This window comes from Phyllobates terribilis, unplaced genomic scaffold (genome assembly GCF_046119375.1).
Source record: "Phyllobates terribilis strain yellow unplaced genomic scaffold, ASM4611937v1 Scaffold_3__8_contigs__length_932513732, whole genome shotgun sequence".
Taxonomy (NCBI): Eukaryota; Metazoa; Chordata; class Amphibia; order Anura; family Dendrobatidae; genus Phyllobates; species Phyllobates terribilis.
Window position 1 is genome coordinate 321,892,752 of NW_027362763.1, and position 72,089 is coordinate 321,964,840.

Genomic DNA, 72,089 nt, shown 5'->3' on the forward strand with positions numbered 1-72,089 from the left:
TGCTACCACACCATAGCACTTATTCATACCCATTGACAATACACAATCCGGTGAGCATAATCTGCTATTCTTTATTTTGCTCCCTGATTACTATTTTTTTTATTTTGACTCTATACACCTATACTTATCTATATTTTTTCCTTTTTCTTTCTTTTCTTATTTTTTTTTTAATTTTCATTTCTTTTCTCTCTCTTATAGTGCATGTACATTTTTTTCAAATGTCTATATTTTTGTTGTCTATATACCTTATTTTGTTATTTTATAGTTTGTTTGAAGAAGGTCTAGAGTTCCAGACCGAAATATTACTTTAATTTGTGGATTTTAATTCTAATAAAACCATTCAGATCTCTTAATACTATTGGGAGGGTCGTGTATATTTATACTACCTTGATACCATATTTGAAGGATTGGAATCCTTCTCGTGACATATATTTGCCACTTTTTTCATACTTATAAGCAGAAGTGCCTATTTTCTAGGTGTGTTGCGGTTAACCAGACAATCAACTGTTTTTATGTTTATTATTCTTGGATCATTGAAAAATATGAATACCTGTTTCATTTACGTTGGACAGTAATTGGACGGAAATGTTACGCTAAGAAATTTCCTTTTTAAGGTCAAAGTAACAGTAAAGTATTATTCATGTTTATTTCACAAGCTATGTGTCCTAGCCATAAACTTTTTTCGTGCAGCAATTCTTGACAAATGCCTTTATGACCTGGAGATTGCAACAAGGTATTACACCATATTCAAGGAAACAATAGTCCTTGGCAACTCAGTTTTCAGAATTTCCCATTCAATTATATTCAGGTTTTGAAGTTTTTGCCTGCTTCTGGATCGCCCAAAGACTTTAAATGTCAGTGTGCTTTGCATATTGCTATGCAATAACATCTTACTATGTCAGACACAACTGAATTCCCCATGGAGAAGGCAGAGATGGTTTATTATTATCTCTGCTTTTCTGTTTTCTGTATACACATTGCTGAACATGTGCAGTATATACAGTGTAGGAAAAGCTGAAAGCAATTCCTCTTCTGGTCCCAGCAAGAATGTGATACCTGAGAGCTTGCAGGGAAAATAAGCGGCTGTGTCCTTACAGACCTAGATCAGCTCTGCAGATTGGATTTCACTTGTAACTGGGGCTAATTTGCAAGTTTCAGATAAATGGGAAATAAGATATAAAAATGTAAATAAATGTTGAAATGCCCCTAAAAGTCTTTTGTGACCGTACAGAGGATACAATCTGTGAAATGAGTTAAACAATAAGCAAATAAATAAAAGAAAGTCTAAAAATTCAAAAAACTATTTCTCATCCCAACCCCCAAAAAACCTTGTATCCGATATATAACAAAAGAATAAATCAATTAGAACACATACAACACTACCAAAAACCAGACAGAATAAATCACTACAAAACAAAAATAAACATTTTAGGCATCAATTTGCATGTGCACAATTTAGCAAAAAAAAGAACAGATGCATATAAAATTGTAAGTTTTCTTAGATAAATATGTAATTGTGTTTACCATGACCCCATTGATAATAAACCAGTACATGATCAATCAGAATTTATTGTATAGGACACCTAAACAAAGGGCATATGTGCAAGAAATATATGTACCAAAAAATGGTATTAGAGATGGTAAAAAAAAATGCCAGTGAAATCTGAAAGCAAATAAAGAAGACTGGCAATAACCATTCAGACTCACAAGAAAGTGTAAATAGATAAAGTTATATGCAGATAACCTGGACCAGGTAGAGTGGCGCAACAAGAGGAAGAATGCTTCATGTGTATCACCACCTTAAGTGGCTTTATCAGGCTTCAAACCTCCTCAAGTGGCCCTGACAAAGCCACTTGAGGTGGCGGTACACATGAGGCATTTTTCCTTATGTATTGGTTTCTTATTGTTTTGATCATGTGAGTTAAAGAATCATTCCCATCTATATATTTTTTATTAAATGTTTGTATCTCTGCATGTGATGTAGTGTGAGTGTATTAATATACTCACCTTCCGCTGCTCTCTCCGGTGTCCAGCGTCGGTCTGCTCCGCTTCTCAGTGACATCACTGCAATTGTATTGAGCCGGCTCACTCTATGCTCTATGCGTGAGCCGGAAATCTCTTTTACAATGAATGCCTATGGCTCCTCTTTTGCAATGTCTGTGGAGAGGTGACATCACTCAGTAGGGGAGAAGACCAACACTGGATCCTGGAGAGAGCTGCGGTAGGTGAGTATATTAAAACACTCACACTACATTACATGCACATATACACACATTTAATATAAAAATATAGATGCGAGTGCTTCTTTAATTATTATTATTATGTGAGCAGAAGGTTAGGGTATTTTTGTCCATTGTGACTATACCCCGTGTACATTTTTTGTACTTTAAATGTTCTTATTTTATTTTTCTTGTTTGTTTTTATGTCAATAAAATTAGATATGTATCCAAGAAATCTCATCATTTTGAATGCATCTTTTTTTTTTGTTGCTAAATTGTGTAAATGCCAACATATACAACTAATTAATAGAGAAAGGGAAACACAATTTCAAATGTATTCTAATGATTCTTTGCTGACATTAAGAAAAAGAAAAACAGTTACGTATCCTTCCTCCTCCCCAATATTTGCAAAAATAAAAAAAGATATAAAAATTAAGCTTCACGTATTAAGAAACAGAGAATAAGCCTGGTCATGAAAGGAAAAATTGACCTGGTTTTGAACTGGTTAAAGCATTAGAACAATGCAGCTACGGTTGCAGAATGATACAATTGTAATACCTAGAGCTAAAAGATATTTAACACAGTTGACACAGGGGATCAGTCAGTAGGATTACTCCTCCTAAGCTGTCTATATGGGCATATAGGTCAAAGGAAGTTGAATAAAATGATACTTTGATATCAGCAATCCAATGTCTTTTTTTAAGCGAAAGACCCAGTTTTCTTAATAGAAGACATTAAAGACTCTTGACACTTAAGGGGAATCTGCCAGTAGGATCAACCCTCCTAAGCTAAGCAGCCTATATAGCATGTAGACAATAGGAATTGGAATAAAATGTTACTTTGATACCTGAAGTCTGATGTCTTATTCCAGAGAAATACACACTTTTCTTAATATGTAAATGAGCAGTTAAGATCTATGAGCCAGACGCTGATCAGCATTAGAATCTGCCTCCACAGCTTATTTTAAAGGAATGTTACTGTGATCTGATTGCTGTAGGGCATTGTAGGGAACCCATCGCAGCTGTACCTGACACTATTAGCACACTCATTGAGTCTGCAGCAGTCTGTAAAATGGCGTGAAGGTTTTTTTTGCTATTCCTTGTGAATTGAATTGCAGAGTGTTTGAATTTGCATGGAATCACAAATTTCAAGAAACTCGACTCAAGCTCGATTCTCCGCAAATCGATCATCTCATCTCAAACAAAACATGTTATTTTCATTTTTTCTGATTTATACTATTGGGAATAATCCCAAATAACTATTGTGCTATTGGGAATATTCCTAAATAATTAATAAAGGTCTACAAAAAATAGAATTTCTAGAGGTATTTTGGTTATTCCATATAATCTATATGTTTTTTGGTGCGCTGAATCTGAAAATGACCTCTGTTTTGTCATAGGATAGTGACGCGCCCCCTGGGCCGTGTGTGCACGTGTGTGGGTTACCCGGAGTCGGGTCTCTGGGGGTTGTAGTCTCCGTGGTGGTGACCCGGTCCGTGGCTCAGGGTGGTCAGACCAGTGGCCGTCTTTTATAGGGTTTTTATGATTTAATGTCCGACTACACCACCCGTGGATTGCGGTCAGGGTGTACCGCCGCTGCGAGGCAGACCGCTGAGGCTGGTGTGGTGTGCGCAGCAGAGGATGGGACAACTCCCCACGGGAGGAGTATAGCCTCAGGGCAGTAAGTGTGGATGATGGGAGTGATGGTGCACGGGTGAAGCAGGAACGACTCAGAGTCTTTGCAGTGCAGTTCAGGGTCTTTACTGATGATGACAAGGCAGACCCTCCTGGGAGTACTGGCTAGCATAAGGGGCCTGATCAGTCTGTGAACAAACAGGAGTTCCCCTGGCCAGGTGGAGTTGTAGGCCTCCCCGTCTGTCTGCACTCTTCCTGGCTACCTTGCTGTAAGCAAGTGGAAGTAGCCCACGTTCCTGAGTGTACCGTGTGGTGCTCACCCGTATGGCTGGTGACTTGGACCCTCTGGTAGCTTCCGCTCCTTGATGGCGGTACCGGTCCCTTGTGTGTGACTGAGCTTCTGGGCTTCCTATGGCCAGAGGACCTGAAATCCCCTGCTGGCTGGTTTCTGCTGCTGGATATATAAGTCCTCACAGCCTTGGACTCCTGTGTCAGGTCGTAGTGTCTTCAGCCAGGACGAGCAATATCTGCTTCCAGTCCCTGGCACTCAGCTCCTAGCTGTTGCTTTCCCTGTGTCTCTCTCTGTGTTCTCTTTCTATGTTCTAACCCTGCCCCAGATCCAGTATATATAGGGCAGGTTCCTCCCCTATCTGGTCTGGGACAGGAGGTGTTGCATGTTCAGGGGCTCCTGACCAGGGAACCTCCCACTTGCTCTCACACGTGATATTTCTATCACTGTGGCAACCAGACCTCTGGGGTGTCACAATAGCACGTTTCCTGACAATTTAGGTAACTATGTTAAATAAGGCAATACTGTGAAATAAATTAAAATAGACTTATAAAATTAATTTTTTATTACAAATTTTTCCGGAAAATCATTTTTGAACTGAAATGAGCTCACTAACACTCACTAAAATTGATTCTTTTTTCCTGTGAGGCTCCTCTTGGTATATTTACCCTTATGAGTAGCATCTGTAATGTCTCTCTGTGGCCTGAAGCATCCAACAGTAGTCTGCCATCATTGCAATGCGCCATTTTCCCTGGTATCTTCTTTCCATCTCTTTAATGTCCTGGTGGAATCATTCACCTTGGTCTTCACTCACAGGTCCCAAATTTTCAGGAAAGTAGTCAAGGTGGGAATGGAAGAAACGCACTTTCAAACTCAACCTAAAGTTTGAAATGTTTTCAGCATTTGTCCGATGATCTTTTTGTAGTCAGGATCTTTTTATTGCTTAAAAATTTCTCTACGACCTCTTTAAATGCAATCCACCATTCTTTTTGAGGATCTGTCATGATATTGACAAACTCTTTATCAGCTATAAACCTTCTAATGTCTGGTCCGACGAACACACCTTCCTTCAATTTTGCCTCTGAGAGGCTTTGAAACTTGGTGACCAAGTATTTGAATCATTCCCCATCTCTTGGAAGTGATTTTACAAATTGCTTCATCAAGCCCAATTTTATGTGGAGATGTGGTAGAAGAACTTTATAGGGAGGTACAAAAGTTTCTCGGAGGACATTTTTTTCACCAACTGTGAGCACCCTCGGCTGCCAACACTTCTTGGTCCAGTGATTTTGTCGATCTCGCTTGTCCCACAGACACAGAAAACAAGGGTATTTGGTATACCCAGCTTGTTGCCCGAGCAGCATGCACAAGACATTAAAATCCCCACACACTTGCCAACCGTGGTCTTCATATTTAAGTTTATGAATAACCAATTCCAAGTTCTAGTAGGTTTCCTTCAAGTGTACGGAATGACCTACAGGGATGGAAGCATAAAAACCACCGTTGTGAAGTAAAACTGCTTTGAGACTTCTTTTTGAAGAATCTATGAAAAGACACCATTGCGCTGAATCATATTGGAGTTTGAATTGACCCATCAAACCTTCGACATCGATGCAATAAACCAACTTGTCTTCCTGGGCAAAGTAAGGAACGAACTTCTTTTCACGTTGTCTGAACCATGAAAAAGACAAACAATAAATTCCTGCTTTTAAGCCTTCATCAGAGTAACTCAGCGGCATCTTTGGGAAGATTCAAGTCTCTTACTAAATGCTTCATCTCCACCTGTGAAAAAAAATTTTGGTCTTGTATCATCTTCAAAGTCAGAACTTGATTCGTCATTTGGTTTAGGTATGATTCCACCTTCATCAGAGCTAGGTATCTCTTCCAAGGTAGAAGGGGGCTTGGGTACTTTTATATCTGTTCCATGGGGGATGGGGCAAATTGCTGAGTAAAGATTGGGGTATGAAATGGAATACTTCCATTTGGAATTATACCCTTTCACACTGCATGAACAAAAGTAACAGTCGTCACTATGTTCTTTTGCTCTTGCCATACCATAGGAATCCCATACCGGAAAGCTTTTTTCTTACCCTTGAACCAATTTCGGAGGTCCTCAACACACCGTTTGCACTCTTTATAAGGCGCCCAAACTTTTCTTGATCTCCAAGTTTTAGTCCGAAGTATGCAAAGTATACTTTTTTTCACAAAGTCTGTAATATTCAGCTGCTGATTCAACACTGTATATTCACCACAAATGAAACAGAAACGGTCAGGCGAATTAATACACTTCCGAAAAGCCATAACGCTAATTTGAGGAAACATGGTTGATGAATGAAATTCCAATGCAAGTTCCTTGAAAGCTTTCATTATGTCATTAACCACCTGACTGCCACCAGCCAATCATGCAGTTCCTATTGTTGTTAAATGGGGAAAGAAAATAAGCTGCCTGCTGATGATTCATACCAGAGTTTGCTGAAGAACCTATAGGTTTGTGGCAAGTCCTGATGTTTAGAATTTTTTTCAAGAATTTTTTCGTTGTCAAAACACCAAAATACATGGAAATTATCTATCTATATAATTGTCTTATCCCGTCTGTCTATCTGTCTGTCTTTCTGTCTGTCTGTCTGTCTGTCCAGGAAATCCCGCGTCGCTGATTGGTGGCCGTTAGCGGCTGATCTGCCGCACGGAGGTGAGCGGCGATGCAGCCGTGAGATGAAGCCGGCTGCTCGCAGCATACGTCCCCCGACCGGAGGCGCCGCTGACCCCCATGCGGCTACTGTCGGGAGATCAGCGGCTACTGCCGCTTATCTCCGGACGGTAAAAGTGACGCCACTCCCCTCTCCTCCCCTCCTCTTCTCTCTCCTCCCCTCTCCTTCTGTCCCTCCCCTCTCCTCCTCTCCCCTCCCCTCTCCTCTCCCCCCCGCTCGCTCAGGACCCCGGCACCCGGCGCCATACTTACCCCTCCCCTCTCCTCCTCTCCCCTCCCCTCTCCTCTCCCCCCCCGCTCGCTCAGGACCCCGGCACCCGGCGCCATACTTACCCCTCCCCGTGCCTGCGCAGCAGCTCCTGTGTCTTCCGCTGCTGCTGTGTGACGTGTCAGGTCAGAGAGCGCGGTGACGTCTTTACATGGCGCTCTCTCCTGACCGGTCACAGCATACAGCGGGAACATGCGGGCTACGCTGGAGTCCAGAGGAGCAGCTGACAAGTGAGGTGAGTATTGGATTTTTTTTTTTATTGTATGGGGCCATAGGGCATTAAATGGTGGGGTGGGGAAGTGTGACATTGTGGAGGGGCCATTATAAGGGAAGGGGGATGTGACATCCTCCATGTGGCACTTTGGGGGGGATGTGACATCCTGCATGGGGTATTATATAGGGGGGATGTGACATCCTGCATGGGGCATTATAAGGGAGGGGGGGATGTCACATCCTGCATGGGGCACTATGGGGGGGATGAGACATCCTGCATGGCGTATTATAAGGGAGGGGGGTTGTCACATCCAGCATGGGGCATTATAACGGACGGGGGATGTGACATCCTGCATGGCGCATTATATGGGGGGGGGGGAGTCACATCCTGCATGGGGAATATTCTAGAATACCCGATGCGTTAGAATCGGGCAACCAACTAGTATGAAAATAATCAACCAGCTTTTTAGTTGCAGACCTGTTTAATCTCAGAAATAACAATTGACACCTGCACTTAATTTATCATTTTCCATAATCCATAACAATTTACAGTGGGTACGGAAAGTATTCAGACCGCTTTACATTTTTCACTCTTTGTTTCATTGCAGCCATTTGGTAAATTCTAAAAAGTTCATTTTTTTTCTCATTAAAGTACACTCTGCACTCCATCTTAACTGAGAGAAAACAGAAATGTAGAAATTTTTGCAAATTTATTAAAAAAGAAAAACTGAAATGAGTGTACTTTAATGAAAAAAAAATGAACTTCTTAGAATTTACCGAATGGCTGCAATGAAACAAAGGGTGAAAAATTTAAAGGGGTCTGAATACTTTCCGTACCCACTGTACAATATAAATTAGTGTTAAGAGGCACTATGAATCTTCTCCATGACTTAATTATTTGCAAGGCTAGAAAAATGAAGACACCAATTCAACAAGATGAGCAATTTTTTCACCGGTCTTGAGGGGGCATGTTGAGTGGCCATTTTGTCATGTTCCATTTCTGAACATTTGTAATGTTTTCATGTCTGCAGAAAAAGGTCACAGCCATTGGGAATATGGTTGCCATGAATATGTTCTTGAACTGCAACAAATGTTTAGGTAGATGGAACGTGGAAGAGCAACATCCAAATGAATGCCAGGACCCTGACCTTGTCCATAGCATCAACTTGCCTATACTGGCTTGCCTTCTTCCCACGGTGCCATCTCTTTCTCAGATAAAGAAGCAAGTGCGCCTGACAATCGACAAGATGTAAAGGTATCACGATTCAACAAAACTGGCCACCTTGCTCCATTGCTCGATACTCCTGTTCTGATGCTTAGTCTCTCCTTGTAGACACTTTTGATGGTAGATAGTGGTCAATGGCCACTTTGATCTATGGATATGCAGACTAATAGGTACTAAGTAGTGTTGAGCGAACATGCATCACGCTACTCGGGATGTTCGGCGAGCACTGAGCATTTCCGGGTTACTCGGGCGGGAGCTCGGGTCTCGCCCCTGCATGTTTGGCGCTCTTTACAGAGCCAATGAACATGCAGGGATTGCCAGCCAGTCACTATAATGCTGCAGCCATGTTGGTTGTGGGCATTACAGTGATTTGCTGGCCGCGCAGCATCACCTCGAGTATTTAAAACCGGGCGCCGCCATCTTGGACACAGTCGCTCCGGATTAGACAGTGAGGGACAGCGCTGCTGATTTAGGGAGAGATATAAGCTGCGAAATAGTTAGTGTAGGGTCTGTAAAGGCTGCCAGAACAAACAAAGAGTCCTTTTCAGGACTAATATCCATCCCAGATACCAGGCAGGCAGGCTGTATAGGAGACAAAGTGGTTATGCCAGCAAACGCTGCATTACAGTCCTGTGTGCTCCTGTTGCTGAAATTGCTGGACTTAGCACCAGGTGTCGGGGGCCAGGAAAAATCCTTTTTTTTTCATCTAAATTCTCCTTTTTTTTTCCTCCTTCACACTGTACAAATACCCGTCTTATTAACCTTTTGGTGTGTCCCCCCCCCCCCCCCCCCCCAGAAAAAGCGTGTCTCTGATTTTTCAGACACAAATATAACTGTTGAAAATAGTCTGGTGTAGGCTAGAGAAACAGAAGTGTTGTTTTGCACTTCCATGGTTCAAACCTCTGTATTATCCATTTTGGGCCATTTGTATCTAAAAAAAAACAGTTTGAGTGTGTCGCTCACTGTTCAGCCGCAAATCTATATATTTAAAAATGTGTGGTATACCCCAGTAAACAATAACTGTGGTTTTGCCATCCCACGGTAAAAAATTTCTATTATTCAGCTTTTGGTATATTTTCCGTAAAGAAAAACAGTAGTGTCTCCTGACTGTTGTGACACAAAAATATATATGTTGAAAATAGTCTTGTGTAGGCCCGATATCCCAGTGTGGTTTCGCAGTTCCATGGGTCAAATCGCTGTACTATCCAGTTTTGGGCCTTTGGTATCTAAAAAAAAGCAGTTTGAGTGTGTCGCTCAATGCTCAGCCGCAAATATCTCTATTTAAAAAAGTGTGGTATACCCCAGTAAACAATAACTGCGGTTTTGCCATCCCACGGTAAAAAATCTCTACTATTCAGGTTTTGGTATTTTTTTCCGTAAAGAAAAACAGTAGTGTCTCCTGACTGTTGTGACACAAAAATATATCTGTTGAAAACAGTCTTGTGTAGGCCCGACATCCCAGTGTGGTTTCGCAGTTCCACGGGTCAAATTGCTGTACTATCCAGTTTTGGGCCTTTGGTATCTAAAAAAAAAGCAGTTTGAGTGTGTCGCTCACTGTTCAGCCGCAAATATCTCTATTTAAAAAAGTGTGGTATACCCCAGTAAACAATAACTGTGGTTTTGCCATCCCACGGTAAAAAATCTCTATTATTCAGGTTTTGGTAGTTTTTTCCGTAAAGAAAAACAGTAGTGTCTCCTGACTGTTGTGACACAAAAATATATCTGTTGAAAATAGTCTTGTGTAGGCCCGACATCTCAGTGTGGTTTCGCAGTTCCACTGGTCAAATCGCTGCACTATCCAGTTTTGGGCCTTTGGTATCTAAAAAAAAAGCAGTTTGAGTGTGTCGCTCACTGTTCAGCCGCAAATATCTCTATTTAAAAAAGTGTGGTATACCCCAGTAAACAATAACTGTGGTTTTGCATTCCCACGGTAAAAAATCTCTATTATTCAGCTTTTGGTAGTTTTTTCCATAAAGAAAAACAGTAGTTTATAATGACCGTTGTGACACAAAAATATATCTGTTGAAAATAGTCTTGTGTAGGCCCGACATCCCAGTGTGGTTTCATAGTTCCACGGGTCAAATCGCTGTACTATCCAGTTTTGGGCCTTTGGTATCTAAAAAAAAAGCAGTTTGAGTGTGTCGCTCACTGTTCAGCAGCCAATATCTCTATTTAAAAAAGTGTGGTATACCCCAGTAAACAATAACTGTGGTTTTGCCATCCCACGGTAAAAAATCTCTATTATTCAGGTTTTGGTAGTTTTTTCCGTAAAGAAAACAGAAGTGTCTCCTGACTGTTGTGACACAAAAATATATCTTTTGAAAATAGTCTTGTGTAGGCCCGACATCTCAGTGTGGTTTCGCAGTTCCATGGGCCAAATTGCTGTACTATCCAGTTTTGGGCCTTTGGTATCTAAAAAAAAAGCAGTTTGAGTGTGTCGCTCACTGTTCAGCTGCAAATATCTCTAATTAAAAAAGTGTGGTATACCCCAGTAAACAATAACTCTGGTTTTGCCATCCCACAGTAAAAAATCTCTATTATTCAGGTTTTGGTATATTTTCCGGAAAGAAAAACAGAAGTGTCTCCTGACTGTTGTGAAACAAAAATATATCTGTTGAAAATAGTCTTGTGCAGGCCCGACATCCCAGTGTGGTTTCGCAGTTCCACGGGTCAAATCGCTGTACTATCCAGTTTTGGGCCTTTGGTATCTAAAATAAAATCAGTTTGAGTATGTCGCTCACTGTTCAGCCGCAAAGATCTCTATTTAAAAAAGTGTGGTATACCCCAGTAAACAATAACTGTGGTTTTGCCATCCCACGGTAAAAAATCTCTATTATTCAGCTTTTGGTATTTTTTTTCTGTAAAGCAAAACAGTAGTGTCTCCTCACTGTTGTGACACAAAAATATATCTGTTGAAAATAGTCTTGTGTAGGCCCGACATCCTAGTGTGGTTTCGCAGTTCCACAGGTCAAATCGCTGTACTATCCAGTTTTGGGCCTTTGGTATCTAAAAAAAAGCAGTTTGAGTGTATCGCTCACTGTTAAGCCGCAAATATCTCTATTTAAAAAAAGTGTGGTATACCCCATTAAACAATAACTGTGGTTTTGCCATCCCATGGTAAAAAATCTCTATTATTCAACTTTTGGTATATTTTCCGTAAAGAAAAACAGTAGTGTCTCCTGACTGTTGTGACACAAAAATATATCTTTTGAAAATAGTCTTGTGTAGGCCCGACATCTCAGTGTGGTTTCGCAGTTCCATGGGCCAAATTGCTGTACTATCCAGTTTTGGGCCTTTGGTATCTAAAAAAAAAGCAGTTTGAGTGTGTCGCTCACTGTTCAGCTGCAAATATCTCTAATTAAAAAAGTGTGGTATACCCCAGTAAACAATAACTCTGGTTTTGCCATCCCACAGTAAAAAATCTCTATTATTCAGGTTTTGGTATATTTTCCGGAAAGAAAAACAGAAGTGTCTCCTGACTGTTGTGAAACAAAAATATATCTGTTGAAAATAGTCTTGTGCAGGCCCGACATCCCAGTGTGGTTTCGCAGTTCCACGGGTCAAATCGCTGTACTATCCAGTTTTGGGCCTTTGGTATCTAAAATAAAATCAGTTTGAGTATGTCGCTCACTGTTCAGCCGCAAAGATCTCTATTTAAAAAAGTGTGGTATACCCCAGTAAACAATAACTGTGGTTTTGCCATCCCACGGTAAAAAATCTCTATTATTCAGCTTTTGGTATTTTTTTTCCGTAAAGCAAAACAGTAGTGTCTCCTCACTGTTGTGACACAAAAATATATCTGTTGAAAATAGTCTTGTGTAGGCCCGACATCCCAGTGTGGTTTCGCAGTTCCACAGGTCAAATCGCTGTACTATCCAGTTTTGGGCCTTTGGTATCTAAAAAAAAGCAGTTTGAGTGTATCGCTCACTGTTAAGCCGCAAATATCTCTATTTAAAAAAAGTGTAGTATACCCCATTAAACAATAACTGTGGTTTTGCCATCCCATGGTAAAAAATCTCTATTATTTAACTTTTGGTATATTTTCCGTAAAGAAAAACAGTAGTGTCTCCTGACTGTTGTGACACAAAAATATATCTGTTGAAAATAGTCTTGTGTAGGCCCGACATCCCAGTGTGGTTTCGCAGTTCCATGGGTCAAATCGCTGTACTATCCAGTTTTGGGCCTTTGGTATCTAAAAAAAAAGTAGTTTGAGTGTGTCGCTCACTGTTCAGGCGTAAATATCTCTATTTAAAAAAGTGTGGCATACCCCAGTAAACAATAACTGTGGTTTTGCCATCCCACGGTAAAAAATCTTTATTATTCAGCTTTTGGTAGTTTTTTCCGTAAAGAAAAACAGTAGTGTCTCCTGACTGTTGTGACCCAAAAATATATCTGTTGAAAATAGTCTTGTGTAGGCCCGACATCCCAGTGTGGTTTCGCAGTTCCACGGGTCAAATCGCTGTACTATCCAGTTTTGGGCCTTTGGTACCTAAAAAAAAAGCAGTTTGAGTGTGTCGCTCACTGTTCAGGCGCAAATATCTCTATTTAAAAAAGTGTGGTATACCCCAGTAAACAATAACTGTGGTTTTGCCATCCCACGGTAAAAAATCTCTATTATTCAGCTTTTGGTAGTTTTTTCCGTAAAGAAAAACAGTAGTGTCTCCTGACTGTTGTGACCCAAAAATATATCTGTTGAAAATAGTCTTGTGTAGGCCCGACATCCCAGTGTGGTTTCGCAGTTCCACGGGTCAAATCGCTTTACTATCCAGTTTTGGGCCTTTGGTATCTAAAAAAAAAGCAGTTTGAGTGTGTCGCTCACTGTTCAGCCGCAAATATCTCTATTTAAAAAAGTGTGGTATACCCCAGTAAACAATAACTGTGATTTTGCATTCCCACGGTAAAAAATCTCTATTATTCAGCTTTTGGTAGTTTTTTTCGTAAAGAAAAACAGTAGTGTCTCCTGACTGTTGTGACACAAAAATATATCTGTTGAAAATCGTCTTGTGTAGGCCCGACATCCCAGTGTGGTTTCGCAGTTCCACGGGTCAAATCGCCGTACTATCCAGTTTTGGGCCTTTGGTATCTAAAAAAAAAGCAGTTTGAGTGTGTCGCTGACTGTTCAGCCGCAAATATCTCTATTTAAAAAAGTGTGGTATACCCCAGTAAACAATAACAGTGGTTTTGCTATCCCACGGTAAAAAATCTCTATTATTCAGGTTTTGGTAGTTTTTTCCGTAAAGAAAAACAGAAGTGTCTCCTGACTGTTGTGAAACAAAAATATATCTGTTGAAAATAGTCTTGTGTAGGCCCGACATCTCAATGTGGTTTCGCAGTTCCACGGGTCAAATCGCTGTACTATCCAGCTTTGGGCCTTTGGTATCTAAAAAAAAGCAGTTTGAGTGTGTCGCTCACTGTTCAGCTGCAAATATCTCTATTTAAAAAAGTGTGGTATACCCCAGTAAACAATAACTGTGGTTTTGCATTCCCACGGTAAAAAATCTCTATTATTCAGCTTTTGGTAGTTTTTTTCGTAAAGAAAAACAGTAGAGTCTCCTGACTGTTGTGACACAAAAATATATCTGTTGAAAATAATCTTGTGTAGGCCCGACATCCCAGTGTGGTTTTACAGTTCCACGGGTCAAATAACTGTACTATCCAGTTTTGGGCCTTTGGTATCTAAATAAAAAGCAGTTTGAGTGTGTCGTTCACTGTTCAGCCGCAAATATCTCTATTTAAAAAAGTGTGGTATACCCCAGTAAACAATAACTGTGGTTTTGCCATCCCACGGTAAAAAATCTCTATTATTCAGGTTTTGGTAGTTTTTTCCGTAAAGAAAAACAGAAGTGTCTCCTGACTGTTGTGACACAAAAATATATCTGTTGAAAATAGTCTTGTGTAGGCCCGACATCTCCGTGTGGTTTCGCAGTTCCACGCGTCAAATCGCTGTACTATCCAGTTTTGGGCCTTTGGTATCTAAAAAAAAAGCAGTTTGAGTGTGTCGCTCACTGTTCAGCCGCAAATATCTCTATTTAAAAAAGTGTGGTATACCCAGGTAAACAATAACTCTGGTTTTGCCATCCCATGGTAAAAAATCTCTATTATTCAGGTTTTGGTATATTTTCCGTAAAGAAAAACAGAAGTGTCTCCTCACTGTTGTGACACAAAAATATATCTGTTGAAAATAGTCTTGTGTAGGCCCGACATCCCAGTGTGGTTTCGCAGTTCCACGGGTGAAATCGCTGTACTATCCAGTTTTGGGCCTTTGGTATCTAAAAAAAAAGCAGTTTGAGTGTGTCGCTCACTGTTCAGCCGCAAATATCTCTATTTAAAAAAGTGTGGTATACCCCAGTAAACAATAACTGTGGTTTTGCCATCCCACGGTAAAAAATCTCTATTATTCAGCTTTTGGTATTTTTTTCCGTAAAGCAAAACAGTAGTGTCTCCTGACTGTTGTGACACAAAAATATATCTGTTGAAAATAGTGTTGTGTAGGCCCGACATCCCAGTGTGGTTTCGCAGTTCCACGGGTCAAATCGCTGTACTATCCAGTTTTGGGCCTTTGGTATCTAAAAAAAAAGCAGTTTGAGTGTGTCGCTCACTGTTCAGCCGCAAATATCTCTATTTAAAAAAGTGTGGTATACCCCAGTAAACAATAACTGTGGTTTTGCCATCCCATGGTAAAAAATCTCTATTATTCAGGTTTTGGTAGTTTTTTCCGTAAAGAAAAACTGTAGTGTCTCCTGACTGTTGTGACACAAAAATATATCTGTTGAAAATAGTCTTGTGTAGGCCCGACATCCCAGTGTGGTTTCGCAGTTCCACTGGTCAAATCGCTGTACTATCCAGTTTTGGGCCTTTGGTATCTAAAAAAAAAGCAGTTTGAGTGTGTCGCTCACTGTTCAGCCGCAAATATCTCTATTTAAAAAAGTGTGGTATACCCCAGTAAACAATAACTGTGGTTTTCCTCTTCCACGGTTCTCTCTACTCTTTATTACCCTTTTTCCATTGATAGTGCAAGTGTAAGCTATTTTACTTCATTTACAATGGGCAAGGCGCGTGGCAAGGGACATGGAAGTGGACGTTCTGGTTATGGTTCGTGCAGAGGACGGGGCCGTGGCCAAGGTGAAAATGTGCCACAACCAACAGCCACATCTTCTCGCTCCCACTTCTTGACCGAATTACTAGGGAAGCACAGAACAACACCAGTATTGAGAACTAATCAGTGTGAACAGGTTATTAATTGGATAGCAGATAATACTTCCAGTTACCTGGGCACCACCACCTCCGGTCTGTCTTCCACACGGTCAACTCTTAGTAGCCATGAGTTTCGACCGCATACTCCTCCTCACCCTGATGCTCCTTCCTCCCACCATGCCGAGTGTCGTCAGACAGCTAGTGATTCCACACTCGGACACTCTGAAGAGCTGTTCACTGGTCCATTTCCATATTTGGGCCCCTCGCCTGATACGCTTGAAGTGGTGGAAGAGGAGATCCCATGTTGCGATGCCCAAATATTTGAACAGCCACGGCCACAGGAAGTCGACGTTGGCAATCTGTCACAAGAGGTGGACGATGACGAGACACAATTGCCAGGAAGTGAGGAGGAGGATCGTGGTGCGCAAGTGGAAGAGGAGGAGGTGGTGGATGATCTAGTAACTGACCCAACGTGGAAGGAGGACATGCAGAGTGAGGCCAGCAGCACACAGGGGGAGGGAGGCAGAGTACCCCAACAGGCAGGAAGAAGCAGTGTGGTGGCCGCAGACAGAAGGCAGGCAACCGTTCCCCGTAACACCAACACGAGGGACATTGCCAGTGCAAGCGGTAGGTCTTCCAGAGTCTGGAATTTTTTTAAAGACTCTGCTGATAACCCCAAAAAGGCCATATGTTCCACCTGCCATGCCAGCATCAGCAGGGGTGACAAAACTACCAGCTTGACCACCACCAGCATGATCAGGCACATGGCAGCAAAGAACCCGACTTTGTGGGATGAAACCCAGGGTCCACGACCAGTGTCAGCGGGTGTCACCACTGCTTCTTCCACTGTTGTGCGTGCAATAGAACCCCCTGTTGTGTGTGCAAGGCAATCCCCTGTCCATACTGCATGTAAAGATGCCCCCTCCTCTCAGTCTTCACTTGTTATGGCAGTTTCTCAAGAAACAGCATCAACGTCCACGTGCACGTCCCACCACAGCGTTCAATTGTCCATATCCCAGACCTTTGAACGAAAGCGGAAATTCGCAGCTAACGCCCCACAGGCCACAATCCTAAATTCCCACATTTCACGACTGCTTGCGTTGGAAATGCTGCCTTTTAGGCTGATGGAGACGGAATCCTTCCGCAATCTTATGGCGGTGTCCGTCCCTCGTTACTCGGTCCCCAGCCGACACTATTTTTCCCGGTGTGCCATCCCCGCACTACACAAGCACGTGTCCCAAAGCATCTGCCGTGCCCTCAACAACGCAGTTACTGGGAGAGTCCACCTGACAACGGACACGTGGACAAGTGCTTGTGGCCAGGGATGGTACATCTCTCTGACGGCACACTGGGTAAACATAGTGGAAGCCAGGACCCAGTCGGACCTTGGGGCGGAACACATCCTCCCCACACCGAGGATTGCGGGCCCTATGTCAGTCAGAGTTGCCCCCACAGTGTACAGCTCCTGCGCATCCTCCTCCTCCTCCTCCTCCTCATGTTCAGCCTCCATCTCAGATATCACCACATCAGTTACAAGCTGGAAGCATTGCAGTACTGCCTCCGCCAAGCAGCAACAGGCTGTGCTGAAACTCATAAGCTTAGGTGATAAACCTCACACTGCTTGTGAGTTGTGGACAGCTGTGAAAGAGCAGGCAGATCTGTGGCTGAGACCGCTGAACCTACATCCCGGCATGGTCGTGTGTGACAATGGCCGTAACCTGGTGGCGGCTCTGAGGCGAGGTGAGATCACACACGTACCATGCCTGGCTCATGTGCTTAACCTCGTGGTTCAGCGGTTTCTTAAATCGTACCCCGAGTTGCCAGATCTGCTCGTGAAAGTACGCCGCCTGTCAGCTCATTTTCGCAAGTCGGCTACAGCTTCCACCGCCCTTGCTGTGTTGCAGCAGCGTTTGCAGCTTCCGGCACACCGACTGGTGTGTGATGTCCCCACACGTTGGAACTCTACCCTCCACATGTTGGAAAGGATTTGTGAGCAGAAGAGAGCAGTTGTGGAGTACCAGCTGCAACAAAGCCGTCGATATTCAGGTCAGACTCCACACATAAGACCTCAGGAGTGGACCTGGATGTCTGACATATATACCATCCTGACAAACTTTGAGGAGGCCTCCAAGATGGTGAGTGGCGATGACATCATTAGTGTCAGCATCCCACTTGTCTGTCTTTTGCAACGCTCTCTGCAGAGAATTAAAGAGGAGGCATTGCAGTCAGAGTATGATGAGATGGATCAAGAAGCCGTAGCGGGCGATTACACACAGCCCAGCCTCATCTCATCCCAACGTGCATTGGGGTACAATGAGGAAGAGGAGGAGGAGGAGGAGGAGGAAGAACAGGAGCTGCTATCATGTGTTGTAGACGGTAGTACCTGTACAAGTGTCATACCATCGGTTCAGCGTGGGTGGACTGAGGACAGTGCGGAGGGGGAAAAGGAGGAGGAGGAGGAGAGCATGGTCAGTCGTCATCTTGGTGAGGACACGGAAATCTTGCCCGTTACCAGTCTGGCACGCATGGCTGACTTTATGTTACGCTGCCTTAACCGTGACCCTCGCGTTGTCAAAATGTTGGGTGACAGTCATTACTGGTTGGTGACACTTGTAGACCCCCGCTACAAGGAGAACTTTCACTCTCTTATTCCTGAAGTGGAGAGGTCTACAAAAATGGGGCAGTACCAGAATGCCCTTGCTGCAAAACTCTTAAAAAAATTCCCATCTGAACACGCTAGCGGCAGAGGTCACTGTTGGTTGCCCAACCAAGGCGTACAGGCGAGAGAGATGCAACTCCAATCCAGCAGAGGCAGGGGAACACTGTCAACATTCTGGGACAGTTTTCTGACACCCGCCCAGCTTACAGGCCCTGAGGCGCGGGGTACTCTCACAAGGAGTGGAAAGTTTCAAAAGATGGTGAGGGAGTAACTTGCCGACCGTACAAGCGTCCTCCGTGATTCCTCTGTGCCTTTTAATTATTGGATATCCAAGCTGGACACTTGGAATGAACTCGCTCTGTACGCCTTGGAGGTCCTGGCCTGCCCTGCCGCTAGCGTGTTATCGGAGCGTGTTTTTAGTGCCGCTGGGGGAATTATAATTGATAAGCGCACTCGCCTGTCAACTGACAATGCTGACAAGCTGACCCTTATCAAAATGAACAAGGGCTGGATTGGGCCAGACTTCTCAACACCACCAGCAGAGTAACATAAAGTCAAATCCACTGTGTTATTTCGGGAGGTGTATTCACATGCACCGCTTCACACCCACACATGGGTATACGCTTCCTCGTTTCGGCTGTTTTATCTTCTTCTCCTTATCCTCAGCCTCCACCACCACTATACCACCAGGGTGCCAGCATCGCAAGTTCCTCCGTCCTTAATTTTGGTAGCTTTTGCTTGCAAGGCATAAGCAAATACTATGGGACACCCACTCCCCAATAATGGGACTTATGTTTGTAATATGCTGTGCTGCATGGCTCTTGTATGGGGCATTGCAAGTTGCTCCGTCCTAATTTTTGGCAGCTTTTGCTTGGAAAGCATAAGCAAATACTATGGGAGACCCACTCCCCAATAATGGGACTTATGTTTGTAATATGCTGTACTGCATGGCTCTTGTAAGGGGCATTGCAAGTTGCTCCATCCTAATTTTTGGCAGCTTTTGCTTGCAAGGCATAAGCAAATACTATGGGACACCCACCCCCCCAATAATGGACTTATGTTTGTAATATGCTGTACTGCATGGCTCTTGTAAGGGGCATTGCAAGTTGCTCCGTCCTAATTTTTGGCAGCTTTTGCTTGCAAGGCATAAGCAAATACTATGGGACACCCACTCCCCAAAAATGGGACTTATGTTTGTAATATGCTGTACTGCATGGCTCTTGTAAGGGCATTGCAAGTCACTCCGTCCTAATTTTTGGCAGCTTTTGCTTGGAAAGCATAAGCAAATACTATTGGAGACCCACTCCCCAATAATGGGACTTATGTTTGTAATATGCTGTACTGCATGGCTCTTGTAAGGGGCATTGCAAGTTGCTCCGTCCTAATTTTTGGCAGCTTTTGCTTGCAAGGCATAAGCAAATACTATGGGAGACCCACTCCCCAATAATGGGACTTATGTTTGTAATATGCTGTACTGCATGTCTCTTGTAAGGGGCATTGCAAGTTGCTCCGTCCTAATTTTTGGCAGCTTTTGCTTGCAAGGCATAAGCAAATACTATGGGAGACCCACTCCCCAATAATGGGACTTATGTTTGTAATATGCTGTACTGCATGTCTCTTGTAAGGGGCATTGCAAGTTGCTCCGTCCTAATTTTTGGCAGCTTTGCTTGCAAGGCATAAGCAAATACTATGGGAGACCCACTCCCCAATAATGGGAATTATGTTTGTAATATGCTGTACTGCATGGCTCTTGTAAGGGGCATTGCAAGTTGCTCCGTCCTAATTTTTGGCAGCTTTTGCTTGCAAGGCATAAGCAAATACTATGGGAGACCCACTCCCCAATAATGGGACTTATGTTTGTAATATGCTGTTCTGCATGTGACGCGTGCCCTGGGCCGTGTGTACATGTGTGTGGGATACCCGGTGCCGGGTCTCTGGGGTCTGTAGTCTCTGTGGCGGTGACCCGGTCCCATGGCTCAGGCTGGTCAAACCAGTGGCAGTCTTTCTTAGGTTTTGAGGTTAATTGTCCGACTACGCCACCCGTGGATTGCGGTCAGGGAGTACCACCGCTGCGAGGCAGACCGCTGAGGCTGGTGTTGTGTGCGCAGCAGAGAATGGGATAACTCCCCACGGGAGGAGTATAGCCTCACGGCAGTGAGTGTGGATGATGGGGGTGATGGTGCACGAGCGCAGCAGGAACGACTCAGAGTCTTTGCAGTGCAGTTCAGGGTCTTTACTGATGATTATAAGGTAGACCCTCCTGGGAGTACTGGCTAGCATAAGAGGCCTGGTCAGTCTGTGTGCAAGCAGGAGTTCCCCTGGCCAGGTGGAGTTGTAGGCCTCCCCATCTGTCTGCACTCTTCCTGGCTACCTTGCTGTAAGCGGGTAGAAGTAGCCCACATCCCTGAGTGTACCGTGTAGTGCTCACCCGTATGGCTGGTGACTTGGGGCCTTCTGTTAGCCTCCGCTCCACGACGGCGGTGCTGGTCCCTTGCTTGTGACTGAGCCTCCGGGCTTCTATGGCCAGAGGACCTGAAATCCCCTGCCGGCTGGTTTCTGCTGCTGGATATATAAGTCCTCACAGCCTCGGACTCCTGTGTCCTGTTCCTATTGTCTTCTGCCAGGGCGAGCTCTGCTCAGCTTCCAGCCCCTGGTCTTTAGCTCATAGCTCCTACAGAGCTCCTTGCTGTTACTTTCCCTTGCTCTCACTCTGACTCTGACTGTTCTCTTTTCTCTGACTCACTCAACCCCGCCCCAGATCCAGTTTATAAGGGCAGAATTCTCCCCTCCCAGGACTGGGGCAGGAGGATGTTGCATGTTTAATGGATCCTGACCAGGAAACCTCCCACTTGCTCTCCGACGTAATATCTCTATTACTGTGGTGACCAGACCCCTGGGGTGTCACACATGGCTCTTGTAAGGGGCATTACAGTTCCTCATAATTTTTGGAAAGCCTTCCATTCACTGCTTAGGCCAACAGTGCACAGGAGACCCAGTTGATATAAATGGAAAAAAAGATTTAGTTAACGCCCTCTGACCTCCATGTCATTTCCAAGGGGCATTGGAGTGCCTCGAAATTTTTGGTAGGCATTGCACTCACTGTATGACCTATAACTGTGTAGCCGAACCGCTCATTTTGTTACAGAAACATATCCTACAAGACATATCTGGTTGACTGGCCTGATATTGATGTGAATGGTCCCTGTTCCTCCTGCTCTTTCTCCTTTGCCACTACCTCATCCATCATTTATCACCTGAAGCTTTGTTTTAACGGGAGTCATAGAACTTGGATAGTAGCAGGAAAACATCCAGCAATCCTCGGAGGAGGTAGGATATGCGCCAAAACGCTAACCACCTCAGGCCTAGCCGCTACTACATACATGCGCTTGCATTACAACAAAACAAAGCAGATGCTAACTTCTATCATCCTCATCATGCTCCTCACCTTGGCACTCTCAACTCCCCTGATGGAGTAGCCAGGGCCCACCGGAGGAGTCTGATAGTCCGGTGGGCTCGGCCAATGCTGCCCTAAAGCAGGCCAGGCTAAGAAAAGTGTGGGAAAGGTTACCGGGACAAATAGGGGTGGCTGGGGACCGAGTATGGTCACCCGGCCACCCCCTGGAGGCTGGGGAGCAAGCGGGGACACCCGACCACCAGGAGGCTGGGGACTGAGTATGGATACCAGGCCGCCGACACAGCCATGGCGTGGTAGCCAGATTCCGCTTCCACATGCCTAAAAGGCCCAATTTAAAGTGCAAGCAAGCAAGCAGTATGATATTGCAGCCTGGGGGTGAGTGGGTGGCAGGCTGCATATTTGCGCTTGCATTTCAAGGAATGGGAGAGGTACAATTGAACACTGTCCTGGGACAAGGACTTGAATGGGGATAGTTGCAAGTCTGCAACGACAGGTGCAAGGTGGGAGGCATCTTCGCATGTACCATGAACAGGGGTTTGGCATGCACACACTACAGCGGAATAGGCTCTCCTTCCCACTAAATGCACTGGGGAGGGCACAGGTAATGTTTTGGTATACGCGCTTAATCTTATGTATAAGGCACACCAGGACAAATAGGGGCGGCTGGGGACTGAGTATGGATACCTTGCTGCCGAAGCAGCCAGGAGGTAATGGCCAGCTTCGGCCTCCTCCAAACTAAAAGGCCCCATTTCAAGTGCAAGCTAGCAGTATGGAATTGCAGTCTGGGGGTGGGTGGGTGGCAGGCTGCACACTTACACTTGCATTAAAAGAAAACATAGCAGATGCTAACTTCTGTCATCATCATCATGCTCCTCACCTTGGCACTCTCAACTCCACCGATGGAGAAGTCAGGGCCCACCGGAGGAGTCTGGTTCTCTGGTGGGCTCGTCCAATGCTGCCTAAAGCAGGCCGGGCTAAGAAAAGTGTGTGGGGGGATGTTCCAAGGAGAAATAGGGGCGGCTGGGGACCATTTATGGACACCCGGCTGCCCCCAGGCGGCTGGGGACCGTGTGTGGACACCCGGCCATGGGGCAGCTGGGGACTAAGTATGGACACCCGGCCGCCGGGCGGCTGGGGACTGAGTATGGATTCCAGGCCGCCAACACAGTCATGACGTGGTGGCCAGATTCCGCCTCCACATGCCTAAAAGGCCCAATTTCAAGTTCAAGCAAGCAAGCAGTATGGTATTGCAGCCTGGGGGTGGGTGGGTGGCAGGCTGCATACTTGCGCTTGTATTGCAAGGAATGGGGGAGGTACAATTGAACACTGCCCTGGGACTAGAACTTGCATGGGGATAGTTGCAAGTCTGCATCTTCTGATGCGGCAAGGATCACTTATGATGAGCACACTTTTAGACAGTGACCTGGGAGTCAGAGATGCTTCCAGGGGTCTTCCCCATGCTGTTCCCATGTCTTTTCAACACTTTATGCATGTGTCACACAGCACATGGCCAAAATGTTAAAATGACATTTCCCGGTGAATGCATTTGTCATAGTTGAAAGCAATACAAAAGTGCAAAAACGCATAAAAATGCTACTTGTGAACATAGCCGAAGGTGTGGAGGAGTATTTTTGCTTTTGGTCATTTATTTTAACTTATACACAAGTCTTTTCCCTGGAAAGGATGTTCCTTAACATATTTCACAGGAAAAAGGTTTCACTTTCGTTTTTGAACGTTTTATTGTGAGCCCGTAAAAGTGGCTTAATACCTCTGACCACGTTGTTGACAGCAGTGACCTGGGGGTCAGAAATGCTTCCTGGGGCGATCCCCATGCTGTCCCCATGTCATTTGAGCACTGTCACTATCGTTTTGGGCACTTGTTAGGCTTTTAAAAGACTGCCGGGGGTGCCACCGCAAAAATGCTCGAGTCTCCCATAGACTAACATTGGGCTCGTTGCTCGGGTCGAGCACCCGAGTATCACGGCAAGCTCGGCCCGAGCTTCGAGCACCCGAGCATTTTAGTGCTCACTCAACACTAGTACTAAGCTGTGATGCACTATGTGTTCTAATACATTTCTATCATATCAAGCAGTATAAAATTAGCCCACAACACAAACGCACTATGATACCCCCAGAAGACATCATGTCCCCAACAAATATTGACAATGAAAAAAAAATAAACTAATCACCTTCTTCCATTCCCTAAATATCTTCTTCGGTCAGTGCACTGTGCAAACTGGGACTCCATTCGCACAGGAGGCATGATCTAATGATGTAATCACACCTGCTGTGTTGAGTTACTCTCATGCACAGGCTGAATAGTGAGGCAGGGAGATAACAGCTACATGCTGCACCATTCTACTCAACGGTATTTCCATCTCATGTAAGTGTACACCTTTTAAATTGTGACAAAAGGCGATGCGAGTTGGTGGGGGTGGCACCACTAGGCATCGAGCGCTCCCAAGTCATGGGTCCCCATGGGTGGTATGCTCCTGGGTCAAGCCTATTTAGTCCTAAAAGGGGTATTTTTATGTTATTAAATTGCTTTACTTAGCATGAAAATAAGCAAGATTGCAGTTGACTTGCTTTTTCTATCTGCTGCTATTCTCCTGGTGTGAGAACAGCTACTTTCGAAGGAGATCACCTACCAGTTCTTCATAATCACATTTCCCCAGCCTCCATCATTGGCTGCTTACAGAGCAATTCTAATGCTGACTCTCACTTTTCTGAGTCACGTGCTTGTTCAAATGGCCTGTTATCTCAATATGCAAATATAGTGACAATGACAGTAGCAGAAAAAAATTGAACAAAACTGTCATTTAAGGGGGAGTGTCCTGGAAATCAGGAAGTAAGTAGAGTGCATTAAAGGGACACACAATTTTTTTGTTTTTGTGTCCTTCAAAAAGCCGTATTTTCATCTGAATTTGCTTTTATATGTGCTTTTTTTTTATTTTTTAAAAAGCATATTTTTTAAATGCACAATTATAACATATAGTGATTAACTATCATATTTTTCACGAGTTGATGCAAAAAAACAACACTTTCATATTTTTGCTTTTTTAACATTTACTGTGTAAATCTGTTGACTTTATTCTGTGTGGAGATACCAATTATTAATTACGAAACTAGATGTTTAAAGTTTTGCAAAGGAAAATCAGATTTCATGGTGACAAAAATGTTTTATATTTTCTTTTAACTTTTTTATTTTAAAATTTGTGTAACTTTTTTTTAAATTTAGATCCACTCGGGAAATTGAAGCAGCATTGAAAATACTTTGGACAACCTAGGATTCAAAAGCATTAATGCATGTCAGTAAAAAAAATAGGGCTTGTAATAAGAGAGAAGAAAGAAGAATCTTTGTAGAAAAAGAGAGGTTTCCAAACTTGCATTCATCTTGGTAGGAACACAAGAACAATCTTCCTTGGGAACAAATTGTCGTGATGTACAAAATTTGCCTCTGGCAATTCCTGTGCAATTTACATAATTATTAGTTAGTATTATTCCAAGTGATAAACCCCTTTTACTAGCTCTTTCACACAAACATATGCTTAAGGATGACAAAGTGACCTCAATATATGTCTATGGGTAAACAGATGGTTTAATGAAACCCAGCAAAAAACAGAAGTTTTATGCTTTATAACATCAAAAAAGGTCCACAAAATTTCCCTCTTAGAGTTTTGTCATGAGACACACTGTTTTGAAGCTGCCTGTAAGTCCAAGAGAATGACAGAAAATTCCTGCATGGGAACTAAGAAATCATTTGCCTAGTGTTAGGCGTTTGCTGGATTTGAAATGGGTCCAGAGCCTTCTGTGGTCTCCCATTCTGGTCCAGGTGGGGCTGATGCTGCTTGGCATTGTCATCAATCCCAACGACTAGCTTGTCCACGAGATGTACAGGTTGTCTCTTGAGTATTTGTGCCTAGCAACATGAAGCTTAGGTTGCGGAGGGAGACAGGGCTACTGAAGCCTAAGTCCAGGATTCTCTGTACTGAGCATGGCCGTGACATGGCGGACTGTGATTGGTGGTTTGGGAGTCAGCTGATCCGGTGACCTGGCACCGCCTGATTGGTCGCGGGTGACGTCACCAATGGTGCGACGGTGGGCAGGGCTTAATCTTTAAAAAGCCCGCCCACAAACATGGCGGCGCGCTCTGATCATTGAGCAGGGATGGTGTTGTGTGGACGCTTGGTCTCTTGGGCGCCACGTGTGCTTTAGTTTCTGCAGGCAGGTTTAGTGGAAATAGTCAGGCTAGATGAAATAGGCAGGTAGCTTCATCTGACAGCCTGGCTCTGACAAAGGGGTCGCCTTACACTCCGAGCAGTCTGCAGACTCCCTAATTCCGGTACCTCCTGTAAGCCACGTGGAGTGATACTTCTCAGTCCGGTAGCACGCCGGCTGAGGGCACGTATTCGCCGGCGTGAGTCACACACACATCCTAGCGCCAACAGTGTAGTCCCTGTGCCGCAACAGGACTACAGATATATTATTTATCGCACATCTCCCGTGCAGTTAACGGAGATAGTGCGAATCCCTATTCCTGTTCCGGTGTGCTTTAACACGGAGGGGATTGCTATTTAAGTTTGTTGTTTCCTTCTCTCCCGGAAGGTGTTCGGCCGCAGTCCACCAGGCTGCACCGCGGACCCTGGGTTCGGTTGCGTTCCATTATAATAAAGTTGTTTGCAACCGTCCCCTTAACCCCTAGTCCTCTGGTCCACGCCCAACCTGGTTGCCCAGCATGTTATGAAGTATGCATGCAGATCCTGACTTCATGACAGACATACCTTGGATCATAATATCTGTATGTAACATGCAGTCCAGACCACTGAAAACAAATAATTCAGATTCTATTCCACAAATGATCATCATCTCCATTTACATCATTAACAAATGACACAGCTGAATGAATAACATGCATTGGAGAATTGTGATGTTGTAGCTGAAGAACCCGCAATAAATACTTTATCACAAGTAGAATTAGCCATTACTACAGTAAACTAAATTCTTTTGAACCTGAAACCCTAGAAATAAGTGATGCCTTCTCAATATAAATGTTTAATTAAAGAGTGGTAATAAATGGTTGCACATCTAATTTGAAGAGTGTTTCAAGTGGGGTACCATAAGGTTTTGTCCTGGCCCCAGTTCAACACTTTTACAAATGATCTAGATAAGGGAACTGAAGGTAAACTGACCAAATTTGCAGACCATGCAAAACTAGGTGGGATTGTTAACACTAGATAAGACAGAGACAGGATTCAGAAGGATCTAGATAAGCTTGAACAATGGGCAGCAACTAATAGAATAGTATTTAACAGGGAAAAATGCAAGATTCTTCACCTAGGCTAGAAAAATTAAAATGACATCTACAGAATGGGAGGAATAGAACTAAGTAACAGCATGTGTGAATTGCAATGCAGTCCTGCGGGTTCAATATGCTTTTATGCGCAACCTAGGGGATAAATACCGTTCCTCACATATAATTCCCCTCACTGCCTCACATATCCTCTCCTCTGTTAAAACTTGTGGGGTTGAACACTTGTCACCATACAGGGTTCCCTTGACAGGGCATCCGCATTCCCTTGCGACTTCCCAGCTCAATGTTCCACTAAAATACTGAAATTTTGCAAGGACAGAAACCATCGGGTGACCCAAGCATTCCTCTCCTTGGCATTTCTCATGCAGACCGAGGGTGAATGGTCTGTAACTAAGCGAAACTGTCGCCCTAGCAAATAATAGCGTAGGGACTCCAAGGCCCACTTAATGGTCAGACACTCCTTTCCCACTACGCTATAATTTTTCTATGCGAGGGTAAGTTTCCTACTTAAGTATGTGACCAGATGTTCATCTCCATTCACCTCTTGCAACAGTACCGCTCCTTGGCCTAGCTCAGAGGCATCCGTTTGCACGATGAAGCCTTTCTTAAAGTTGGGGCTGGTGAGGGCAGTCTGTCCGCACAATGCCAACTTAATGGATTGGAATGCTTCCTCCGCCTGAGGCTTCCATCGAATCATGACCGACTATTTCCCCTTTAAGAGACCGGTCAGGGGTGCTGATCTCCCAGCAAAATTAGGTATAAACCGGCAGTAGTACCCAATGATGTAGAGGAACACTCATATCTGTTTAGTCATGAGAGTAGTCAAAGGCTTGGGCCAGTTTTGAATGGCCTCAATCTTATTTATTGTGGGTTTGATAACCCCACGGCTAATCACGTACCCTAAGTATCAGGCTTCCTCGAGACCTATCGCACATTTTTTGGGTTTCGCTGTTAATCCTGCAACTCTGAGTGAATCCAGCACTGCTTGTACTTGAGACAGGTGGGTATGACACTAGGCACTAAAGATGATGATATCATCTAAATATGCTGACTAGTGATGAGCGAGCATGCTCGTTACTGCTCACCGAGCATTTCTGGGGTTGTTCGGTGGGAGCTCAGGACCCCTCCCTGCATGTTTGGCGCTCTTTAGAGAGCCAAACTACATGCAGGGATTGTCTGCCACACACTGTAATGCTGCAGCCCTGGTAGTTGTGGCAATACAGTGATTGGCTGGCCGCACAGCTTCATCAGGTCTATATCAGACCTAGCGCTGCCAGGCTCGTCACAGTCTACTCCGGAATCAGGCAGTGTAAGGAGAGGTGCTGCTGAGCTAGGGAGAGATTTGCCTGTTTCTTAGGTAATGTAGGTATACCACAATATATTATACACATATTCATCTCAAGTAACAGTCTTTCTGAGGACTAATCCAGATGCATAGATATCAGGCAGGCAGTGTATATAGGCAGGCAGGCAGTGTATTTGGCAGACTGCAGTGCATATAGCAAGAGGGTCCATTCCAGTTCTGTCTGCTGCTGGTGCTTTTACAGATATTTGTAGATATTTGTAGAAATATCCCCAGGCATTTCTGGCCTCCATTTAAATTTAAAGTGTGTTAGTGAAGTTATTGACACCAGTTCGCTGTTAAAAATAATTACCTACAGGCCAGCTATTTAAAACTGTGGTTTGTCCATCACACGGATCACATATAAGTGCGCTCAAAATTCTGCCATTTCTGGCCTCCATTTAAATTTTGTTCCAGTGTGTTAGCGAAGTTATTGACACCAGTTCGCTGTTAAAAATAGTTACCTACAGGCCAGCTTGTCAGGACTTCGAATATTTTTGATTACATTTTGGGAATTTTTGCCCCCTTTCAAGATGGCGTCTTTTGTCTCATGTGACCCTTGTCTTCCTGCCTTATAACTCCACCCCAGCCTTTAGCCAGTGCTAGAGTATTCTGCCTGTGACCTGTTCCTGGTGGCTTCATGGTTTCCTGTTTTCCCCTACAATCCTTTGTGGATCTCCTGTTACCTGCTCTCTGAGATTCTGCTACATACACTTGTTACCAGTATTCCTCCTTCTTCTGGCTGCTCATGCTAATTCCTCTGAGCCTCAGTCCTCACCTGCATTTTGCTAACACATAAGCTGGTTTCTGCTCTGACTCACCTTCGTTAGATAGTTGCAGAGCATGGGACTGTGCTGCACTATCAGAGACTTCCTACCCATGCCTCCCTGGATTATCTAATATATTGTATGGACTTACTTACATATACTGTATATATGCATATATATTCGTGTATGGACTTGATAAAGACTTCCTTGTTTTCTAGCATCCTCAAGTGTGAACTGTGCTTTATGGACTGCTCCGCTGATTGCATTTCCCCCTCAGTGTTTGTGGACTTGAGTTTTCGTTAGCGCTTGTTTGAAACACCGTGTGTTTATAATATAGACTTTGACACCTATAAACTGTGTTCTGTAGTATATCTGTTCCACGCAAAGAGACTCCTGGGGTATCCATTATAATTATTACAGGATACTCTAGCCAGTAAAGGAGTCTGCTGGAACAATGTCTGCAGAAAGCAAATTAGAGCAGGTGTACGCCATAATTAGATCTTTGCAGAAAGATGTGGAAGGTCTGTAAATGAAACTTCGAGGCATTGAACGCAATGAACAAGTGTTTGGACAAACTTTACAAGACCTAAGTACCCAAAAGGCGGCCTAGGAAAACAAACTTGCTGGCTTGGAGTCCCAGTACGGACGGGCTTTCCAGGACATTAGTACACAAATGGCAGCATAAGTGACAGTTTCCTTCTGGGCTACCGCCACCAGCTAGCCCACCTAAGTTGCCTCCATTCAGATTTAATGGTGATCGCAACAAACTTTGCGGTTTTGTGAACCAGTGTATGCTATATTTTGATGAGCATGCTGACTGCTTCCTTCCTGATAGATCCAAAGTATTGTGTGTAATTATGCTGCTGACCTCACAAGCAATCGCCTGGGCGAATCCGATGATCGAGTCTCGTGATGCAAGGGTAAATAATTTGGATGATTTCTTAGCCACTATGGCATTAATGTTTGACCCTAACTGCCTTGCAACCACTGAGTCTGCTTTACTATCTTTACGTCAGGGTAAATGTTCTGTTATTGAGTATGCTACTGAATTTAGGAGATTAGCGGTAGATACGAGTTGAGACAGTTATGCACAATTACCTATTTTTAAGAGAGGTCTGTCTAGCATTGTAAAAGATGAATTAGCCTGCTCTGAGCCACCACAAGAGCTAGAAGCGTTTTTACAGCATTGTGTTCGCACAGACATTCGCCTTAATGAGCGTAAGCAGGAGAAATTACCTGTATTTAACCATATGTCTAATTTATCCCTTCCTCCCAAAGAGCCTGCAGGTAAAACATCTCTTTAGGTAGAGGAGGCGCCCGTGAAAATTGATTCTGTGCAGAGACATGAGAGTAATGAGCTCCGGGAGCACCGCCTTTGGGAAAGTCTGTTTCTACTGCGGCCAATCTCACCACTTTCTAATCAACTGTCCCAAGCGGCCTAACAAAGTGCTAGAAGCGGTAGGAGAGGATAACTGTGATGATGAATCTTACATCTCTGAATGTAGCCTGCCATTAAATGCTGTATTCCATTCTCTCTCTATGACTACACCTCCCAGGGAGTTGAAGGAAAATAACTCACTGTTCACTCCCTATTAAGATCCTGTGTTCAGGACAGTGGATTTCCAGTGCAGCTTTGATTGACTCTGGCACAGGGGGCAATTTATGGATATTACATTTGCCAAAGAACATTGTATTTAGATATTCCATGGAAACAGTGGATGGGTCACCTTTAATCTCCGAGCCTGTGGATCAGGAGACTGTACCTCTTGAGATTTTGTTGGAGCCTAATCATCAGGATCAACTTTCTTTCTTGTTAATTTCTTCTCCTCATTTCCCTGTGATTTTAGGCATCCCTTGGTTGCGTTCTCAGAACTCGACTATCAAATGGGAGACCAAGGAAATTATCTTTCTGACTAGGAGCAACTCAGCGATAACTGAAGCTGTCCCTGAGTTCACGGATACAGAATCTATTGTACAGGTATTCACTTTACCTTCAGCGTATAAAGAATTCTCTTACATTTGTGACAAGAAGAAAGCGGATCAGCTTCATCCACATAGGCATTATGACTGTACCATTGAGCTGCTTCCTGGGGCAACTATTCCTTTTAGCAACGTATATCCTTTGGCAGCACCTGAGCTTTAAGCCTTGAAGGAGTATATTGATGAAAATCTGGCCAAAGGCTTTATACGTCCTTCTCCCTCACCAGCAGGGGCGCCTATATTTTTTCTAAAAACAGATGGATGGGACCCTAAGACCCTGTATTGACTATCGGGAACTCAATAAGGTAACAATACGGAATCGTTATCCTTTGCCTTTGATTCCCGAATTATTGGAAAGAGTCCGCCATGCCAAGGTGTTCTCTAAACTAGATATTCATGGGGCTTATAATTTGGTGCGTATTCATTTCGGTGATGAATGGAAGACAGCATTCAGATGTCGGTATGGACACTTTGAATATCTTGTGATGCCCTTCGGGCTTTGTAATGTCCCTGTGACATTTCAACATCTGGCTAATGACATTTTTAGAGATTTATTGGATCAGTTTGTGGTGATCTATTTGGACAATATTCTAATTTTTCTGACTCTCTACAGAAACATGAAGAACATGTCAAATCTGTTTTGAAACATCTGAAAGAGAACCATCTGTATATCAAGCCGGAGAAGTGTGTGTTCCATCGTTCTGAGATACAGTTTTTAGGCTATGTCATCTCTCTTCAGGGGCTCAACATGGAATCTGGTAAGATTCAGGCAATCCTTGACTGGCTAGTACCCAAGAACGTTAAAGAGGTCAACGTTTTATCGGTTTTGCACATTTCTATAGACGTTTTATTCAAAATTTTTCTGACATTGTCCATCCCATTACTTTCTTGACAAAGAAGGAAAAGCCCTTTAAGTGGTCATCACAAGCTCAAGAGGCTTTTGATTGGCTTAAGACCAGTTTCACCTCAGCACCGCTGTTGATCCACCCAGACCAAGCACATCCTTTCATTGTAGAGGTGGACGCTTCTGATAATGCTTTGGGGGCCATTCTCTCCCAAAGAACTGGAGAAAAGGGTCTGCTACATCCTTGTGCTTTCTTTTCCCATAGACTTACTTCAGCAGAGAAGAACTACGATGTGGGAGACAAGGAACTGCTGGCTATTATTGTAGCTTTCAAGGAATGGAGGCATCATCTGCAAGGAGCCGCACAACAGATCGTAGTGCTGACTGACCATCGCAATTTAGAGTTCCTCAGATCCGCTAGATGTCTTTCTCCTCGGCGGGCTTGTTGGAATCTATTTTTAAATCAATTTAATTTTGTTATTTTGTACCATCCAGGTTCTCGTAATGGGAAGGCTGATGCTTTATCCCGAATCCTTGCTGCGGATTCTGTAGCTGGGGCCCCATCCAAGACCATTCTGTCTGATGCCAACTTCATTGGAGTTATCCACGATCAGGACGTGTGGAAGGAGGCCTATGACGGTGATGTATTTTTGGCCAGTCCACCTGTTGATATCAATCTTGTCCTTAAGGGTGGCATGTGGTTCAGAGATCAACGTATCTACGTCCCTGAGACCATCCGTCTGCAGATCCTCAAGTTGGTCCATGACTCCAAGGTGGCTGGTCACAGGGGGGTACACAAGACAGAAGAGTTCCTAAGCCAATTTTTTTCTAGTGGCTGACTTGCCTGATGGATACTAAGGACTATGTTCTCTCTTGCGAGGTATGTGCTCGTTATAAGACTCCTCGTGTGTCACCTACGGGTCTTCTTCAACCATTACCTGTTCCGTCCCACCTATGGGGGTTTATCTCAATGGACTTCATTGTGGAGCTGCCTACATCAGGTAACATGAATACGATCCTGGTGGTTTTGGATCGCCTGACTAAGGCCGCTTATTTTGTTCCTTGCCCCGGCCTCCCCTCAGCTAAGGATTAGAGATGAGCGTTGTTCTACTCGAACTGTTCGCCAATCTCAAATTCGAGCTGTTTTGGGCGGTGTTCGAGCCGTTCGGCGAACACGAACAATTTGAGAAAAATTCGGCTGTTCGAGGTTATGCTCGATAACTGTTCGTGCACCAAAATCATAACTGGATTTTTTCTCAGTAATGATGAAAATTAATGTTAATACGCAGTTTGAGTGTACAGCGGGGTGGGGGGAGGGGCAGGGGATGGATCTCTGCAGGAACAATGAAGATCTCCATTTTTTTTTCTCTTTCCCGCATTTGCAGTGGGGAGGTGCAATCTGTCAGCCTATCAGCAGCGCACACACGGAGCGAAGTGCTTTTTATCACACAAGCAAGGGCATGTGTCATTGGCAGTGTATGTCACATGTCCTTGCCCTATAAGACCAAGCCATTTTCCCCGTCGCCACCATTTTCTCACTGCTGCAGCTGCGTGTTAGACGGCACCGCTGTTGCTGTGTGCGCTATACCTTGTTAATTTCAAGCCAATTTTCGCACAAATCTACAGATAGCTTGGGAGTAGGGAATAGTTGTGATTGCAGTCCTTTTAAGGACTAGGTTACAGCATTTCCTACGACTTTTATCAGGGAGGTCTGTGCTCTTAAATAGATAGGTTGTGGGAGTAAAGACTAATTGTAATTGGAGTCCTTTTCAGGACTAGGTTACATCAGTTCCTATCAGTTTTTGCCAGGCAGGTCTGTGCCAGTGCTGTGCAAGTTTTTTTCACATCATTTGGCTAAATCTAGCAAAGCTAATCCTTTTTGGCCTATTGCAGAGTGTGTTAGTCAGTGGAGTAGCCTATCTGTGTTGCAAGATATACCACCTGTGTATAGAATACCAATTTTTTTACTGCACCTAGTGAAGTAAAATCTTTTGGGCATAGCATCATTCTATTAGTCCATCTATACTGACCTCCATCAGGTTGCAAATTAAAACTAATTTTTATCTGCATCTACAGTACCTCTGAAAAAATATTTGGGCTTCTACCTGTGTGTGGGACTTGTAGTATTAGTCCATCTATACTGACCTCCATCAGGTTGCAAACTGAATATATTTTTTTCTGCATCTACCTCTGAAAAAATATTTGGCCTTCTAGTAGTGTGTCGGACTTTCTCTATTAGTCCATCTATACTGACCTCCATCAGGTTGCAAACTGAATATAATTTTTTTCTGCATCTAGCTCTGAAAAAATATTTGGCCTTCTAGTAGTGTGTCGGACTTTCTCTATTAGTCCATCTATACTGACCTCCATCAGGTTGCAAATTAAAACTAATTTTTATCTGCATCTACAGTACCTCTGAAAAAATATTTGGGCTTCTAGCTGTGTGTGGGACTTGTTGTATTAGTCCATCTATACTGACCTCCATCAGGTTGCAAACTGAATATATTTTTTTCTGCATCTACCTCTGAAAAAATATTGGGCTTCTAGCTGTGTGTGGGACTTGTTGTATTAGTCCATCTATACTGACCTCCATCAGGTTGCAAACTGAATATATTTTTTTCTGCATCTACCTCTGAAAAAATATTGGGCTTCTAGCTGTGTGTGGGTCTTGTTCTATTAATCCATCTATACTGACCTCCATCAGGTTGCAAACTGAATATAATTTTTTTCTGCATCTAGCTCTGAAAAAATATTTGGCCTTCTAGTAGTGTGTCGGACTTTCTCTATTAGTCCATCTATACTGACCTCCATCAGGTTGCAAACTGAATATATTTTTTTCTGCATCTACCTCTGAAAAAATATTTGGCCTTCTAGTAGTGTGTCGGACTTTCTCTATTAGTCCATCTATACTGACCTCCATCAGGTTGCAAATTAAAACTAATTTTTATCTGCATCTACAGTACCTCTGAAAAAATATTTGGGCTTCTAGCTGTGTGTGGGACTTGTTGTATTAGTCCATCTATATTGACCTCCATCAGGTTGCAAACTGAATATATTTTTTTCCTGCATCTACCTCTGAAAAAATATTGGGCTTCTAGCTGTGTGTGGGTCTTGTTCTATTAATCCATCTATACTGACCTCCATCAGGTTGCAAATTCAAAATAATTTTTTTCTGCATCTAACCCAGCCAATAGTTTTGGCCTAATACCACAGTTTGGCCACTCAGCTCTGCTCGGTTACCATCCATTGTTTTTTTGTGCAAACAACTCCAGAGTTGTGAATTAGTTAACCATCAAAATGAGTGGAAAAAGGCCTGCTGCTGGTGGAAAGGGGAATAGGCGTGTTGGGAAGGGGAAAAAAGGTTGTGTCCGTGGGGTAGGTGTTAAAGCAACAGTAACATCTGCAGAAGAAAGACCATCTTCCAGCCAAACTAAAATGTCTACTTCATTTAGCGGACAATGTGATAAGATCCCTTTCTTACGGCCACGCCAATCGCTACAAATTCCAGATGAGGCACAAAAACAGCAGGTGCTTCAACGGATATCAAGTGCTCCTTTAAGTGGGCTCTCCTCCACATCAACTTCAACATCACAAATACTCCAGTCCTCAAATTTGTCACCCAAATCGCACTTGCTTCCTCACAGCTCCCAAATCTCCAGCTGCCCGTCTGAGTATGAGGTAGAACAGATGGTTGAGTCTGCAGAGCTGTTTACTCATACTATAGCCTGGGAATCAGAGGTCAACTCCAGCGCTTCTGTGAATCCAGACGAGGAAATGATCTGCACTGATGCCCAGAATCTTTATGAGTCGGATCCAGGACCAGACGCAGAAGCTTCTGACCATAATGTAGACCCTCATTCCCAAACTGTAACTCCTGTTGGTGGAGACAATGAGGAAGACGATGATAAGACTCAAATACCTGATTGGAGCGACAACTTTAGTTTTTTGTCAGGGCAGGAACAGGTTGGCTCTGAGGACGACGGGTGTGATAACGCACAGGGTGATGATGATGAGGTCGGAGATCCCACTTACTGTCAACCCACAGTCAGCCAAGAGATGAGGTCAGCAGAGGAGGTGGAGGAAGATGCTAGTGACGACGAGGTCAGGTTGCGCCTTCCTGGACAGAGACGTAGTACTGGAAGCACGTCAACAACTGCATCCTCAAACACAACTCTGCCTCTCACCACAAGTCGTGGTGGCTCTTCAGGTCGCATGGGTGCTAAGCCTTGCATAGCCTGGGCATTTTTTCAGATCGATAAAGATGACCCAACTCGTGTTATCTGTAACATTTGTCAGCAAAAGCTAAGTAGAGGCCAAAAAATACATAGTTTGAGTACTTCATGCATGAACCGGCACATGGACATGAAGCATAAGTTGCAGTGGGAAGCTCAGTGTGCTACAATGCGGCCTAGCCGGCCGGGCCAACCACCGTCTGCCATATCTTGTGCATCCGCGGCCTCTTCATCCTCTGTGACTGGGGGGACAGCAGTCACAACTGTTTTGGGGCGCAGACCTGCCACCTCTTTACCCGCAACAGCCAGCGTGATTGGCAGGTCATCATTTTCTTTGGAGGTGGTAACACCAGCTGGTGTTGAGCGCTGTCCGACATCGATAGCACCACCTTTGGATCAAGGCAACCTAACATGTCCGCCTGCATCTTCCTCACAGACCGGCAGTTTGCCGGGGACACCCTTATCAACCCCGTCTAAGCACAATAGCCAGCCCTCGGTCCCTCAGATGTGGACAAGTAAAAGACCATTTCCTCCTAGCCATGAGAAAGCTAAGAGGTTGAATTTCACCATCTGCAAGCTCTTGGCTACAGAAATGCTGCCTTTCCGTCTGGTGGACACAGAGGATTTTCGAGACCTTATGTCCGTCGCAGTGCCCCAGTACCAGATGCCCAGTCGGCACTACTTCTCAAAGAAAGGTGTGCCTGCGCTCCACCAGCATGTCGCACATAACATCACCGCTTCTTTGAGAAACTCTGTGTGTGACAGGGTGCATTTCACCACAGACACTTGGACGAGTAGGCATGGACAGGGGCGTTACATGTCGCTGACTGGGCACTGGGTAACTATGGTGACAGCAGGACAAGGGGCTGCTGTCCAAGTCTTGCCGTCCCCACGAGTTGTGCGTCAATCCTCTTTATGTCAAAGTTCCTCCACTGCTTCTGCCTCCTCAACCTCCTCTCGGTCTTCCACCTGCACCCAAAGCCTGTCTGGTCATGCCACAAGCTTTCTAACTGCGCAGAAGGGATCCTGCACACCTCCTTACTATGCTGGCAGTAGGGCTCAACGTCATCAGGCAATTTTTACATTGAAATGTCTGGGAAATGTGAGTCACACAGCTGAGGAGTTGTGGTCAGCTCTGGAGAACCAATTTCATGAATGGTTGTCTCCACTGGACCTGAAACCAGGGAAGGCCGTGTGCGACAATGCTGCAAACCTGGGTGCGGCCCTTCGCCGGGGCAATGTCACACACGTGCCTTGTATGGCTCACGTGTTGAACCTGGTTGTCCAGCAATTTTTAGCCCACTATCCCAGACTAGATGGCCTTCTGCAGAGGGCACGGTCGCTGTGTGCTCACTTCCGCCGTTCGCATTCCGCAGCTCAGCGACTTACATCTCTACAGAAGTCATTGGGCCTGCCACTTCACCGGCTAAAATGCGATGTGCCTACCCGGTGGAATTCAACTCTGCACATGTTGCAGCGACTGTGGCAGCACCGACAAGCCCTGGTGCAATACGTTCTGACGTATAGCCTGGGCCAATGAGATTCAGAGGTGGGGCAAATCACGCTGGAGGAGTGGTCTCAGATCAGGGACCTATGCACCCTTCTGCACAGTTTTGAAATGGCGACGAAGATGTTTAGTGCTGACGATGCCATTATCAGCATGACTATTCCGGTGATTTACATGCTGGAGCACATGTTAAACAGAATTTGGAGTCAGGTGGTGGCACAAGAGGAGGTGGAGGAAGTAGAGGAGGAGGAGTTGTATGCGGAAGGGCTAACATCTGCAAGGTCCAGACGGTCGGCAGCACCAAGGCGGCAGGCATGTGAGGGTGGGGGAGATGGTTTTACCAGGGCGCATGGTAGCAGCCAAACTAGTGAGGAAGGTGCAGGAGCCCAGGAAGAAGTGGAGGACGAACTGATGGAAGACTCATCAGATGAGGGAGACCTTGATCACATTTCTGTTGTGCGAGGTTGGGGGGAGAGGACAGAGGAAGGAAGCATGATTGTTACCTCGCCACCAACACAACAGGGACTTGGTGCTCCTGGATGCGCAACACACATGAGTGCCTTCTTGCTGCACTACCTGCAACATGACCCTCGAATTGTGAGAATTAGAAATAATCCTGACTACTGGGTTGCCACACTGTTAGATCCCCGGTACAAAAGTAAATTTGCAGAAATTATTCCTGCCATAGAAAGGGATGCACGCATGCAGGAGTATCAGCAGAGACTGTTGCAGAATCTTACATGTGCTTTTCCACAAAATACCAGTGGTGCACGTAGTGAATCTCACAGTTCCAACTTGCCAACCGTGGGACCGTCAAGTGTTCAGCACTCAAACCGTAACAGAACCACAGTATCTGCTGGTAACATCAATTTTGCGGAATCATTTCACCACTTTTTTAGCCCATCCTTTGCAAGGCCACAGGAGACAAGAAGTCTGACACATAGTCAACGCCTAGAGACGATGGTACAGGAGTATCTCCGAGTAAACATTGAAGCCACGACTGTGTCACTGGACCCTTGCTCTTTTTGGGCTTCCAATCTGGATAAATGGCCGGAGCTAGCCACTTACGCCTTGGAGATCTTGTCATGCCCCGCAGCCAGCGTTCTGTCTGAACGTGTGTTCAGCGCTGCTGGTGGTGTGCTGACAGATAAGCGCACGCGGCTCTCCACTGATAATGTAGACAGACTCACGTTCATAAAGATGAACAAATCATGGATCCGAAACGACTTTTCTACCCCTGTTTCATCCTGGGGAGAGTAAAAGCTTGATGATTGGTTAAAATCACCCTACCAACCGTTTTAAGCTTTCAAATTACTAATCATGTTTATCTGTATCTTGACTGGAAAATAATTTGGGCTTTGTAGCAGTGTGTGTAGTGCCGGCGTCCCTGCCCTCTGCTAGGCAGGGACGCTGCTCCCCTCACCGCTCTGCCCCATGCCCGGCGTCCCTCTCCCGCTCTGCTGTCAGCGCGCGCTCCTTCCCGGCGTCCTCCTCCCGCTCTGCTCTCAGCGCGCGCTCCTTCCCGGCCCCTGTGCTTAGGGCGCGCGCGCGCGCGCTCCCCTCCTCTTAAAGGGGCCGCGCGCGCCGTCCTAAGGAGTCCCCGGCCAATGGCCGGAGGACTTCATCATATATAAGGCACCTCCTCCAAAATGGAGGTGCCCGAGCAATGTTGTTTGCACCTGTGTCTCACCTGTGCTTCAGCCCTCAGGTCCCGTTGCCAGTTACCTGCCAGTTACCTGTCAGATTCCTGCCTGATTACTTGCTACCTGTCTGCTAGTCTGAGGTCCGACGGTCTGCCTTACTACTATTGTCAAGCAGTCTGTCTAAGGACCAGCCTGCCCGCTCACCTGGGAGCGCACCTCAGCTACCTGCCTGCTTGCCAGCCCGGAGGCTCCGCTGTCACGTGCTGTGACCACCAGCTACTCCAGACTCTTGCCCGCTCACCTGGGAGCGCTTCTCCGCTACCTGCCTGCTTGCCTGCCCGGAGGCTCCGCTGTCACGTGCTGTGACCACCAGCTACTCCAGACTCTTGCCCGCTCACCTGGGAGCGCTTCTCCGCTACCTGCCTGCTTGCCTGCCCGGAGGCTCCGCTGTTACGTGCTGTGACCACCAGCTATTCCTGAGACTCTTGCCCGCTCACCTGGGAGCACTTCTCCGTTACCTGCCTGCTTGCCTACCTGGAGGCTCCGCCGTCACGTGCTGTGACCACCTGCTATTCCAGAGACTCTCGCTTGCTCACCTGGGAGCACACATTCTCCATCTGCCTTGCTAGCCTACCTGGAGGTTCAGCCATCACAGGTCGTACCTACCCTTTATCCAGAGACTGCCCCGATCACTTGCCGTGTCCTCCTGCCCGTACACCCAGAGACTGTCCTGGTCACCTCCTGTGACTACCTGCCTGGTCGCCACCCGCTCCCTTACAAGGACCGCCCCCTTGTATTGTAGCCCAGAGGTTCCGCCTCCCAGACCCGTTACAGTTTGCTCGGGCCATGGAACCCGGTGGCACCCAAGCTCCCTCGCTCTCGGACCTCTGTCTTGAACTGTCCCGTCAGAGGTCCCAACAGGAGTCCATCATGGGTCACCTGCGGAATGTCAATACTCGCCTGAACACTCTGTCTGATCCACCAACAACCTCCGCCAGTGCCATATCTTGCAATCCGGCAGCTCCGCTGCCCACTAATACCATGGTATCCTACCCCGGACCCCGGCTTTCTGCACCTCCTCGCTTCGGAGGCGACTCCGTCCAGGCTCGGGGCTTCTTAAATCAGTGCACCCTGCACTTTGAACTTTTGTCCCACCAGTTTAACTCCGACCGGGCCAAAATTGCCTTCATCATGTCCCATCTCACCGGGGAGGCCCTGGCCTGGCTAAATCCTCTATGGGAGAGAGGAGACCCCCTGGTGTCCAACTTGCCTGCTTTTCTCACGGCTTTCCGGAAAGTCTTCGACGAACCCGGACGGAAGACCTCATCTGCATCATCGTTGCTACGCCTCCGTCAGGAGAGTCTCACCGTGGGCCAATATGCCATACGGTTCCGTACCCTTGCCTCGGAGCTGGCCTGGGATAACGACGCTCTGGTTTCCGTCTTCTGGGAGGGTCTGTCCGGCCGTATTAAAGATGAACTTGCCGGTCGGGACATTCCTACCACTCTCGATGACTTAATAACTCTTGCCACCCGGATTGACCTACGGTTCCAGGAGCGTGCCAGAGAGGTCACCCGTGAGAGGAGGTTACCACGTCTAGCTCCTACTTTTCAGAGACCCGTCACTCCTTCTGTCTCTAACCAGGTACACCCTCCTGAGCCTATGCAGGTCGACCAGACCAAGATGGTCAAGACCCGTCAGGACTTACGCCGTGCCGAGGGGACCTGCTTCTACTGTGGCAGTAAGGAGCACCGGATCCATGCCTGCCCGGAGAGGTCGGGAAACGCCTGTGTCTAGGTTCGCTCAGAGAGGTCCACCTAGACAAGAATAAATCCTCTCCATCCCTGCTGTTGTCAGTTTCAATCGTCTACGGGGAGAACCGTTATTTCGAACTAGCCCAACTGGACTCTGGAGCAGCCGGGAATCTTATTTCACAGTCCCTGGTAGAGAAATACCGCATCCCCACCAAACCTCTGGCTGTACCCTTGTCTGTGGCTGCCGTGGATGGGGGGCTCTTACCACGCCCCATCCAACTCATCACCGAATCCATTACTCTGCAGGTGGGAATGCTGCATTCTGAAAGTATCTCCTTTCATGTTCTGCCTGGACTCTCTCACGCCCTCTTGCTAGGTCTGCCTTGGCTCCAGAAACATGCACCCGTGCTTGACTGGCAAACCGGAGAAGTCCTTCGCTGGGGACAAGACTGTCATAAGACCTGCCTGGTTCCCGTCCATCCCGTCCGTCCCTCTCCTACCCCAGCTAATCTACCTGGACTTCCAATTCCTTATTGGTCTTATGCTGATGTCTTTAATAAAAAGGAGGCAGAGACATTACCCCCTCATAGACCATACGACTGTCCCATCGACCTGTTACCCGGTACTACTCCTCCCCGTGGGCGTATTTATCCTTTATCCGCTGCTGAGACCCGGTCGATGTCCGAATATATTGAGGAGAATCTGGCCAGGGGATTCATCCGGAAATCTACCTCCCCGGCGGGAGCAGGCTTCTTTTTCGTCAAAAAGAAGGACGGCTCTCTCCGTCCCTGTATAGACTATAGAGGCCTAAACCAGATCACGGTGAAGAATAAGTACCCCCTTCCGCTCATTCCAGAATTATTTGATCGTCTGAGGGGGGCTAGAATCTTCACCAAACTAGACCTCCGTGGGGCGTACAACCTGGTTCGTATCCGTCAAGGGGATGAATGGAAGACGGCATTCAACACCCGGGACAGCCACTATGAATACCTGGTAATGCCCTTTGGTCTCTGTAACGCTCCTGCCGTCTTTCAAGAGTTGGTCAATGACATCTTCCGGGACCTTCTCTACTCCTGCGTAGTGGTGTACCTGGACGACATCTTGGTCTTCTCTCCGGATCTCCAGACTCACCGGAGGGACGTTCGTCAGGTCCTGCTCAGGCTCAGGCAGAATCACCTCTTCGCTAAATACGAGAAGTGCCTCTTTGAGCAGACCTCGCTTCCGTTTTTGGGCTACATTATTTCTCAGACCGGCCTACGAATGGATCCAGAGAAACTGTCTGCCATCGAGAAATGGCCCCGACCGGAGGGGTTGAAGGCCATTCAGCGGTTCCTGGGCTTCGCCAACTACTACCGCCTCTTCATACCACACTTCTCTTCCCGGACTGCCCCATTTTCCGCGCTCACCCGTAAGGGTACTAATCCCAAAGAGTGGCCGCCCGAAGCAGAAGAAGCCTTTCTTTCCTTAAAACAGGCCTTCTCTTCCGCCCCGGTGCTGCATCGCCCGGACGGCAACAAGCAGATTTTCCTGGAAGTGGACGCCTCCTCCTCTGGAGCTGGAGCGGTACTTACTCAAAAATCTTCTTCCGGGAGGATGGTAACTTGCGGCTTCTTCTCTAAACTCTTCTCCTCCTCTGAGCGCAATTATTCCATAGGAGATCGAGAGTTATTGGCCATCAAACTGGCATTGGAGGAGTGGCGTTACCTGCTTGAGGGGGCTCTTCACCCGGTAATAATTTACACTGACCACAAGAACTTGGCTTACCTCCAGCATGCCCAGAGACTTAACCCGCGCCAAGCCCGGTGGTCCTTGTTTTTTGCTCGTTTTGATTTTGTCCTTCATTTTCGCCCGGCTGACAAAAACGTCAAGGCGGACGCCTTGTCTCGATCCTTTCTGGTATCTGATCTCGAGGAAGATCCGAAACACATCATCGATCCCGCCAAAGTAATGCAGGTGGCTCCCGTGAGTCTAAATCGTCTCCCTCCCGGAAAGACGTTCGTATCAGTACCTGATCGGGAGAAGATCCTTCACTGGGGTCACTCGTCTAAACTGGCTGGCCACGCTGGTCAGAAGAAGACCCTCCAGCTTATTTCCCGGCACTACTGGTGGCCTACCCTGCACAAGGATGTAATAGACTTTGTTTCTGCCTGTGTGTCCTGCGCCCGCAACAAGGTTCCGAGACATCTGCCAGCCGGTCGCCTCCTTCCGCTCCCAGTACCTGCTGCCCCCTGGCAGCATATTGCAATGGACTTCATAACTGACCTCCCACTCTCTGCCGGTTGTACGGTCATTTGGGTGGTCGCTGACCGCTTCTCCAAGATGGCTCATTTCGTTCCCCTGCCAGGCCTTCCGTCTGCACCCGAGCTAGCTAGAGACTTTATTCGTCACATCTTCCGTCTTCATGGCCTGCCCCTCCACATCGTGTCGGATCGTGGGGTACAGTTCACCTCACGCTTCTGGAGAGCCACTTGTAAACTACTAGACGTCACCCTGGACTTCTCTTCCGCTTACCACCCACAGTCCAATGGTCAAGTGGAGCGGATCAATCAGAACCTGACCAGTTACCTCCGGCACTTCGTTAATGCCCACCATTCTGACTGGGTGGATCTCCTACCATGGGCCGAGTTCTCTTACAATAATCACGAGAGCGAATCCTCCTCCAAATCCCCGTTTTTTGTAGTCTTTGGTCAGCATCCTCGGATTCCTTTTCCTGTCTCCACCTCGGTGGACAACCCGGCTGCGGAATCTCTCGTTAGCAAATTTTCCTCCATTTGGGAGAGTACCCGATCCGCACTCCTTCAGTCGTCCGAGCGGATGAAAAGACACGCTGACAAAAAACGCCTGGATCCTCCTCAATTTCGTCCAGGAGATAAGGTCTGGCTCTCATCTAAATATGTTCGACTCAAGATACCCTCTTACAAGTTAGGGCCTCGGTTCATCGGACCTCTGGAGGTCACCAGTCAGATCAACCCGGTGGCCTATAAATTGAAACTCCCGGCCAACTTACGGATCCCTAACTCCTTCCATGTATCTCTCCTCAAACCTGTGGTACTTAACTCTTTTTCCAAGTCTACAGGTACGCCTCCTGCTCCGGTTTCTGCTGAGGACGAGTTTGAGGTAGAGAACATTCTTGCCACCAAAAGGGTAAGAGGAAAGACCTTTTTTCTGGTAGATTGGAAGGGGTTTGGTCCTGAGGAGAGAACGTGGGAGCCCCGGGAGAACATCCATGCCCCTCTCATCCTAGCTAAATTTCTGTCTGGCCTAAAGAAGGGGGGGCCTAAAGTGGGGGGTACTGTAGTGCCGGCGTCCCTGCCCTCTGCTAGGCAGGGACGCTGCTCCCCTCACCGCTCTGCCCCGTGCCCGGCGTCCCTCTCCCGCTCTGCTGTCAGCGCGCGCTCCTTCCCGGCGTCCTCCTCCCGCTCTGCTCTCAGCGCGCGCTCCTTCCCGGCCCCTGTGCTTAGGGCACGCGCGCGCGCGCTCCCCTCCTCTTAAAGGGGCCGCGCGCGCCGTCCTAAGGAGTCCCCGGCCAATGGCCGGAGGACTTCATCATATATAAGGCACCTCCTCCAAAATGGAGGTGCCCGAGCAATGTTGTTTGCACCTGTGTCTCACCTGTGCTTCAGCCCTCAGGTCCCGTTGCCAGTTACCTGCCAGTTACCTGTCAGATTCCTGCCTGATTACTTGCTACCTGTCTGCTAGTCTGAGGTCCGACGGTCTGCCTTACTACTCCTGTCAGTCTGTCTAAGGACCAGCCTGCCCGCTCACCTGGGAGCGCACCTCAGCTACCTGCCTGCTTGCCAGCCCGGAGGCTCCGCTGTCACGTGCTGTGACCACCAGCTACTCCAGACTCATGCCCGCTCACCATGGAAGCGCTTCTCCGCTACCTGCCTGCTTGCCTGCCCGGAGGCTCCGCTGTCACGTGCTGTGACCACCAGCTACTCCAGACTCTTGCCCGCTCACCTGGGAGCGCTTCTCCGCTACCTGCCTGCTTGCCTGCCCGGAGGCTCCGCTGTCACGTGCTGTGACCACCAGCTATTCCTGAGACTCTTGCCCGCTCACCTGGGAGCACTTCTCCGTTACCTGCCTGCTTGCCTACCTGGAGGCTCCGCCGTCACGTGCTGTGACCACCTGCTATTCCAGAGACTCTCGCTTGCTCACCTGGGAGCACACATTCTCCATCTGCCTTGCTAGCCTACCTGGAGGTTCAGCCATCACAGGTCGTACCTACCCTTTATCCAGAGACTGCCCCGATCACTTGCCGTGTCCTCCTGCCCGTACACCCAGAGACTGTCCTGGTCACCTCCTGTGACTACCTGCCTGGTCGCCACCCGCTCCCTTACAAGGACCGCCCCCTTGTATTGTAGCCCAGAGGTTCCGCCTCCCAGACCCGTTACAGTTTGCTCGGGCCATGGAACCCGGTGGCACCCAAGCTCCCTCGCTCTCGGACCTCTGTCTTGAACTGTCCCGTCAGAGGTCCCAACAGGAGTCCATCATGGGTCACCTGCGGAATGTCAATACTCGCCTGAACACTCTGTCTGATCCACCAACAACCTCCGCCAGTGCCATATCTTGCAATCCGGCAGCTCCGCTGCCCACTAATACCATGGTATCCTACCCCGGACCCCGGCTTTCTGCACCTCCTCGCTTCGGAGGCGACTCCGTCCAGGCTCGGGGCTTCTTAAATCAGTGCACCCTGCACTTTGATCTTTTGTCCCACCAGTTTAACTCCGACCGGGCCAAAATTGCCTTCATCATGTCCCATCTCACCGGGGAGGCCCTGGCCTGGCTAAATCCTCTATGGGAGAGAGGAGACCCCCTGGTGTCCAACTTGCCTGCTTTTCTCACGGCTTTCCGGAAAGTCTTCGACGAACCCGGACGGAAGACCTCATCTGCATCATCGTTGCTACGCCTCCGTCAGGAGAGTCTCACCGTGGGCCAATATGCCATACGCTTCCGTACCCTTGCCTCGGAGCTGGCCTGGGATAACGACGCTCTGGTTTCCGTCTTCTGGGAGGGTCTGTCCGGCCGTATTAAAGATGAACTTGCCGGTCGGGACATTCCTACCACTCTCGATGACTTAATAACTCTTGCCACCCGGATTGACCTACGGTTCCAGGAGCGTGCCAGAGAGGTCACCCGTGAGAGGAGGTTACCACGTCTAGCTCCTACTTTTCAGAGACCCGTCACTCCTTCTGTCTCTAACCAGGTACACCCTCCTGAGCCTATGCAGGTCGACCAGACCAAGATGGTCAAGACCCGTCAGGACTTACGCCGTGCCGAGGGGACCTGCTTCTACTGTGGCAGTAAGGAGCACCGGATCCATGCCTGCCCGGAGAGGTCGGGAAACGCCTGTGTCTAGGTTCGCTCAGAGAGGTCCACCTAGACAAGAATAAATCCTCTCCATCCCTGCTGTTGTCAGTTTCAATCGTCTACGGGGAGAACCGTTATTTCGAACTAGCCCAACTGGACTCTGGAGCAGCCGGGAATCTTATTTCACAGTCCCTGGTAGAGAAATACCGCATCCCCACCAAACCTCTGGCTGTACCCTTGTCTGTGGCTGCCGTGGATGGGGGGCTCTTACCACGCCCCATCCAACTCATCACCGAATCCATTACTCTGCAGGTGGGAATGCTGCATTCTGAAAGTATCTCCTTTCATGTTCTGCCTGGACTCTCTCACGCCCTCTTGCTAGGTCTGCCTTGGCTCCAGAAACATGCACCCGTGCTTGACTGGCAAACCGGAGAAGTCCTTCGCTGGGGACAAGACTGTCATAAGACCTGCCTGGTTCCCGTCCATCCCGTCCGTCCCTCTCCTACCCCAGCTAATCTACCTGGACTTCCAATTCCTTATTGGTCTTATGCTGATGTCTTTAATAAAAAGGAGGCAGAGACATTACCCCCTCATAGACCATACGACTGTCCCATCGACCTGTTACCCGGTACTACTCCTCCCCGTGGGCGTATTTATCCTTTATCCGCTGCTGAGACCCGGTCGATGTCCGAATATATTGAGGAGAATCTGGCCAGGGGATTCATCCGGAAATCTACCTCCCCGGCGGGAGCAGGCTTCTTTTTCGTCAAAAAGAAGGCCGGCTCTCTCCGTCCCTGTATAGACTATAGAGGCCTAAACCAGATCACGGTGAAGAATAAGTACCCCCTTCCGCTCATTCCAGAATTATTTGATCGTCTGAGGGGGGCTAGAATCTTCACCAAACTAGACCTCCGTGGGGCGTACAACCTGGTTCGTATCCGTCAAGGGGATGAATGGAAGACGGCATTCAACACCCGGGACAGCCACTATGAATACCTGGTAATGCCCTTTGGTCTCTGTAACGCTCCTGCCGTCTTTCAAGAGTTGGTCAATGACATCTTCCGGGACCTTCTCTACTCCTGCGTAGTGGTGTACCTGGACGACATCTTGGTCTTCTCTCCGGATCTCCAGACTCACCGGAGGGACGTTCGTCAGGTCCTGCTCAGGCTCAGGCAGAATCACCTCTTCGCTAAATACGAGAAGTGCCTCTTTGAGCAGACCTCGCTTCCGTTTTTGGGCTACATTATTTCTCAGACCGGCCTACGAATGGATCCAGAGAAACTGTCTGCCATCGAGAAATGGCCCCGACCGGAGGGGTTGAAGGCCATTCAGCGGTTCCTGGGCTTCGCCAACTACTACCGCCTCTTCATACCACACTTCTCTTCCCGGACTGCCCCATTTTCCGCGCTCACCCGTAAGGGTACTAATCCCAAAGAGTGGCCGCCCGAAGCAGAAGAAGCCTTTCTTTCCTTAAAACAGGCCTTCTCTTCCGCCCCGGTGCTGCATCGCCCGGACGGCAACAAGCAGTTTTTCCTGGAAGTGGACGCCTCCTCCTCTGGAGCTGGAGCGGTACTTACTCAAAAATCTTCTTCCGGGAGGATGGTAACTTGCGGCTTCTTCTCTAAACTCTTCTCCTCCTCTGAGCGCAATTATTCCATAGGAGATCGAGAGTTATTGGCCATCAAACTGGCATTGGAGGAGTGGCGTTACCTGCTTGAGGGGGCTCTTCACCCGGTAATAATTTACACTGACCACAAGAACTTGGCTTACCTCCAGCATGCCCAGAGACTTAACCCGCGCCAAGCCCGGTGGTCCTTGTTTTTTGCTCGTTTTGATTTTGTCCTTCATTTTCGCCCGGCTGACAAAAACGTCAAGGCGGACGCCTTGTCTCAATCCTTTCTGGTATCTGATCTCGAGGAAGATCCGAAACACATCATCGATCCCGCCAAAGTAATGCAGGTGGCTCCCGTGAGTCTAAATCGTCTCCCTCCCGGAAAGACGTTCGTATCAGTACCTGATCGGGAGAAGATCCTTCACTGGGGTCACTCGTCTAAACGGGCTGGCCACGCTGGTCAGAAGAAGACCCTCCAGCTTATTTCCCGGCACTACTGGTGGCCTACCCTGCACAAGGATGTAATAGACTTTGTTTCTGCCTGTGTTTCCTGCGCCCGCAACAAGGTTCCGAGACATCTGCCAGCCGGTCGCCTCCTTCCGCTCCCAGTACCTGCTGCCCCCTGGCAGCATATTGCAATGGACTTCATAACTGACCTCCCACTCTCTGCCGGTTGTACGGTCATTTGGGTGGTCGCTGACCGCTTCTCCAAGATGGCTCATTTCGTTCCCCTGCCAGGCCTTCCGTCTGCACCCGAGCTAGCTAGAGACTTTATTCGTCACATCTTCCGTCTTCATGGCCTGCCCCTCCACATCGTGTCGGATCGTGGGGTACAGTTCACCTCACGCTTCTGGAGAGCCACTTGTAAACTACTAGACGTCACCCTGGACTTCTCTTCCGCTTACCACCCACAGTCCAATGGTCAAGTGGAGCGGATCAATCAGAACCTGACCAGTTACCTCCGGCACTTCGTTAATGCCCACCATTCTGACTGGGTGGATCTCCTACCATGGGCCGAGTTCTCTTACAATAATCACGAGAGCGAATCCTCCTCCAAATCCCCGTTTTTTGTAGTCTTTGGTCAGCATCCTCGGATTCCTTTTCCTGTCTCCACCTCGGTGGACAACCCGGCTGCGGAATCTCTCGTTAGCAAATTTTCCTCCATTTGGGAGAGTACCCGATCCGCACTCCTTCAGTCGTCCGAGCGGATGAAAAGACACGCTGACAAAAAACGCCTGGATCCTCCTCAATTTCGTCCAGGAGATAAGGTCTGGCTCTCATCTAAATATGTTCGACTCAAGATACCCTCTTACAAGTTAGGGCCTCGGTTCATCGGACCTCTGGAGGTCACCAGTCAGATCAACCCGGTGGCCTATAAATTGAAACTCCCGGCCAACTTACGGATCCCTAACTCCTTCCATGTATCTCTCCTCAAACCTGTGGTACTTAACTCTTTTTCCAAGTCTACAGGTACGCCTCCTGCTCCGGTTTCTGCTGAGGACGAGTTTGAGGTAGAGAACATTCTTGCCACCAAAAGGGTAAGAGGAAAGACCTTTTTTCTGGTAGATTGGAAGGGGTTTGGTCCTGAGGAGAGAACGTGGGAGCCCCGGGAGAACATCCATGCCCCTCTCATCCTAGCTAAATTTCTGTCTGGCCTAAAAAAGGGGGGGCCTAAAGGGGGGGGTACTGTAGTGCCGGCGTCCCTGCCCTCTGCTAGGCAGGGACGCTGCTCCCCTCACCGCTCTGCCCCGTGCCCGGCGTCCCTCTCCCGCTCTGCTGTCAGCGCGCGCTCCTTCCCGGCGTCCTCCTCCCGCTCTGCTCTCAGCGCGCGCTCCTTCCCGGCCCCTGTGCTTAGGGCACGCGCGCGCGCGCTCCCCTCCTCTTAAAGGGGCCGCACGCGCCGTCCTAAGGAGTCCCCGGCCAATGGCCGGAGGACTTCATCATATATAAGGCACCTCCTCCAAAATGGAGGTGCCCGAGCAATGTTGTTTGCACCTGTGTCTCACCTGTGCTTCAGCCCTCAGGTCCCGTTGCCAGTTACCTGCCAGTTACCTGTCAGATTCCTGCCTGATTACTTGCTACCTGTCTGCTAGTCTGAGGTCCGACGGTCTGCCTTACTACTCCTGTCAGTCTGTCTAAGGACCAGCCTGCCCGCTCACCTGGGAGCGCACCTCAGCTACCTGCCTGCTTGCCAGCCCGGAGGCTCCGCTGTCACGTGCTGTGACCACCAGCTACTCCAGACTCTTGCCCGCTCACCTGGGAGCGCTTCTCCGCTACCTGCCTGCTTGCCTGCCCGGAGGCTCCGCTGTCACGTGCTGTGACCACCAGCTACTCCAGACTCTTGCCCGCTCACCTGGGAGCGCTTCTCCGCTACCTGCCTGCTTGCCTGCCCGGAGGCTCCGCTGTCACGTGCTGTGACCACCAGCTATTCCTGAGACTCTTGCCCGCTCACCTGGGAGCACTTCTCCGTTACCTGCCTGCTTGCCTACCTGGAGGCTCCGCCGTCACGTGCTGTGACCACCTGCTATTCCAGAGACTCTCGCTTGCTCACCTGGGAGCACACATTCTCCATCTGCCTTGCTAGCCTACCTGGAGGTTCAGCCATCACAGGTCGTACCTATCCTTTATCCAGAGACTGCCCCGATCACTTGCCGTGTCCTCCTGCCCGTACACCCAGAGACTGTCCTGGTCACCTCCTGTGACTACCTGCCTGGTCGCCACCCGCTCCCTTACAAGGACCGCCCCCTTGTATTGTAGCCCAGAGGTTCCGCCTCCCAGACCCGTTACAGTGTGCAGCACTGATCCTATTAGGCCATCTATACTAAAGCTTCACCAGATTTAAAATTAAAAATAATTTTTAGCTGCATCTAGCCCGGAAAATAATTTTGGGGCTCCGAGATGCGCAAGGCACATAAGTGCCTTCTTGCTGCACTACCTGCAGCATGACCCTCATATTGTCAGAATTCGAAGTAATCATGAATAGTGTTGAGCCACCCCCGTAGTGTTCGAGCTCGGTTCGGTTCGTCGAACACCCGTGTGTTCGCCGAACTGTTCGTCGAACTGTTCGTCGAACACCTTCGAACACCGTTAAAACCAATGGCAGGCAAACAAAAACACATAGAAACACATAGAAAACACCTTCAAAGGTGTCTAAAAGCTGACAAACTGCTCAGAAGACACAACTAACACATGGAAAAGTGACAAGTACATATAGTCATGCGAAAAGAAAAGAGGTGGAGGAGTAAAAGGAGGGGGAGACACAGATATAGGCATGTCATGCCCTTCTAAAATCCAAAAAGTGAGAAGCCGAGACGGCCAGTCCGCTCCTGCCCGTGCCACCTCCGTGTCGCCGGGTTTGTGCCAGAGCCGCGGTGAACCCTGACGGCCAGCCCCCCTCTCCCAATACTGGTGCCTGTCCGCTGGTGGGTCGAGAGAGCCCCCCTGTGGTGGAGGCAGCTCTAAGCTTTTTAATTTAAATTGTCCCTCTAATTTGAATGAATACACTTTAAATCCATTTACAAGGATCTATTGGAGGGCAAGTCTCATGCCAGCAGCCGCGTAATTCCAGCTCCAGTAGCGTCCACTAAAGCTGCTGCAGTTAAAAAGCTTTTATAAGGATCGAGCTCGGCTGTCCACCGCAAGGCATCCTAGTGCCAGTCCCAGCCCCTATGCCGTGGGGTGCCTCCTGATGCTCTTCACTGAGTATCCCGTGGTCCCGAAGCATTTCCTTTGAAAAAATTAAGTGTCCAAACTACAGGTGGTGTAGCTTGCTTAACAGCCGGGATAATCCGCTGACTAGCAGACACTGCTACTAGGCACAAAGTATTTCCTGGGCTAGATGCAGTTAAAAATTTGTAAGTAGATACTCTCGTTGGATGCTGAGAAAGCATTCCATAGAGTCTCCTGGCACGCCATATATGATTCTCTTAAAAAGCTTGGGGTAGGGGTCTAGGGGACCCTTTTATAGCCAAAATCACAGCCCTGTATCACAATACGTCACCTAGGCTGAAGATAAATGGAACTGTAGCACCGAGGGCTCGGTTGCTACAGACGTATTGCACCTCACCCAGAGGTGTGATATCTCACTCTCAGATAAGGATGGAGTGTGGATCAGGACCCGACACCTGCATGCATTACACCACATTGCCGTGGGGCAGGGCGACCAATATGGAGTGGGGGGAGGGAACACTGAGGAAGGGAAACCCTGCAGTGCAGGAGCAGGGAGGAAGCAGTTCCTGGGTGCATTGAGAAGGGAGTATAAAAGGTGGGCACCATCTTAGTTCAGTGCAGAGAAGTCTGAGCAGAAGTGGCAGGGAGCAGGGGCTCTGCATGAGCTCTGCTCCGGAGGTGGGCCTAGTAACAGAGGCCCAGGCCTGCAAGAGGGAGAAGGAAGGAAGAGGAGCGGAGAAGGCTCCAGGAACGAGGAATGAAGGGATCCCAGGGGTGCGGACGGGCGAGTCGCCACCGCACGCCCGAATCCACCTGCGTGGAGGGGTTAGGCCAAAGGGGGAGACCGGTCCCCGAACTAGTGGAGGCAGGAAACGACCCTCAGCTAGAAACCGGAGGCTCTGACATTTTATGTGGCGCAGCCCCTTGCTCCACCCGCTAGGAAGGCACCACATAGAGTCAGGGAAACTGGCGCCAAGTTTACCAAGAGGAGGCCCGAGGCAGCCGGACAGAAGTGTTGGTAAGAAAGGCCAGACAAAGGACACACAAAGGGGGTCCTGTGAAGCGCTCCAAAGTTATCTGGGAGTTGTCTGAGCCCCTCACCTGGTGAGCACAGTACGACGTTGGCAGCCGTTACCTGCAGACGTGGTCTGGATAATAAGAACTGTGAGTAAAGGGCCTGAACTGCATCACTGACTCCGTGTCGTTACTGCTGCTGCCCTGCACCATCACCCCCATCCTCCGCATACACTGCCCTGAGGCTATACTCCTCCCGTGGGGAGTTATGCTACGCTCTGCTGCACCCACAACACCAGCCTTAGCGGTCTGCCCTGTAGCGGCGGTTCACTCTGACCGCAATCCACGGGTGGCATAGTCGGACATTTAAACATCAAAACCACATAAATAGTTCCGCCACTGGTTTGACCGCCCTGAGCCACGGAACCGGATCGCCGCCACGAAGACTACAACCACCAGCATCCACCAAAAAGGGTCCGGCTCCGGGTGTCCCAAGACCCAGGGGGTGCGTCAGAACATTTTCATCACCTTTCACAATCACCAATGGGACAAGGCAGTGATGTCCTCTGTCCCCTCTCTTATACATCCTAGTGACGGAGCACCTGCTCTCATCAATTCGCCATAACCCCAATATTAGGTGGATTGAGGTGGGAGGCACCGAGTACAAGTGCTCTCTATTTGCTGATGATGTCCTAGTATATATCACTCAATCACATATATCCATCCCTGCTGTTATGGCTGAAATAGATCACTTTGTTACATGGTAAAATTTTAAAATCAATGCAGCGAAGTCTGAGGCCCTCGATGTCTCCCTCCCTAAATCCATATAGGATTCCATCCAGTCCAACTTTCCCTTTGCCTGGCCCTCACAGGGTATCAAATACTTAGGAATTCCTATTCATAGAGACCTCTCCCATCTATGTTATCTTAATTTTGGGCCCTTTATTGAACAATTCCATACAGACCACGGTTGGCAAGTTAGAACTGTAAGATTCACTACGTGAACCACTGGTGTTTTGTGGAAAAGCACATGTACACCGCGTTCCAAATTATTATGCAAAAAGTGTTTAGGAGTGATAAGGGAAGAATTTGTTTGTTTGTCAGTTAAACTCATTGATGGTGATGTGTGTCAGGGCTCTTTATATCACTGTAAGCAATTGCAGACACCTGTGCTAATTAGTTTGGCAGGTGTGTCCAATGAAAGGCAAGACTACTTAAGAAGGCTCTCTCACATTATTAAGCAGCCTACATTTTCTGCCAAAATGGGAAAGAAAAAGGATGTGTCGGCTGCTGAGAAGCAACAAATTGTGGAGTGTTTAGGTCAAGGCATGACTACAATCAACATTGTGCGATGATCAGGATGAAGTGTCTTGGCAATCAAGAAGTATGTAGCTGATTCACAGTACACACGTGTGCGTGCTGATAAGGGCAAATTGAGGACTCTTTCCTACAGGCAATTACGTCAGGTTGAAAGAGCAGCGGCAAAAAAGCCTTGTCATAGCAGCAGACAAGTTTTTGAAGCTGCTTGTGCCTCCAACGTCCCCCGAACAACAAGATGCAGGGTCCTTCAGAGGTTTGCAGCTGTGCATACGCCATCCTGTCGACCTCCTCTATCCACTTCACACAAGCAGAAACGGCTCCAGTGGGCCAAACATTACATGAAGACTGATTTCAAAACTGTTTTGTTCACGGATGAGTGCCGTGCAGCGCTCGATGGTCCAGATGAATGGAGTGGAGGATGGCTGGTTGATGGACACCCCACGCAAACACGGCTACAGCGCCAACAAGGAGGAGGTGGAGTAATGTTTTGGGCTGGAATCATGGGGAGAGAGATTGTCGGCCCCTTTAGGATCCCTGAAGGCGCTAAAGATGAACTCCATAATGTATGTGGATTTTCTCAAACAGCACTTCCTGCCATGGTTCAAGAAGAAGAACCGTGTATTTCACAGCAAGATCATTTTTCTGCATGATAATGCACCATCTCATGCTGCACATAAAACATCTGCATCTCTGGCTGATATGGGCATAAAAGGGGACAAACTTATGGTGTGACCCCCATGCTCCCCTGACCTCTACCCCATTCAGAACCTTTGGAGCATCATTAAAAGGAGTGTCTATGATGGCGGGAGGCAGTTCACATCTAAGCAACAGCTCTGGGAGGGTATTCTGTCCTCATGCAAAACAATTGAAGCAGAAACCATCCAAAACCTGACAAATTCAATGGACGAGAGAGTTCAGAAGCTCCTTTCGAACAAGGGGTCCTATGTGAAAATGTAACATCACCTAGAATAAAGTTTTGAGTTGAAAACTGTTTGATTTCAGTTTCTAACAACCTGCTAATGCTTATAATTTCAAAAATGACCATTTTTTTGGTCTTTATTAAAATGAAAAGGTTGATCGAAAAGTTTGGGGGATCTAACAGTGTGGCAACCCAGTAGTCATGATTACTTCGAATTCTGACAATATGAGGGTCATGCTGCAGGTAGTGCAGCAAGAAGGCACTTATGTGTCTTGCGCATCTCGGAGCCCCAAAATTATTTTCCGGGCTAGATGCAGCTAAAAATTATTTTTAATTTTAAATCTGGTGAAGCTTATTATAGATGGCCTAATAGGATCAGTGCTGCACACTGCTACAAAGCCCAAATTATTTTCCAGTCAAGATACAGATAAACATGATTAGTAATTTGAAAGCTTAAAACGGTTGGTAGGGTGATTTTAACCAATCATCAAGCTTTTACTCTCCCCAGGATGACACAGGGGTAGAAAAGTCGTTTCGGATCCATGATTTGTTCATCTTTATGAACGTGAGTCTGTCTACATTATCAGTGGAGAGCCGCGTGCGCTTATCTGTCAGCTCACCACCAGCAGCGCTGAACACACGTTCAGACAGAACGCTGGCTGCGGGGCATGACAAGATCTCCAAGGCGTAAGTGGCTAGCTCCGGCCATTTATCCAGATTGGAAGCCCAAAAAGAGCAAGAGTCCAGTGACACAGTCGTGGCTTCAATGTTTACTTGGAGATACTCCTGTACCATCGTCTCTAGGCGTTGACTATGTGTCAGACTTCTTGTCTCCTGTGGCCTTGCAAAGGATGGGCTAAAAAAGTGGTGAAATGATTCCGCAAAATTGATGTTACCAGCAGATACTGTGGTTCTGTTACGGTTTGAGTGCTGAACACTTGACGGTCCCACGGTTGGCAAGTTGGAACTGTGAGATTCACTACGTGCACCACTGGTATTTTGTGGAAAAGCACATGTAAGATTCTGCAACAGTCTCTGCTGATACTCCTGCATGCGTGCATCCCTTTCTATGGCAGGAATAATTTCTGCAAATTTACTTTTGTACCGGGGATCTAACAGTGTGGCAACCCAGTAGTCAGGATTATTTCTAATTCTCACAATTCGAGGGTCATGTTGCAGGTAGTGCAGCAAGAAGGCACTCATGTGTGTTGCGCATCCAGGAGCACCAAGTCCCTGTTGTGTTGGTGGCGAGGTAACAATCATGCTTCCTTCCTCTGTCCTCTCCCCCCAACCTCGCACAACAGAAATGTGATCAAGGTCTCCCTCATCTGATGAGTCTTCCATCAGTTCGTCCTCCACTTCTTCCTGGGCTCCTGCACCTTCCTCACTAGTTTGGCTGCTACCATGCGCACTGGTAAAATCATCTCCCCCACCCTCACATGCCTGCCGCCTTGGTGCTGCCGACCGTCTGGACCTTGCAGATGTTAGCCCTTCCGCATTCAACTCCTCCTCCTCTACTTCCTCCACATCCTCTTGTGCCACCACCTGACTCCGAATTCTGTTTAACATGTGCTCCAGCATGTAAATCACCGGAATAGTCATGCTGATAATGGCATCGTCAGCACTAAACATCTTCGTCGCCATTTCAAAACTGTGCAGAAGGGTGCATAGGTCCCTGATCTGAGACCACTCCTCCAGCGTGATTTGCCCCACCTCTGAATCTCGTTGGCCCAGGCTATACGTCAGAACGTATTGCACCATGGCTTGTCGGTGCTGCCACAGTCGCTGCAACATGTGCAGAGTTGAATTCCACCAGGTAGGCACATCGCATTTTAGCCGGTGAAGTGGCAGGCCCAACGACTTCTGTAGAGATGTAAGTCGCTGAGCTGCGGGATGCGAACGGCGGAAGTGAGCACACAGCGACCGTGCCCTCTGCAGAAGGCCATCTACTCTGGGATAGTGGGCTAAAAATTGCTGGACAACCAGGTTCAACACGTGAGCCATACAAGGCACGTGTGACATTGCCCCGGCGAAGGTCCGCACCCAGGTTTGCAGCATTGTCGCACACGGCCTTCCCTGGTTTCAGGTCCAGTGGAGACAACCATTCATGAAATTGGTTCTCCAGAGCTGACCACAACTCCTCAGCTGTGTGACTCACATTTCCCAGACATTTCAATGTAAAAACCGCCTGATGACGTTGAGCCCTACTGCCAGCATAGTAAGGAGGTGTGCAGGATCCCTTCTGCGCAGTTAGAAAGCTTGTGGCATGACCAGACAGGCTTTGGGTGCAGGTGGAAGACCGAGAGGAGGTTGAGGAGGCAGAAGCAGTGGAGGAACTTTGACATAAAGAGGATTGACGCACAACTCGTGGGGACGGCAAGACTTGGACAGCAGCCCCTTGTCCTGCTGTCACCATAGTTACCCAGTGCCCAGTCAGCGACATGTAACGCCCCTGTCCATGCCTACTCGTCCAAGTGTCTGTGGTGAAATGCACCCTGTCACACACAGAGTTTCTCAAAGAAGCGGTGATGTTGTGTGCGACATGCTGGTGGAGCGCAGGCACACCTTTCTTTGAGAAGTAGTGCCGACTGGGCATCTGGTACTGGGGCACTGCGACGGACATAAGGTCTCGAAAATCCTCTGTGTCCACCAGGCGGAAAGGCAGCATTTCTGTAGCCAAGAGCTTGCAGATGGTGAAATTCAACCTCTTAGCTTTCTCATGGCTAGGAGGAAATGGTCTTTTACTTGTCCACATCTGAGGGACCGAGGGCTGGCTATTGTGCTTAGACGGGGTTGATAAGGGTGTCCCCGGCAAACTGCCGGTCTGTGAGGAAGATGCAGGCGGACATGTTAGGTTGCCTTGATCCAAAGGTGGTGCTATCGATGTCGGACAGCGCTCAAGACCAGCTGGTGTTACCACCTCCAAAGAAAATGATGACCTGCCAATCACGCTGGCTGTTGCGGGTAAAGAGGTGGCAGGTCTGCGCCCCAAAACAGGTGTGACTGCTGTCCCCTCAGTCACAGAGGATGAAGAGGCCGCGGATGCACAAGATATGGCAGACGGTGGTTGGCCCGGCCGGCTAGGCCGCATTGTAGCACACTGAGCTTCCCACTGCAACTTATGCTTCATGTCCATGTGCCGGTTCATGCATGAAGTACTTAAACTATGTATTTTTTGGCCTCTACTTAGCTTTTGCTGACAAATGTTACAGATAACACGAGTTGGGTCATCTTTATCGATCTGAAAAAATGCCCAGGCTATGCAAGGCTTAGCACCCATGCGACCTGAAGAGCCACCACGACTTGTGGTGAGAGGCAGAGTTGTGTTTGAGGATGCAGTTGTTGACGTGCTTCCAGTACTACGTCTCTGTCCAGGAAGGCGCAACCTGACCTCGTCGTCACTAGCATCTTCCTCCACCTCCTCTGCTGACCTCATCTCTTGGCTGACTGTGGGTTGACAGTAAGTGGGATCTCCGACCTCATCATCATCACCCTGTGCGTTATCACACCCGTCGTCCTCAGAGACAACCTGTTCCTGCCCTGACAAAAAACTAAAGTTGTCGCTCCAATCAGGTATTTGAGTCTTATCATCGTCTTCCTCATTGTCTCCACCAACAGGAGTTACAGTTTGGGAATGAGGGTCTACATTATGGTCAGAAGCTTCTGCGTCTGGTCCTGGATCCGACTCATAAAGATTCTGGGCATCAGTGCAGATCATTTCCTCGTCTGGATTCACAGAAGCGCTGGAGTCGACCTCTGATTCCCAGGCTATAGTATGAGTAAACAGCTCTGCAGACTCAACCATCTGTTCTACCTCATACTCAGACGGGCAGCTGGAGATTTGGGAGCTGTGAGGAAGCAAGTGCGATTTGGGTGACACCTTTGAGGACTGGAATATTTGTGATGTTGAAGTTGATGTGGAGGAGAGCCCACTTAAAGGATCACTTGATATCCGTTGAAGCACCTGCTGTTTTTGTGCCTCATCTGGAATTTGTAGCGATTGGCGTGGCCGTAAGAAAGGGATCTTATCACATTGTCCGCTAAAAGAAGTAGACATTTTAGTTTGGCTGGAAGATGGTCTTTCTTCTGCACCTACCCCACGGACACAACCTTTTTTCCCCTTCCCAACACGCCTATTCCCCTTTCCACCAGCAGCAGGCCTTTTTCCACTCATTTTGGTGGTTAACTAATTCACAACTCTGGAGTTGTTTGCACAAAAAAACAATGGATGGTAACCGAGCAGAGCTGAGTGGCCAAACTGTGGTATTAGGCCAAAACTATTGGCTGGGTTGGATGCAGAAAAAAATTATTTTTAATTTGCAACCTGATGGAGGTCAGTAAAGATGGACTAATAGACCAAGTCCCACACACTGCTAGAATCCCAAATATTTTTTCAGAGCTAGATGCAGAAAAAAATTATTTTTAATTTGCAACCTGATGGAGGTCAGTATAGATGGACTAATAGACCAAGTCCCACACACCGCTAGAAGCCCAAATATTTTTTCAGAGCTAGATGCAGAAAAAAATTATATTCAATTTGCAACCTGCTGGAGGTCAGTATAGAAGGACTAATAGAACAAGTCCCACACACTGCTAAAAGCCCAAATATTTTTTCAGAGCTAAATGAAGAAAAAAATTATTTTTAATTTGCAACCTGATGGAGGTCAGTATAGATGGACTAATAGACCAAGTCCCACACACTGCTAGAAGCCCAAATATTTTTTCAGAGCTAGATGCAGAAAAAAATTATTTTTAATTTGCAACCTGATGGAGGTCAGTATAGATGGACTAATAGAACAAGTCCCACACGCTGCTAGAAGCCCAAATATTTTTTCAGAGATAAATGAAGAAAAAAATTATTTTTAATTTGCAACCTGATGGAGGTCAGTATAGATCGACTAATAGACCAAGTCCCACACACTGCTAGAAGCCCAAATATTTTTTCAGAGCTAAATGAAGAAAAAAAATATTTTTAATTTGCAACCTGATGGAGGTCAGTATAGATGAACTAATAGACCAAGTCCCACACACTGCTAGAAGCCCAAATATTTTTTCAGCGCTAGATGCAGAAAAAAATTATTTTTAATTTGCAACCTGATGGAGGTCAGTATAGATGGACTAATAGACCAAGTCCCACACACCGCTAGAAGCCCAAATATTTTTTCAGAGCTAGATGCAGAAAATTTTTTTATTCAATTTGCAACCTGATGGAGGTCAGTATAGATGGACTAATAGACCAAGTCCCACACACTGCTAGAAGCCCAAATATTTTTTCAGAGCTAGATGCAGAAAAAAATTATTTTTAATTTGCAACCTGATGGAGGTCAGTATAGATGGACTAATAGACCAAGTCCCACACACTGCTAGAAGCCCAAATATTTTTTCAGAGCTAGATGCAGAAAAAAATTATTTTTAATTTGCAACCTGATGGAGGTCAGTATAGATGGACTAATAGACCAAGTCCCACACACCGCTAGAAGCCCAAATATTTTTTCAGAGCTAGATGCAGAAAAAAATTATATTCAATTTGCAACCTGCTGGAGGTCAGTATAGAAGGACTAATAGAACAAGTCCCACACACTGCTAGAAGCCCAAATATTTTTTCAGAGCTAAATGAAGAAAAAAATTATTTTTAATTTGCAACCTGATGGAGGTCAGTATAGATGGACTAATTGACCAAGTCCCACACACTGCTAGAAGCCCAAATATTTTTTCAGAGCTGGATGCAGAAAAAAATTATTTTTAATTTGCAACCTGATGGAGGTCAGTATGGATGGACTAATAGACCAAGTCCCACACACCGCTAGAAGCCCAAATATTTTTTCAGAGCTAGATGCAGAAATTTTTTTTATTCAATTTGCAACCTGATGGAGGTCAGTATAGATGGACTAATAGACCAAGTCCCACACACTGCTAGAAGCCCAAATATTTTTTCAGAGCTAGATGCAGAAAAAAATTATTTTTAATTTGCAACCTGATGGAGGTCAGTATAGATGGACTAATAGACCAAGTCCCACACACTGCTAGAAGCCCAAATATTTTTTCAGAGCTAGATGCAGAAAAAAATTATTTTTAATTTGCAACCTGATGGAGGTCAGTATAGATGGACTAATAGAACAAGTCCCACACGCTGCTAGAAGCCCAAATATTTTTTCAGAGATAAATGAAGAAAAAATTATTTTTAATTTGCAACCTGATGGAGGTCAGTATAGATGGACTAATAGACCAAGTCCCACACACTGCTTGAAGCCCAAATATTTTTTCAGAGCTAGATGCAGAAAAAAATTATTTTTAATTTGCAACCTGATGGAGGTCAGTATAGATGGACTAATAGACCAAGTCCCACACACCGCTAGAAGCCCAAATATTTTTTCAGAGCTAGATGCAGAAAAAAATTATATTCAATTTGCAACCTGCTGGAGGTCAGTATAGAAGGACTAATAGAACAAGTCCCACACACTGCTAGAAGCCCAAATATTTTTTCAGAGCTAAATGAAGAAAAAAATTATTTTTAATTTGCAACCTGATGGAGGTCAGTATAGATGGACTAATAGACCAAGTCCCACACACCGCTAGAAGCCCAAATATTTTTTCAGAGCTAGATGCAGAAAAAAATTATATTCAATTTGCAACCTGCTGGAGGTCAGTATAGAAGGACTAATAGAACAAGTCACACACACTGCTAGAAGCCCAAATATTTTTTCAGAGCTAAATGAAGAAAAAAATTATTTTTAATTTGCAACCTGATGGAGGTCAGTATAGATGGACTAATAGACCAAGTCCCACACACCGCTAGAAGCCCAAATATTTTTTCAGAGCTAGATGCAGAAAAAAATTATATTCAATTTGCAACCTGCTGGAGGTCAGTATAGAAGGACTAATAGAACAAGTCCCACACACTGCTAGAAGCCCAAATATTTTTTCAGAGCTAAATGAAGAAAAAAATTATTTTTAATTTGCAACCTGATGGAGGTCAGTATAGATGGACTAATAGACCAAGTCCCACACACTGCTAGAAGCCCAAATATTTTTTCAGAGCTAGATGCAGAACAAAATTATATTCAGTTTGCAACCTGATGGAGGTCAGTATAGATGGACTAATAGAATGATGCTATGCTCAAAAGATTTTACTTCACTAGGTGCAGTAAAAAAATTGGTATTCTATACACAGGTGGTATATCTTGCAACACAGATAGGCTACTCCACTGACTAACACACTCTGCAATAGGCCAAAAAGGATTAGCTTTGCTAGATTCAGCCAAATGCTGTGAAAAAAACTTGCACAGCACTGGCACAGACCTGCCTGGCAAAAACTGATAGGAACTGATGTAACCTAGTCCTGAAAAGGACTCCAATTACAATTAGTCTTTACTCCCACAATCTATCTATTTAAGAGCACAGACCTGCTTGATAAAAGTCGTAGGAAATGCTGTAACCTAGTCCTTAAAACGACTGCAATCACAACTATTCCCTACTCCCAAGCTATCTGTATATTTGTGCGAAAATTGGCTTGAAATTAACAAGGTATAGCGCACACAGCAACAGCGGTGCCGTCTAACACGCAGCTGCAGCAGTGAGAAAATGGTGGCGACGGGGAAAATGGCTTGGTCTTATAGGGCAAGGACATGTGACATACACTGCCAATCACACATGCCCTTGCTTGTGTGAAAAAAAGCACTTTGCTCCGTGTGTGCGCTGCTGATAGGCTGACAGATTGCACCTCCCCACTGCAAATGCGGGAAAGAGAAAAAAAAATGGAGATCTTCATTGTTCCTGCAGAGATCCATCCCCTGCCCCTCCCCCCGCCCCGCTGTACACTCAAACTGCGTATTAACATTAATTTTCATCATTACTGAGAAAAAATCCAGTTATGATTTTGGTGCACGAACAGTTATCGAACACAACCTCGAACAGCCGAATTTTTCTCAAATTGTTCGTGTTCGCCGACCGGCTCGAACACCGCCCAAAACAGCTCGAATTTGAGATTGGCGAACAGTTCGAGTAGAACAACGCTCATCTCTAATCATGACTACTGGGTTGCCACACTCTTAGATCCCCCAAACTTTTCGATCAACCTTTTCATTTTAATAAAGACCAAAAAAATGGTCATTTTTGAAATTATAAGCATTAGCAGGTTGTTAGAAACTGAAATCAAACAGTTTTCAACTCAAAACTTTATTCTAGGTGATGTTACTTTTCACATAGGACCCCTTGTTCGAAAGGAGCTTCTGAACTCTCTCGTACATTGAATTTGTCAGGTTTTGGATGGTTTCTGCTTCAATTGTTTTGCATGAGGACAGAATACCCTCCCAGAGCTGTTGCTTAGATGTGAACTGCCTCCCGCCATCATAGACACTCCTTTTAATGATGCTCCAAAGGTTCTGAATGGGGTAGAGGTCAGGGGAGCATGGGGGTCACACCATAAGTTTGTCCCCTTTTATGCCCATATCAGCCAGAGATGCAGATGTTTTATGTGCAGCATGAGATGGTGCATTATCATGCAGAAAATTGATCTTGCTGTGAAATACACGGTTCTTCTTCTTGAACCATGGCAGGAAGTGCTGTTTGAGAAAATCCACATACATTATGGAGTTCATCTTTAGCGCCTTCAGGGATCCTAAAGGGGCCGACAATCTCTCTCCCCATGATTCCAGCCCAAAACATTACTCCACCTCCTCTTTGTTGGCGCTGTAGCCGTGTTTGCGTGGGGTGTCCATCAAGCAGCCATCCTCCACTCCATCCATCTGGACCATCGAGCGCTGCACGGCACTCATCCGTGAACAAAACAGTTTTGAAATCAGTCTTCATGTAATGTTTGGCCCACTGGAGCCATTTCTGCTTGTGTGAAGTGGATAGAGGAGGTCGACAGGATGGCGCATGCACAGCTGCAAACCTCTGAAGGACCCTGCATCTTGTTGTTCGGGGGACGTTGGAGGCACAAGCAGCTTCAAAAACTTGTCTGCTGCTATGACAAGGCTTTTTTGCCGCTGCTCTTTCAACCTGACGTAATTGCCTGTAGGAAAGAGTCCTCAATTTGCCCTTATCAGCACGCACACGTGTGTACTGTGAATCAGCTACATACTTCTTGATTGCCAAGACACTTCATCCTGATCATCGCACAATGTTGATTGTAGTCATGCCTTGACCTAAACACTCCACAATTTGTTGCTTCTCAGCAGCCGACACATCCTTTTTCTTTCCCATTTTGGCAGAAAATGTAGGCTGCTTAATAATGTGAGATAGCCTTCTTAAGTAGTCTTGCCTTTCATTGGACACACCTGCCAAACTAATTAGCACAGGTGTCTGCAATTGCTTACAGTGATATAAAGAGCCCTGACACACATCACCATCAATGAGTTTAACTGACAAACAAACAAATTCTTCCCTTATCACTCCTAAACACTTTTTGCATAATAATTTGGAACGCAGTGTACATGTGCTTTTCCACAAAACACCAGTGGTTCACGTAGTGAATCTTACAGTTCTAACTTGCCAACCATGGTCTGTATGGAGTTGTTCAATAAAGGGCCCAAAATTAAGATAACATAGATGGGAGAGGTCTCTATGAATAGGAATTCCTAAGTATTTGATACCCTGTGAGGGCCAGGCAAAGGGAAAGTTGGACTGGATGGAATCCTATATGGATTTGGGGAGGGAGACATCGAGGGCCTCAGACTTCGCTGCATTGATTTTAAAATTTTACCATGTAACAAAGTGATCTATTTCAGCCATAACAGCATGGATGGATATATGTGATTGAGTGATATATACTAGGACATCATCAGCAAATAGAGAGCACTTGTACTCGGTGCCTCCCACCTCAATCCACCTAATATTGGGGTTATGGCGAATTGATGAGAGCAGGTGCTCCGTCACTAGGATGTATAAGAGAGGGGACAGAGAACATCCCTGCCTTGTCCCATTGGTGATTGTGAAAGGTGATGAAAATGTTCTGACTCACCCCCTGGGCCTTGGGACACCCGGAGCCGGACCCTTTTTGGTGGATGCTGGTGGTTGTAGTCTTCGTAGCGGCGACCCGGTTCCGTGGCTCAGGGCGGTCAAACCAGTGGCGGAACTATTTATGTGGTTTTGATGTTTAAATGTCCGACTACGCCACCCGTGGATTGCGGTCAGAGTGAACCGCCGCTACAGGGCAGACCGCTGAGGCTGGTGTTGTGGGTGCAGCAGAGCGTAGCATAACTCCCCACGGGAGGTGTATAGCCTCAGGGCAGTGTATGCGGAGGATGGGGGTGATGGTGCAGGGCAGCAGCAGTAACGACACGGAGTCAGTGATGCAGTTCAGGGCCTTTACTCACAGTTCTTATTATCCAGACCACGTCTGCAGGTAACGGCTGCCCACGTCGTACTGTGCTCACCAGGTGAGGGGCTCAGACAACTCCCAGATAACTTTGGAGCACTTCACAGGACCCCCTTTGTGTGTCCTTTGTCTGGCCTTTCTTACCAACACTTCTGTCCGGCTGCCTCGGGCCTCCTCTTGGTAAACTTGGCGCCAGTTTCCCTGACCCTATGTGGTGCCTTCCTAGCGGGTGTAGCGAGGGGCTGCGCCACATAAAATGTCAGGGCCTCTGGTTTCTAGCTGAGGGTCATTTCCTGCCTCCACTAGTTCGGGGACCGGTCTCCCCCTTTGGCCTGACCCCTCCACGCAGGTGGATTCGGGCGTGCGGTGGCGACTCGCCCGTCCGCACCCCTGGGATCCCTTCATTCCTCGTTCCTGGAGCCTTCTCCGCTCCTCTTCCTTCCTTCTCCCTCTTCCAGGCCTGGGCCTCTGTTACTAGGCCCGCCTCCGGAGCAGAGCTCATGCAGAGCCCCTGCTCCCTGCCACTTCTGCTCAGACTTCTCTGCACTGAACTAAGATGGTGCCCACCTTTTATACTCCCTTCTCAATGCACCCAGGAACTGCTTCCTCCCTGCTCCTGCACTACAGGGTTCCCCTTCCTCAGTGTTCCCTCCCCCCACTCCAGCCAGGGACAGGGACTGTCGTGCCCATCTCAGGGGCATATTGGTCGCCCTGCCCCACGGCAGTGTGGTGTAATGCATGCAGGTGTCGGGTCCTGATCCACACTCCATCCTTACCTGAGAGTGAGATATCACACCTCTGGGTGAGGTGCAATACGTCTGTAGCAACCGAGCCCTCAGGGTGCTACAGTTCCATTTATCTTCAGCCTAGGTGACGTATTGCGATACAGGGCCGTGATTTTGGCTATAAAAGGGTCCCCTAGACCCCTACCCCAAGCTTTTTAAGAGAATCATATATGGCGTGCCAGGAGACTCTATGGAATGCTTTCTCAGCATCCAACGAGAGTATCTAATTACAAATTTTTAACTGCATCTAGCCCAGGAAATACTTTGTGCCTAGTAGCAGTGTCTGCTAGTCAGCGGATTATCCCGGCTGTTAAGCAAGCTGCACCACCTGTAGTTTAGCCACTTAATTTTTTAAAAAGGAAATGCTTCGGGACCATGGGATACTTAGTGAAGAGCATCAGGAGGCACCCCAAGGCATAGGGGCTGGGACTGGCAGTAGGATGCCTTGCGGTGGACAGCCGAGCTCGATCCTTATAAAAGCTTTTTAACTGCAGCAGCTTTAGTGGACGCTACTGGAGCTGGAATTACCGCGGCTGCTGGCATGAGACTTGCCCTCCAATAGATCCTTGTAAATGGATTTAAAGTGTATTCATTCAAATTAGAGAGACAATTTAAATTAAAAAGCTTAGAGCTGCCTCCACCACAGGGGGGCTCGCTCGACCCACCAGCGGACAGGCACCAGTATTGGGAGAGGGGGGCTGGCCGTCAGGGTTCACCGCGGCTCTGGCACAAACCCGGCGACACGGAGGTGGCACGGGCAGGAGCGGACTGGCCGTGTCGGCTTCTCACTTTTTGGATTTTAGAAGGGCATGACATGCCTATATCTGTGTCTCCCCCTCCTTTTACTCCTCCACCTCTTTTATTTTCGCATGACTATATGTACTTGTCACTTTTCCATGTGTTAGTTATGTCTTCTGAGCAGTTTGTCAGCTTTTGGACACCTTTGAAGGTGTTTTCTATGTGTTTCTATGTGTTTTTGTTTGCCTGCCATTGGTTTTAACGGTGTTCAAAGGTGTTCGACGAACAGTTCGACGAACAGTTCGGCGAACACACGGGTGTTCGACGAACCGAACCGAACTCGAACACTACGGGGGTGGCTCAACACTACTAAGGATACAGTGAACTTGGTTATACAGAATGGTTTTCGGCTGCATGGGGTCCCAGATGAGATCATCTCTGACGTGGAGTGCTGTTCACCTCAAGATTCTGGAAGGGGTTTTGCTCTTCACTCAATATTAATGTCTGTCTTTCTTCCGCTTAACACACCCAGATGAATGGTCAGACCAAGCGTACCAACCAGACTTTGGAACAATATCAATGATGCTACATCAACCATCTTCAAGATGATTGGTTGGAGTTACTTCCATTAGCTGAATTCTCATATAACAATTCTCAGAGTGCCTCCACTAAGTTCACACCTTTGTTTGCTAATCTGCGTTACCATCCGAGTTTCTTACCTAGGTCTCCGATTAATGCTCCAGTTCCGGCTGTAGAGGAAAGGCTGACTGCAATGAGGCAAAATCCCGAGGTTCTGAGGGAGTCTCTGACCTCAGCTCAAGAACGTTGCAAGAGATAGGCTGATAGATTCCATAAACCGGCACCCATGTTCAAGGTAGGAGATTACATGTGGCTATCCACTAAAATCTGAAGTTGAACGTTCCTTCACAGAAACTTGGACAGAAATTCATCGGCCCTTTCAAGATCAATGATATTGTGATCTCTGTGGCCTGCCGTCTGAAGTTGCCTAGGACTATGGAGGTACACCCAGTTTTCCATGTTTCTTTACTAAAGTCTGTATCTCCTAATACCTTCCAGGGACGTGTTGTGCAACCTCCGCAGCCTGTGGTGATTGATGGGCAAGAACAGTTTGTGGTGGAAGAAATTATTCATTCTAGGATTCACAGGAATCGGCTCCAATATCTGATAAGATGGCAGGGGTAAAAACCCCTGAAGAAGATTCTTGGGAACCTGTGGAAAACATCAATGCACAACAGAAAATTTCTCGTTTCCATCAGAGATTCCCTGAGAAACCGGGTCCAGGATTATCCTGAGACCGCTTCTAAGGAGGGAGTATTGTCAGGACTTTGAATATTTTTGATTACATTTTGGGCATTTTTGCCCTCTTTCAAGATGGCGTCTTTTGTCTCATGTGACCCTTGTCTTCCTGCCTTATAACTCCACCCCAGCTTTTAGTCAGTGCTAGAGTATTATGCCTGTGACCTGTTCCTGGTGGCTTCCTGGTTTCCTGCTTTCTCCTGCAAACCTATGTGGATCTCCTGTTACCTGCTATCTGAGATTCAGCTGCATACACTTGTTACCAACATTCCTCCTTCTCCTGGCTGCTCGTGCTGCTTCTTCTGAGCCTCAGTCCTCACCTGCATTTTGCTAACACGTACTACCTGCACATCTTTAATACCGTCTGTTCAGCGTGGATGGCCTGAAGACAGAGAGGAGGATGAGAAGGAGAGCATGGTCAGTTGTCCTCTTGGTGAGGACACGGAAGTCTTGCCTGTTAGCAGTCCGGCATGCATGGCTGAGTTTATGTTATGCTGCCTTTCCTGTGACCCTCACGTTCTCAAAATTTTTGGTGACAGTCAATACTGATTGGTGACACTTTTAGACCCATGCTACAAGGAGAACTTTTTATCTCTTATTCCCGAGGCGGACAGGTCTACTAAAATGGGGCAGTACCAGAAGGCCCTTGTTGCGGAATTATTAAAAAAATTCCCATCTGAAAACGCTGACAGCGGAGGTCACAGTTCATTGGACAACCAAGGAGTACAGGCGGGAGAGACACCACTCCAATCCAGCAGAGGCAGGGGAACACTGTCAAAGTTCTGGGAAAGTTTCTCAGACCCTCCCATCTTACAGGCCCTGAGGCACGGGGTACTGTCACAAGGAGTGCAAAGTTTCGGAAGATGGTGAGGGAGTACCTTGCCGACCGTACCAACATCGTCCGTGATTCCTCTGTGCCTTATAATTATTAGGTATCCAAGCTGGACACGAGGCATGAACTGGCTCTCTATGCCTTGGAGGTCCTGGCCTGCCCTGCCGCTAGCGTTTTATCAGAGAGGGTTTTTAGTGCCACTTGTGGAATTATAACTTATAAGAGCATCCGCCTGTCAACTGAAAATGCTGACAGGCTGACTCTTATAAAAATGAACAAGGGCTGGATTAGGCCAGACTTCTCAACACCACCGAATGATAGCAGCGTAATATAAACTCAAATCCAGTGTCTTTTTTTGGGAGGTCTATTCCCATGCACCACTTCACACCCACACATTGGTATACGCTTCCTGATTTTGTCTATTTGCTCTTGTCCACCTCCTTCTCCTCATCCTCCATCACCATATCATTCACCACCATATCTACCATTTCACCTCCTCTACGTGACTTGCAAGAGACATTGGAGTGCCTCTAATTTTTTGCAGCTTTTGCATTCACTGCATAGTCAAACACTATGGGAGACCCACTTCTTAATAATGGGAACGTTGTTTTTAGGAGACTCTCTGACCTCTACGTGTCTTGCAAGGGGCATTGGAGTGCCTCCAAATTTTTGGCAGCCGTTGTACTCACTGCATACCCTATAACTGTATAGCAGAACTGTTCCTTTTGTAATGGGAAAATGTCGTTACTGATGCCCACCTCTATGTGTCTTTAAATTGGTATTGGGTTTTTTCCTTAATTTAGGCAGCCATTGAACTCACTGCATACCCTATAACTGTACAGCCGAACCGCTCCTTTGTAATGGGAACATGTCATTACTGTGATCCTGCTCTATGTGTCTTTAAATTGGTAGTGGAGTTTTTCCCAAATTTTGTCAGGCCTTGCAGTCACAGCATGGGCATTACAACTATAGGAGACCCACTCCTTTATAATGGGAACATTTTTTTTACTGAGACCCTCCTCTATGTCTATTCAAAGGGGTATTGGATTACATGCGTCCAAATTTGTGGCAGCCCTTGCGCTCGACTGCTGGCCCTTTAAGAATAGTAAGGGCCGCCTGTTGCCCCATAAAAATAGGCTTTGTGACTTTCAGAGTCCCTCCATCATAAATGAAACAGGATGTGTCTGATGATGTGTCACACACCACATTGCCAAATAAGGTTGTAAAATGTTAAAATTACATTTCCCGGTGAATGCATTTGTCTTAAAAAAATAACATAAAAAAAATCACAGTAGGATTTTTCTTTAGTATAAAAACCAGAGTCACCAATGTAACCTCAATGTAATCACATTGTTCAGCTCCTGCACCTCCTCCTGTCCACATCAATCACAAGCTGAAAGCACTGCACCACTGCCTTGGCCAAGTGGCAACAGGCTGTGCTGAGGATAACATGCTTAATGCTTAGTGACAAACCGCCCAGTGCTGCAGAGTTGTTGAAAGCTGTAACTCAGCAGGTCATGTGTGACAATGGGCGGAACCTGGTGACGGAGAAATGACAGCCGGAGTAGATACGGTTTCCCTCTATGCCAGTCCTTTCACTGAGCTAAAGAATATGGCTGTGGTGAAATGCAACTCCCACTGAGATGCAATTTCAAACTGAAAAACATTGGGCCCACCAGAGGATTTTATACTGAGGACCCACCTTTCTCCCCCGCTCTAGAGCCCCATAGCAGCTGCAAAGTTTCCGCTATCATCATGAACTCTCCTGATGGAGAAGCCAGTACCCACCCGAGGATTCTCTGGTGGGACCGTCCAACCCTGCCGAGAAGCAGTACTGGGTAAGAAAAGTGTGCAGGAAGGTTCCCAGACACTCTATGGCTGCTTTTTTACTGTGGATTGGACGTGCTTATACATGTTATTTCTCAAACCGCATTGCAGATCAGGCCATTGCTCAACTCTGTAGTCATGAAATGAAAGGCGCAAAGAAAGATGTTTGTGTGTCGAAGCACCACCAAGAAGTGTGAGCTGATGTTGGATGGACTGCCATTGCTTATGCAAGAAGATGCATTAGAGCACTTCCTGGGAGAAATGACAACGGGAGTAGATACGGTTTCCCAAGTCCTTTCACTGAGCTAAAGAATATGGCTGTGGTGAAATACAACTCTCACCGACGAGCTGTGAACTAGCTCCGTACCGTCCCTAGACACATTCACTTGTCCACGTGTTTGTGGTTAGGTGGTCCTTCCCAGTAAGTGCACTGGGGAGGGCACGGGTAATGTTGTAGGAACTGTGCTTTTGGAAGGCTGAGACGACACCGGGACAAATAGTGGCGGCTGGGGGCCAAGTATGGACTCCCCGCCGCCGCCGGCATGAGGTTGTGAAAATCTTCTGCCTCCACGAGCCTAAAAGGCCACATTTCAAGTGCAAGCAGCTGTCAAAAATTTGGCAGTATAGTATTGCAGCCTGTGAATGGGTGGGTGGGTTGCTGGCTGTATACTTGCGCTTGCATTCCAAGGAATGGAGTAGGGATAACTGTTGCAAGTCTGAAATAACAGGTTCATGGCGGGAGGCACCTTCGCGTGCGCAAAGATTCACCTATGATGGGCACCCTTTTGGGCAGTGACCTGGGAGTCAGAGATGCTTCCAGGGGTCTTCCTCATGCTGTTCCCATGTCATTTGAGCACTGTTCCCATTGATTTGGGCAATTTTTAGGCCCGCTGCAGACCGCCGGGGGGAGCCGCCTGAAAAATGCTCGAGTTTCCCATAGCCTTACCTTGGGCTCGTTGCTCGGGTCGATCACCCGAGTTTTCCAATTTGCTCGACCCGAGCAACGAGGATTCGAGCATTTTAGTGCTCGCTCATCACTAGTAGTGAGCGTGGAAGATATTGTCCTTCATTTAAAATGGGCAAGGTGCGTGGCAAGGAATGGGGAACTGGACGTGATGGTGATGGTGCATGCAGAGGCTGAGGCCGTGGGCAAGCTGAAATTGTGCCACAACAACAAACACCCACATCTTCCTTAACATTTTTCCAAGGAAAATCCATTTTGGTTTTG